The following is a 72,089-nucleotide window of genomic DNA, read 5'->3' on the forward strand; positions in this document are numbered from 1 at the left end:
TACTGAACACAAATTCACTAGACTTTGAAAATAACTCCCCTTCATATGGTTGCTAGTTAAACAAAACGGCACACAGTAACTGAATTTAACTTTTTCCTTTCAGGTTGATTAGAAGTTTAATTGGAGCATTGTATCAAGAGACACAAAATTTCTATTCCACAGAATAATCTGATGTTGTCAAGTGCAAGTAGAATAAAATTTGAGTATACATATATATACATACATATATAATTACATATATAATTACATACATATATAATTACAAATATATATTTTTCTAGAGAAAAAAGAAAAATGTGTAAATGAAGGGTAAACATTTTCTTGAAATGAATAAATGATGGTCAATGTTTTTGAATGTAAGATATATTCATAATTAGTATTTCTGATATCATGGCAGGTACTCTATGCCCTTAAATCTAGATTTACCTTGTAGGTAAAAAATTTAGTTTAGATTGATCTTTATCAGATCGCAAAATTTTTATGATTATGGTGACAAAACTGTATCTGTAGACCCAATCATGTATGAGTAGTTACTCAACCTGATTTATTACAATAAATACTAAGTAGTTGTTAAATAACAAGGCAATCACAACAAAATAGAAGCAAAAGGTATCTAATAACAGCAGGCAAAAAATTCCCCTCCACAAAGCTTAGATTTTATTCAAGAAAAAAATAATTAGTGCACATTGTTTATTCAATTTCATCTCAACTCCCAGAATCTCAGTTTCTCAAGGGACTGAGTATGGATCCCTCAGGCAAAGCTATAAAGTCCCTGATGGGGAGAAACCACTCAGAGAAACCTTGGTGGGAAGTCAGCTGCACCAGCTGCAGAAACGGAATGTGGAGACAACTGTGGTGTAAGGAAACAACCAAACTGAATTTTCCATCAGCTGTGCATCATTGTTGTCTCCGCAGGTCCGCAGGTAATAAGGGAGCAGAGTTACCAAAGTTCAGAATGCTCCTCCCCAAGACCAGGAGTCACCTCATCCCTGGTGACATTATGGCAATGGAATGCGGAAACTGAGTTTGGCTGAGAATTGACAGGATGGATGTGAATCAACAAATGATTGAATGACTGGCTGTTTTTATGACTGAATATTGGGCACCCATTCAATACTGACCCTGTGGTGAAATAAGTCAGTTTCTTTGTTTGAGCTTCACATCAGTAGAAAGCAAGCTTTGATATTTTCTTTTTGCCTTACTTTTTAAAACAATTAAGGCTCTTTTAAAAATGAAAAAGGTAAAGAAGTTTATAAGTTTAATGATTTCTCTCTTTTTCTCCACTTCCATGCCCAAGGGTAATTATTAAAAATTTGGTGTGCATCTTTCTGAACTTTTCCATGGATAAACAAAAATAAGAACATGAGTGAAAGTGATTGAAACTCATTTTTAAATGTTACACATTTTCCATATTGTCCTGCTGCATGCTTTCCTTATTGTACGATATGACATGGACACCTGACCATAAGAGTGTGTATTTACCTTAAATTTTTTGGTTGTGTATTGGTCTATAACATGAATCTGCTTGTTACCTTCTAAGAAACTTTATGGTTTCCATTTTACTGAGGAAAAAGTGACTGAAGAATCAGTAGCTGGTAAATATGTTCAAAACATTTGGGAAATTGGCCATCCTCTTTGCATTAATCATTTGCTTAGTAAACACTCTCAGCATAATGGAACAAAGAATTTCGTATTGAGTTAAACTTCCCATAAGAGATAGATCCCATGTATATGCATGCCTTTTGTTTGCTTAATTCTTGAAAAGTGTCCCCAAAAATGTCATGTCATTTTACTGGAATTCAGACCGATGAAAATTGTTTCTTATTGCATTATTAAAGAATTATCCCACTCATCTATTCCTTAAGATACTTGAAAGAATCAAAAAACATGCTTGGTTTTCTGCATTGCCATCACCAGAGCCACATTCTTATTTAAAACTCACCCTTCATATTGAGGGGGGGAGAGGGAGGGGGGGAGTGGGTGGTAAGGGAGGGGGTGGGGGCAGGGGGGAGAAATGACCCAAGCCTTGTATGCACATATGAATAATAAAAGAAAAATGAAAAAAAAATAAAAAATAAAAAATAAAACTCATCCTTCTGCCTGTCAAGCTACATACAGCTCTGCCGGCATTACTGAGGGAAGGACGACTTCTGCAACTTGTTTTCCTTACTCTGTTGCACTGGAGAGATTTATCTGTACAGGTGTTGTAGCACCTGCTGCCGATTTATCACTGGTTATTTTTAAATGAATCGTTTTCTATGACAAACACTACTGTGATAAACACTCTTATATACGTGTGAATATTTATATATATATATATACTTACATAAACATACAAGTATATATATACATGCATGAATAACCATTTATATGTGGTCATTAATTTCTCTAGAATATGTATTTAGGCTGAAAATTCTGGCCAAAAAACAGGTTTGAAATGCTATTTGTAAACTGCCTCAAACGTAACTATCTACTTTTCCTTCCTAACAGAAAATTATGAGTTCCTGTGGGCCCATATTCTCACCAAAACTTGTCATTTTAAATTGATGAGTATAAAATTACATTTCCATGAAGAATGTATGTGCAATTGTTGATTACTAGTGAGTTGTGTATCTTTCCATATTTCTATTTTGCATTTAGATTTTCTTTCTTCTATAATTTGTCCTGTTATTATCTTTTATGTATTTTTCTGGTAGCTTAAAGAATTATTTATGATATACAGGATATAAGTCTTTGACATTTTATATGAGCTGCAATCAAATTGACGTGACTACACTTCTACTCAGTACCCAGTCTTTTATATATTGTTCATTTTATATATTGTTAATTTTTAAATATTGTTAATTATTGTTTAATAAAGTTGAATTTTTAGTCTCATGATTTATGTGTTTATGTCTTTTTAAATTTTTTTCTAAGCCATATGTAATTAAAAATGTTTTACTTATAAAGTTTTAAAATTTAAATCTTTAATCCCTGTGGAAGCAATTTTTTAAAGCATGAGGTTATAATTCAATATTATTTTTCATATTTATAAATATTTTAACATCACAGTATCTTGTATCATTTTTATAAATCTATATGCTAAAGCATTCATACATCAGGTTTCCACAGAATAATAAATCCATTTTTTTATTTCCTTTTTTAAGTTCCACTAGTCTACTAGTCTACCCTGTCTCATTATTACTTTATAGTAACTTCTGATATTTGGGAGGACAAACTCAGTTCCCACCTTTTTTCTTTAAAATTCCATGTAAAACTGTCAAGTTTGACATAAAACTTTCTCAAGTATTTGACATTGCATAAAATTTATGGGAAATGTGATGTTTACAATAGTGATTCCTTATTCATGAAATAGGTCTCAGTTCCACAACTGTGTAACAAATGTTTGGCAGATATTACTTGAGATAACTAGCACTTTAACCTTTACACGAAGTTTTATTTCATTCACAAGAGTTCTGAACACACCCATTAGATCTGCACTTAATTTCAATTTGCTTGATTATGCATAAATTTTAAATTAGTTTTTCTTTTTCTAGTGAACAGAAATGAAATTGATATTTAATATTACCCTAATATCAAGGGACTTTACCAGTGTCCTCTAGAATTTGACAATTATCTAGGATTTTTTTCATGGATACAATTACTTCAACCAAAAATAATAATAGATAGATCCCTTTCTTAATATGCACAGTAACTTTCATTTCTTGTGCATGTTCTTTTCTCCTCCCTAGGACTTTAGAAAGAAAGACTTAACCATAATAAGCATGTTGTCTTAAATTTTGCTAGTCAAGGTGATACTTAGTATGCAATTTGTTTAATTTAGTTACTAACTTAACACAACTTCCCCACAATTTCCAATTTGTTAATATCCTTTCATAAAAGTTTATTGAATTTTACCAAATAACATTTCCTACTGAGGAAATTCTTTGGCTGTCCTTCTTTAATATATTAATATGGAAAATTACATCAATAAACTTACCAATGTTTATTGATTGCTGATGGTAATTTCTTTTTCCCTGCTTCTGATGTTTCTTTCCTGCAAAGAAAATTCAATTTGTGTAATAAAGGATAACTTCTTTCCATTTTTTTATGCACTCTGTTCCTGGAAAAGTGAAACAAGAAGTCTGATTAGTGAATTTTGAGAACAGCCTGGCTCTGCCCAAAACCTCTTGGGAGCAGCCACCTGCACAGAACACATCTCTGCAGCACAGAGGAGATCCCCTACAATGCATGACAGAAATGACAGTCGTTGCTTCCAAGAGTGCATGGTAAGCCTGCCTACTTACAGTGTTCACTACCAGCAATATCTTGATAATAAGCATAAGTCTTCCCCAGGTGTCTAAGGGTGAATTATCATCTCCATAAATGTACTTTCTTTTATTTCTCTACTGGATAAAAAAAACTAAGAAAGGAAGAAAATAAGTAAGTGCTGAAGCCTCCTTTGGTCTTTGCAATCATTTAATACATGGATGGATGTGGTAAGTCTACATTTTTAAGGGGTTTGCATCTATAACCACAAATAAATGTCATCCTAATTTTCCTTACCTACATTTTACAGATTCTAGTGTGAATGTTATATAAGTCCCATGAAATGAGTTTGAGAATGTTCTATTTTCTTTCAATTTTTGAGAAAACACTATATAACAGCTTTTCCACAAACTTTTGCTTGAAAAAACCAGTGCTTTCGTAAGTAGATTTTTTTAAAGGAAGTTGAACTATTTAATGCTTTAAAATATTTAAATATTCACATGCAGACATGCATGCAACTATACACACAGACATGCATACACACACATTATTAATCCCAAACCACATAACATTCATTTTTTAATTAACAAAACAAAATAGCATACATCAAATTATATCTCTAATACAAAGTATCATCATTTTAAAAACATCATGTACCAGTAAGCTAATATAAGCAGGAAAATAAGCTATTTCTTGGCAGTACTGGGATCTGTACTCAGGACTTCATGCTTGCTAGGCAGGCACTCTATCACTTGAGCCATGCCTTCAGAACTTTATGCTCCAGTTATTTTGGAGTTAGGGTCTTGCTTTTTCACCCAAGCTGATATCAGTCCTCTTATTTTAGGCTTCCTGCCTTAGCCAGGAGAATAGGAATGTGCCACCATGTCCAGTTTTCTCCATAGAGATGGGCTCTTGCAAACTTTTGCTCCAGCTGGACTCAAACCATAACCATCCCAAACTCAGCCTTCCAAGTAACTATGATTAAAGGCATGATCCACTAGCATCCAGATAAGGAAATAGATTTTATTGTAGCATTTGATTCTCCTAGGAAAATGGGCTTATGATAGATCACGACTGCATTTTTTGTCAAAGAACAACCCACAAGGCAATAATGATCAATTATTTTTCTGATTTGATTATTTCTGATTCATAAAGGATAAAACAGCCAAATTTAATAAAAGAAAGAATGTGAGAAAAATCTGTGTTAACAACTGCTGAGACAACAAAAATAAGATGAATAAAAAGCATCTATAAATCAATTCAATAGAAACATTGGCAAAAATGCACAAAGCAATATACTGAAGAGTAGAAAAAAGCAAAATTCTAAGAACAATATTACAAAATAATCCAATTATTTTGTAGTTAGAAAAAATATAAAAATTATATACCAACAGACATTTCCTTTCTTGAGCAAAATATAAAATATATAGAAAAATATCATTTTTGTGAGGAAGCAAGGATGTGGGAATCAAACCCCATACACAGTTTCTAGCAAAGTATTCTAGTGCATTCATTATCAAAAGTACACTGCCAGTACTTGGTAAATTAAATGTGTGGAATACACACTCAAACTTCACTTTTGTTGCTATGCATATAACAAAGATAAATTTTCACACTGAGTTATTTGTACTAGAAGGCAAGCTGTAGGCAGTCTTCTATTCATCTTATAAGACGCCACAGGGAAATGGTGAGAGATGGGCAACACAAACAACCTATTCAACAGTGGTCTGTGGACTCCTATCACCTTGGACTATATCAGTCTATGATGAGGTAAGTAAAGGAAGTGAGCAGGCACATTTAAACTATTAATAAATTTTGACAAATATTGAAACAATTTATTGTTTTTCTTATAATTTTGATCTGAAACATACAAAAATTTCTTAAAACAAAATAATCTGTTGCCATAGAAACTTTGTGAAGCATGTCTATAGAGACTGTGCATGGCTATGAGACCATGATGCTCAAAACAGAACTAGTAAAGAAGTAAAATAAGAATGTAGAAATAAATTAGAGCAATATCAAACAGAATGGAATAGGAAGGTAGTGTCTGCTTTGCAAGCAAAAAGCTGTGAGCTCAAAACTCAATACCACCGGAAAAAAAGAGAAAAAGTATAACTAAATGAAAAAAGATATTTTTGTATTCCTTGATTGACAGACGTATGAACTGACCATCAGCAAGTGAAAAAACAATTGCTATTCAATGGAAATTTCTCCAAACTATAGACAAATTATCTAAGTTGAGTATCAAGTCAAATACATCAGAGAACATGGCCTCTGAACTCATATGAAATCAAATATTATACAATTTCCAAACAAAAAATCAGTTAAATTGCAATGATCTTACTTTCTCTACTATTATTTCTTCCAACATTATGGCTGAAATTTAATTTTTACTAATCATGGAACAAAATAATGGCACTCGAGTAACTGAACTCATTCTTCTGGGTCTTGCTAATCAACACAAGTTTTGGCACGTCTTCTTCGTAGTATTTCTACTGATCTATGCTGCCACCTTAGTAGGGAATATTGGCATGATCCTACTTGTCAAGATTGAATCTTCCTTTCACACTCCTATGTACTTTTTCCTCCAAAATTTGACTTTTCTGGATCTCTGCAATGCCTCTGCTGTCACTCCCAAGACGCTGCAGAATTTTGTGGGGTCAAAAGCATCTATTTCTTTCAGAGGACATGTAGTGCAATTACTAGTCTCTGACACTTTTGTAACCAGTGACTGCTTCGTCCTGGCTGCTATGGCAGTGGACCGTTATGTGGCCATCTGTAACCCACTGCGTTATCCTGCCATCATGTCCCAGAGACTATGCATTCAGCTGATAGTCAGTTCATATGTCATGGGTTTCTTAAATGCTTCTGTTAACACAGGTTTTACTTTCTCATTGAAATTTTGCAAATCCAATAAGATCAATCACTTTTTCTGTGATGTGCTTCCAATTCTTGTGCTATCTTGCTCAAACATTGACTGTCAATATCATGTTATTGACAGTCGTTGTTGGGTTTAACTTGACATTTACTGTGCTGGTCATCATCTTTTCTTACACATATATCCTGGCTGCCATCCTGAAGATATCTTCTGCTTGGGAAGGAAAAAGGCCTTCGTCACATGTGCCTCTCACCTAACAGCTGTCACCATTTTCTATGGGACTCTGTCTTACATGTATGTACATCTCTGGACCGATAGGTCTGAAGAGCATGAAAAGGTGGCATCTGTTTTCTACGGTATTATGATCCCCATGGTAAACCCCCTCATCTACAGCCTGAGAAACCAAAATGTGATAGCAGCCTTAAAGCACATGGGAAATAGTGCTTCTAGTTTGAGACATGATTTCTCTGTTAATATGGTCCAGCAAGAAAGGGCCCATAAGAACTTTGGGCACCATAGACTCAACTGACCTTCTGGTCTGGTGCTAGTCCAGAAGGGCAATGCATCTCTGAAGTAGAAGGAAAGTTCATGTTTGGAACCCTCCAAACTTTGCACTAAGGATCTCTTCCTCTAGCTAATTTAATTCTTATCCTTTTGCTATAATAAAGGTGGACTTGTATATACAGCACCTTCTTTATATCTTAGTTTAGCCTCTATACTAACTACCAATTGACAGGATGGTTTATTAAACAACAGAAATTTCTTTCTCATACTTGCAGGTTATAAATTAAAAATCAAGCAGCTGGCATGGATCTCATGAGGGTGCTGTTATTAGATGCAGATGATCAACATCTATTACATCTTCAAGCAGAAGAAATAAAAAGAACCAGAGAATACCCTGAAGGTCCCTAACTCATGACTTAATTACTACCCAAAGAGTCAGGATTTCAACACATGAACTTTAAGGAGACACCAACATCCAGTCCATAATATTCTATTCCAGCCCCTCCAAGATCGTATCCCTCTCACATGCACAATGCATTCATTCCATTTCAACAATCCCAAAAGTCTTTATGCATTCCACCATCAACTGTGAAGTCTAAATTCCAAAGCCTCATCCAAATATCATCTAGATAACATATGGATGAAAGCCATAGTATGATTTATTCTGATGTAAAACTCCTCTCCAGTTATCAAATTCTTACAAAATACAATGGTAGGACAGCATAGCATAGATATTCCCTCTCTAAAAAAGAAACATAAAAAATAAGAAGGAAGTGATGGGTGCCAAGAAGTGCCAAAACCTAGGAACACTATGAGATTCTAAGGCTCTAGATCTATTTGTCCTTCATACTTTATTCTCAAATGCCCACTCGGGAAGATGTCCCACATTCCAGACCCACAGAGGTGTCAAGAGCACACCTAGAGCTTATCTGGGAGCTGCCCACACTGTGATTCTCTATGTTAGCCCTATCCATACTTTGGGCTCACACCCAAAGGATCCAAGCAGACAGTGTCACCACCATAGATTCCATGGCTAGAGGACTAACACTTTGAGATGGAAGTGGAGATAATTCTACCTCCAACATGTGCCCATGAACTCTGAGCCTGTGTAGGGCTATCAGCACTGAAGATTTCTGAATTGCCTTCTTCCATTCTCCTGAAAAGCAACACACTTGACCATCAATAGTTCCATGGTTCAATACCGTAGAGTCTAAGAAAGCCAACAGTCTTCCTTTAATTTTTCCCCCTTTCTATCTTTCACTTACTCCTGTTGGTGGCTCATCTCTGGAATAATCCCATCTTACTTCCTGGCTTTTGTTGAGATGACTGATTAAACCCCTGGTTCACATTCACAATAATCTCCTTATCAATCAGCCACTTAGTCACGCCCTTAGTTGTGGCCAGCTTCCAACATGTTTTCTCATGGTTTCAGGAAGGGTAGGCTGAAACTTTTCCAATTCTTTAACTTCTGATTCCTTTTAGCTTATCAACTTGTCTTCAAATCATTTTGATCTTTTCACATTTAACCAAGCAGTTAGTAGCAGTTAGTGATACCACTTCCACGTTACTTTGTTTAGAAATCACTTTCATTATTCTGCCTTCCACAAGACACTGGAACATGAACACAGGACTGCCAAGTTCTTGCCATTTGATAAGATGGCCCTTTCCTCATCATTCCATAACACATCCCTCATTCCCACCTGAGACTGCACAAGGAGTATCTTTTTCATGCTTCTACCAATGAACTATTCATGGTTAATTAGGTGTTCTCTAAGAAGATGGGAGCTATTCCTATGACTCTTCTTTCTGAATACTCATATGAATTATTTCTAAAATCTAATCACAAAAATGTTATTTCTATGGCACATCACAAGATTTCTCTGGTCTTTTTCTTCAATATTTCTTCAGTATTGTTAGATATTTTGTACATACCAATTTCTTCTTAGTTTCAGCTGATATAGCATATCACTATAGGCTTGGTGGCTTATAAACAACTTATTTTTTCCCATTAATCTGGAGTCCTAAGTCTGAGATGAGGGTCCCAGCATGATCAGGTTCTTCTGAAGGCCCTTGTCTGGGTTGCAAACTGCCAGTTTGTCATTTATTGTCACAAAATAGACACACAGAGAAGTGGGGTCACTGTGACACTTATAAGGACACAAATCTAATTCATTTGGACCACAAACTTATGCCTTCATCTAATTATGGTTGCCTTCCAAAGTCCCCACCATCATATTGGGGGGTAGGATTTCAAATTTTGGTCCAGAACACCAGAGTTCTATGACATCTCTAGTGCATTATCAAGCAAGAGTGTGAGTATAGAGGCCTAGATATTTGTAGCTAATTAGTCAAAATGACATTAATTCTGAGGGAAAAACTTTCCTCAAACTGTTCACTCTACTAAACGTTTTTGACCATGGTGATTCCACACAGAAAGAGCAGCAGCAAAAAGAATGAAACACAGATGTAAAAAATTTCTTATCTGGTTTACACTTAAGGAAACTGGAGCTCAGTCCTACAGGACAGCATAATGAAACATGGAGAACATCCCTCAGAATTGACCCTCTACAGGACTAGAGGATAAAACATCTAGTGAACTCCACTCCACCACCAGCTGAAGGTTTGCCAGTGTTGTTAACATACCCTCATATATTTGCTGACTCTAATCAGTAAAGTTCTATGACTTAAAAGATATTCCTGAGGCTAGGCATCAGTGGCTCACGCCTGTAAGCCTAGCTACTCAGGAGACAGGGATCAGGAGGATTGTGGTTCAAAGCCAGCTCAGGCAAATAGTGTATGAGACTCTATTTAAAAAAAGAAAAATCACAAAAAGGGCTGGTGCAGTGGCTCCAAGTGTAGGCCCAGAGTTCAAATCCCAGTAGTGCAAAAAAAAGATACCTTTGAGAGAAGAAAAAAGACATTCCTGAGGCATGAAGTTGAGAGATACCATAGAAGACGAGCCACTTTTAAGACAGATAAGACCATTTCTCCCATATGCACTGAAATCAAGTAGCTAAGAGAAGTGATGCAAGACAGAGATTTATGCTAGTCCATGTCCCACAGGTCTAGCCAATGACATGTAAGTAACTCTGGGGTCTTTAGGGAAAGCCTTTGTTTTCCTCAACAAGTGTACCTTCATGTGGTCGGTACCTTGCCTTTTCCTTTTTTTCCTACTTTGAAAAGAGAGTGAAATCTGAAGCTTTGTAGACATGTTGGACCATGAGGTAACCCGCATATGAGACACATGAACAAATCATGAAAATGCTAATCTTAACTCCCGAAGTTTTGTTTTGAAGGAAAATACAAATTCCCTGAATTAAAGTCAAATAAATTGGCTTTTCTTCTACTCATAGTTGAACATGTTCCTAACCTAGACATTGATCATGTAATCAGTAATACTGAACACCAGTTCACCAGCCTTCAACAATAACTCCACTTCATATGGTTGCAGTTTTGCCAAAAGCCACACATTCACTGAATTTAGCTTTCTCCTTTTAGATTGATTAGAAGTATAATTGAAGCATTTTATAAGGAGACACAAAATCTCTTATTCTACAGTTTCTTACAGAAATATTCTAATGTTGTAAACTGCAAGTGGAATAAAATTTGACTTCATGTAGGACTAATTTTTAAATATATATAGAGAGAGACAGTTATATATGTATGCATATATATTTCCAGGGAAATGAATGCATCAATGAAGGGTAAATATTTTCCTTAAATAAATAAATGATGGTCAATGTTTCTGAATAAGCTTAGAAAGTAGTATCACTGATGTCATGCTAGGTACTCTCTGCCCTTAAATTTAGGTTAGATTTACTGTGTAAGTAAAAATTTAGGTTAGATTGGTCTTTTTCATAAAGCCAAATTTTATTATCATTGTGACAAGGCTATACTCTAGATCCAAACACATATGAATAGTTGCTCAACCTGATTTATTAGAATAAACACTAAGTATTTGCTAAATAACATGGTAACCATAAAAAAAAAAGAAACAGAAAGTTCCTAATAACTGCAGGTCAAAAACAGTCACCTCTAAAGAGCTTAAATATTAATCAAGAAAAAATAATTAATGAAAATTGTCCATTCAATTTCATCTCAGTTTCTCAAGGGACTGAGTATGGATCCCTCAGGCAAAGCTATAAAGTCCCTGATGGGGAGAAACCACTCAGAGAAACCTTGGTGGGCAGTCAACTGCACCAGCTGCAGAAACGGAATGTGGAGACAACTGTGGTGTAAGGAAACAACCAAACTGAATTTTCCATCAGCTGTGCATCATTGTTGTCTCCGCAGGTCCGCAGGTAATAAGGGAGCAGAGTTACCAAAGTTCAGAATGTTCCTCCCCAAGACCAGGAGTCACCTCATCCCTGGTGACATTATGGCAATGGAATGCGGAAACTGAGTTTGGCTGAGAATTGACAGGATGGATGTGAATTAACAAATGATTGAATGACTGGCTACTTTTATGACTGATTATTGGGCACCCATTCAATACTGACCCTGTGGTGAAATAAGTCAGTTTCTTTGTTTGAGCTTCACATCAGTAGAAAGCAGGCTTTGATATTTTATTTTTCACTTCCTTTTTAAAACAATTAAATTCTAAAATGTAAAAGATAAAAGTTTTTTTTAATTTAATGATCTCTCTCTCTCTCTCTCTCCCTCCCTCTCTCTCTCTCTCCCTCTGTCTCTCTTCACTCCCATGTCCAAGGATAATCATTAAAAATGTAGTGTGTATCTTTCTGAACTTTTCCATGGATAAGTAGAAATAAGAACAAGAGCGAAAGTGTTTGAATTGCGTTTTTACATGTTCCAGATTCTCCATATTGTTCTGCTACATGCTTTCCTTGTATGATATGACATGGGCACCTAATCATAAGAGTATATATTTATCTTAAATTTTTTGGCTGTGTATTGGTTCATAACATGAATCTTCTACGATTTAGTTAGCCTCACTTCCAAGTTTTTACAAACCATGTTACCATGAACATTCTACCTTCTAAGTAATTCTGCAATTTCCAATTTTTTTACAGAGAAAAAAAAATGAGGCTGAGGAGAATTATCTCTTAGAAGTGCTGGGGCGAAAATTCAAACCCAGGTTGGTCTATTTCTTGTCCACTGCACAATTCAGAGTTTAAATGGAACATTAGAAGTGCTGAGATTATTAACTGGTAAATACATTCAAAACACTCAGGAAATTGGCCATCCTGTTTATAATATTAATTTGACTAGTAAATATTCTCACCATAGATGGAGCACAGAATTTTGTATTAAGTAAAACCTTCCATAAGAAATAGATTCTCAAAAATGTGTCCCCAAAATGTGTCTAATTTTATTTGAATTTGGCATGATTAAAATTTGTCCTATTGCATTGTTAAAGTATTATCTCACTTTGTTATTTAAGATATTTAAAAGAGCCAAAAAAAATCTCAGCAACAAGCTTAGCTTGTTACATTACTTTCATTACAGCCACATTCATATCTCAGCCTTCTGCATACAGAGGTACATACAGCACTACTGAGTAAAGGATGACTTCTGCAGCTCATATTTATTGCTCTTTATTGTGTTGCACTAGAGAGATTAATTAGTACAGATGTTGTATCACCAATTGCTGATTTTTTTCTGTGATTTTTAAGTAATGAATATTTTTCTATGGGAAACAATGCTACTATAAACATTCATATGTATGTGTAAATATTTATTCATATACATTCATATATAAACATACAAATGTATGTATGCATGTATGAATGACCATTTATATGTGGTCATTGATCTCTCCAGAGTACCTATTTAAACTGGAAACTCTGGCCCATAGACATGTTTGTACTGCTATTTGTCACTTGCTTCCAACATAACTTTACTACTTTTCCTTCCTTTCAGAAAATTATGAGTTCCTATGGGTCCATATTCTCACCAAAACTTCTCATTTTAAATTGATGAGTACAAAATTATATTTCCATGAAGTACGCATATACTTCCTTGCTACAATTGTTGATTAGTGAGATATGCATCTTTTCATATTTCTATTTAACTTAGGTTTTCTTTCTTCTATAATTTATCCTGTTCATATCTTTTGCAAATTTTTCTGGCAGATTTAAAGAAACTATTTATGATATGCTTGATCCAATCTCTGACATTTTATATGAGCTGCAATCAAATTTACTTGACTACACTTCTACTCCATACACAGTCTTGTTAATTTTTTAATAGAGTTGAGTTTTTAGTCTTCATTATTTATGCTTTTATGTCTTGTCTAAATTTTTTCTAAGCCATATACAATCAACAATGTTTTACTTCTAAAGCTTTAAAATTTAAATCTGTAATCCATTTGGAAAGAATTTTTGTAAAACATGAAGCTGTAATTCAATATTGTTTTTCATAAGTATAAGAATTTATAGCAACAGCGTATATTTTATCATTTTATGAATCTATGTGCTAAAGTTTTCATAAGTCAAGTTTCTATAGACTAATGGGTCCATTTTTATTTCCTTTTCTCAATTCTATTGATCTATTAGTCTATCAGCAAGCAAGTTCCACAGTCTTTATTATTATTACTTTATAATAACTTCCAATATCTGAGAGAACAACTCAGTTCCCACTCTTTTTCCTTTAAAATTCCATGGAAAGAGAAAAGCCACATGATCCCCTCAACAGACAAAGAAAAAGTCTTTCACAAAATTCAACACCATTTCATGATAAAAGCTCTGAAGAAACTATGATGAGAAGGAATGTTCCTCAACATAATAAAGGCAATATACCACAAAACTAGAGCCAACATCACACTAAATGAAAACAACTAAAACCATTCCTGCTAAACTCCTCCTCCTTCAGGCTTTCTGCCTTAGCTGGGAGAGTAGATGTGCCACCACACCTAGATTTTGTCTGTTGAGATGGGATCTTACAAACATTTGTTCCAGCCGTCCTCAAACCATGATCATCCCAAACTCAGCCCCTCAAGAAACTCTGATTAGAGGTATTAGGCCACTGGTGTCTATCTAAGAAACCAGGTTTTATTATAGCATATGATTCTCCTAGGGGAATCAGCTTATGATAGAACATGACTGAATTTTTTTATATCAAAGAACAAACCACAAAGCAAAAACAATTATTTTTCAGATTTGATTATTTCTGATCCATAAGAGATGAAATACCTGAGGTTAATAAAGGATAGAATATGAGAAAATCTTTGTTAACAACTGATGAGAGAACAAAAATAAGATGAAAAAAAGTATCTATAAATCAACTTAGTAGAAACATTGGCAAAAACACACACAGGAAATAAGCTGAAGAGTAGAATAGCAAAATTCTAAGAATGATATTACCTCTATATTGGGTTTTGCAATAAGGGTAGTGCTGTCTTCATAGAATGAGTTTGGTAGTGTTCCTTCCCTTTCTATTTCCTGTAAAATTTTAAGGAGTATTGGTATTAGTTCTTCGTCAAAAGTTTGGTAAAAGATTCCAGCAGTTCCAGGGATGAAGGGAGGCTCTTTATTACTGCTTCAATTCCATTGCTTGTAAGGGTCTATTTAGGTGGTTAATATCATCTTGGTTAAATTTTGGTCAGTTATATGCATCTAAAAATTTTTCCATTTCATCTAGATTATCTAAGTTCAGTCCCAAGGTGCAGCCTTTAAAATTCAAGTTAAGTATGTCAAAAAAAGATGACCCTGAAGACATATGAAATCAAATATTGTAAAATTTTCAAATGCAGAATCAGTTAAATAACAATGATTTTACTTTCTTTGCTGTTATTTCTTTATAACTTTTTACCTGAGTTTAATTTTTACTACGGAACATAATAATGACACTGAAGTGACTGAATTCATCCTCTGGGTCTTGCTAATCAACACAAGTTTTGGCACGTCTTCTTCGTAGTATTTCTACTGATCTATGCTGCCACCTTAGTAGGGAATATTGGCATGATCCTACTTGTCAAGATTGAATCTTCCTTTCACACTCCTATGTACTTTTTCCTCCAAAATTTGACTTTTCTGGATCTCTGCAATGCCTCTGCTGTCACTCCCAAGACGCTGCAGAATTTTGTGGGGTCAAAAGCATCTATTTCTTTCAGAGGACATGTAGTGCAATTACTAGTCTCTGACACTTTTGTAACCAGTGACTGCTTCGTCCTGGCTGCTATGGCAGTGGACCGTTATGTGGCCATCTGTAACCCACTGCGTTATCCTGTCATCATGTCCCAGAGACTATGCATTCAGCTGATAGTCAGTTCATATGTCATGGGTTTCTTAAATGCTTCTGTTAACACAGGTTTTACTTTCTCATTGAAATTTTGCAAATCCAGTAAGATCAATCACTTTTTCTGTGATGTGCTTCCAATTCTTGTGCTATCTTGCTCAAACATTGACTGTCAATATCATGTTATTGACAGTCGTTGTTGGGTTTAACTTGACATTTACTGTGCTGGTCATCATCTTTTCTTACACATATATCCTGGCTGCCATCCTGAAGATATCTTCTGCTTGGGAAGGAAAAAGGCCTTCGTCACATGTGCCTCTCACCTAACAGCTGTCACCATTTTCTATGGGACTCTGTCTTACATGTATGTACATCTCTGGACCGATAGGTCTGAAGAGCATGAAAAGGTGGCATCTGTTTTCTACGGTATTATGATCCCCATGGTAAACCCCCTCATCTACAGCCTGAGAAACCAAAATGTGATAGCAGCCTTAAAGCACATGGGAAATAGTGCTTCTAGTTTGAGACATGATTTCTCTGTTAATATGGTCCAACAAGAAAGGGCTTCCTTATTTCACCACTTCAGAAGATACGTCAAATGTTTGTGACATAAAAAAGCATTCTTTAATTACCAAAACTATATGAAAGATATTGAAAAACATATAAAATGATTAAACAAATGACACTTTTTGTAGTGCATGGAATTGAACTCAGGACCTCACACATACTAAGAAAATACTCGACAGTTGAGCTACATCTCCAGAACCTATAAATGAGTTTCATTTGTTTCTTTTTTTATTCATTTATTCATATGTGCATACATTGTTTGGGCCATTTCTCTCCCCTCACCTCCAGCCACTCCTCTCCCCTCCATGCCCCTTGCTTCCAGGCAGAACCTGTTCTGCCCAAATCTCTAATTTCGTTGAAGAGAAGGCATAAGCATAATAAGAAAGACAAAGCATTTTTGCTAGCTGAGTTAAGGATATCTATACAGAGAGATTCCTAGCATTGCTTCCATGTACAAATGTGTTCAACCCAAGTTGATTCATCTCTAACTGATCTCTATACTGGTTCCTGATCCCCTTCTCATATTGACCTCTGTTGCTTTAGGGTTTCTGCATTAGTTCCTCTGCAGTGGGGACATCAAATACTTTCATGTTTTGGCTTTCCTACCTATCCCCATCCCTCCCTTACGTGTTCTCCCCTTGTCATGTGACTCAAGTCCAACCACATTGCTGTGTTTGCCCTAGATCTAAAGTCCACATATGAAGGAATACATATGATTTTTGGTCTTCTGAGCCTGGGTAACTTTGCTCAGAATGATGTTCTCCAGTTCCATCCATTTACTTGCAAATGATAAGATTTCATTCTTCTTCATGGATGAGTAGAATTCCATTGTGTGTAAGTACCACATTTGTTTAATCCATTCATCAGTAGTGGGGCATCTTGGCTATTCCCATAACTTGGCTATTGTGAATAGTGCTGCAATAAACATGGGTGTGCAAATACCTCTGGAGTAACCTGTGTCACATTCCTCTGGGTATATCTCCAGGAGTGGGATTGCTGGATCATATGGCAGATATATGTTTAGATTAAAGAAGCCTCCATATATTTTTCCAGCGTGGTTGCATTACCTTGCACTCCCACCAGCAGTGTACCAGGGTTCCTTTTTCATCACATCCTCACCAACACCTGTTGTTAGTGGTGTTTTTGATGATGGCTATTCTAACAGAGGTGAGGTGGAATCTTAGTGCTTTTGGTGCCTTTGTCAAAAAATAAGGTGGGCATAGCTGTATAAATTCATATCCAGGTCCTCTATTCTGTTCCACTGGTCTTCATGTCTGTTTTTGTGCCAGGACCATGCTGTTTTTATTGCTCTGGATTTGTAATATAGTTTGAAGTTGGGTATTGTGATATCTCCAGCATTGTTTGTTTTGCTGAGTATTGCCTTGGCTATTCGCGGTCTCTAGTGTTTCCAAATGAACTTTAGGGTAGATTTTTCAATCTCTGTGATGAAAATCATTGGGATTTTTATGGGAATTACATTAAACATGTAGATTGCTTTTGGTCATATAGCCATTTTTATTATGTTGATTCTACCAATCCATGAGCATGAGAGATCTCTCACCTTCTGTAGTCTTCCTCAGTCTTTTTCTTTAGGGGTTCATAGTTCTCCTTGTAGAAGTCATTCACATCCTTTGTTAAGTTTACTCCTAGGTATTTGGGGGTTTTTTTTGAGGCTATTGTAAATGGAATTTTTTCCAATATTCTTTCTCAGTTTGTTCATTATTGTTGTATAGAAAAGCTAATGATTTTTGTAAGTTGATTTTTTTATCCTATCACCTTGCTATAGCTGTTGATGGTGTCTACGAGTTTTTGGGTAGAGTTTTTTGGGTCTTTAAAGTATAAGATCATGTCTTCTGCAAATAGGGATATTTTGATAGTTTCTTTACCTATTTGTATTCCTTTTATTTCTTCTTCTTGCCTAATTGGTATAGCTAGGAATTCCAGTACTATGTTGAATAGGAGTGGTGATAGCAGGCACCCTTGTCTCATTCCTGATTTTAGGAGAAATGGTGTCAGTTTTTCTCCATTAAGTATGATGTTGGTTATAGGGTTGTCATATATAGCTTTTACAATGTTAAGGTACTTTCCTTCTAGTCCTAGTTTTCTTAGAGGTTTTATCATGAAGTGGTTTCAGATCTTTTTCTGCATCTATTGAGATGATCAAGTGGTTTTTGTCTTTGCTTTTATTAATGTGCTGTATTACATTTATAGATTTGCATATGTTGAACCACCCCTGCATCCCTGGGATGAAGCCAACTTGGTCGTGGTGAATGATCTTTCTGATGTGTTGCTGGATTCAGTTTACCATTACTTTACTGAGGATTTTTGGACCAATGTTCATTAAGGAGATTGGCTTATAGTTTTCCTTATTGGAGGTGTCTTTGTCTGGTTTTGGGATGAGTGTAATACTGGCTTCATAAAATGAGTTAAGCAGTGTTCCTTCCCTTTCTATTTCATGGAACAGTTTAAGGAAGGTTGGTATTAGCTCTTCTTCAAAGGTCTGATAGAATTCATCAGAGAATCCATGAAGTCCTGGACTTTTCTTTTTTGGGAGACTGTTGCTGCGTCAATTTCATTTTGTATTATAGAACTATTCAGGTGATTAATATCCTCTTGGTTCAATTTTGGGTGGTCATAAGTATCTAGAAATCTGGTCATTTCCTCAAGATTTTCAAATTTATTAGAACATAGGTTCTGAAAGTAGTCTCTGATGATTTCCTGGATTTCCATGGTGTTTGTTGTTATCTCCCCTTTTGCATTTCTGATTTTACTGATTTGGGTTTTTCCTCTCCTCATTTTAGTCAGGTTTGCCAAGGGTCTGTCAATCTTAATTATTTTCTCAAAGATCCAGCTTTTTGTTTCACTGATTCCTTATAGGTTTCTTTGTTTGTTTCTATTTCATTAATTTTGGACATTATTATTATTATTTCTCTCCTGCTTGCTTTGGGATTTGCTTGTTCTTGTTTTTCTAGGAGTTTGAGATGTAGCATTATATCATTGATTTGAGATCTTTCTGTCCTTTTAATATATCCACTCATGGCTATACACTTTCCTCTTAGGGATGCCTTTGCTGTGTCCCATAGGTTCTGCTAGATTGTGGTTTCATTTTCATTAACTTCCAGGAAACTTTTAATTTCTTCTTTTATCTCATCAATGACCAATTGATCACTGAGCAATGTGTTGTTCAGCTTCCAACTGTTTGCATGTTTTTTACTGTTGTTTTTGTTGTTGAGTTCTAGTTTTAATGCATTGTAATCAGATAGGATGCATGGGATTATTTCTGTTTTCTTATATTTGCTGAGGCTTGCTTTGTGCCCTAAGAATGATCAGTTTTGGAGAAGGTTCCATGGGCTGCTGAGAAGAATGTATATTGTGCAGAAGTTGGATGAAATATTCTGTAGACATCAGCTAGGAGCATTTGCTATGTGGTCTGATTTAGGTCTATGATTTCTTTATTGATTTTTTGTTTGGATGACTATCTATTGGCGATAAGGGGTATTAAAGTCTCCCACTACCACTGTGTTGGAGTCTATATCTGTTTTTAGGACCTTCAGAGTATATTTGATGAAGTTGGGTGCATTGACATTGGGTGCATATAGGTTGATAATTGTTATTTCCTTTTGTTGTATTTCCCCTTTTATTAGTATGGGGAGTGTCCTTCTTTATCTAGTTTGATCTATTTAAGTTTGAATTCTACTTTGTCCGAGATAAATATTTCTACTCCTGCCTGTTTTGGGGGGCCATTGGCTTGATAAAACTTCTTCCAGCCTTTCATCCTAAGCCAATGCTTTTTTTCTGTCAACGAGATGGGTCTCCTGTAAGCAACAGATTGTTGGATCTTCCTTTTTAATTCAGTTTGATGGGGGAGTTAAGTCCATTAACATTCAGTGTTAGTATTCATAAGTATGTGATGATCCCTCTCATTTAGTTATCTTAGTTGTTTAAGGGTTTGCTTGTGTGCAGATCAATCAATGTTACTCTCTACTTTCTTGTCTTCTCTTCTCCTGTGGTTTGGTACTGCCTGTCTTTTCATGGTTTTGTTTGCTTTCATTTTTGTGTGCACAATTCCTTGAAGAATCTCTTGTAGTGGTGGCTTGGTGGTCAAGACTTTCTGCTTGGCATGGAAGACTTTTATTGCTCCATTGTTTTGAATGATAGTTTTGCTGGTTAGAGTATCCTAGGTTTGACCTTATTTTCATTCAGTGCCCAGAAGTTCTCACTCCATTCTCTTCTTGCTTTTAAGGTCTCTGTTGAGAAATCTGCTGTAATTTTGATGGGTTTACCCTTGCATGTTATTTGTTTTTTCTCTCTTACAGTCTTTAATATTCTTTCTCTATTCTCTGTGCTTGTTGTTTTAATAATATGTCATGAGGTAGTTCTATTTTGGTCAAGTCTGTTTGGTGTCCTGGAGGCCTCCCGTACTTGAATGGGCAAAGATTTCTCTAGATTTGGGAAATTTTTTGTTATTATTTTGTTGAATATATAACAAATTCCTTTTGCTTACACTTTTTCTTCTTCTTCAGTGCCCATGATTCTCAGGTTTGGTGCTTTGATGGAGTCAGTGAGTTCTTGCATATTCCTTTCACAGGGCTTGAGTTGTTTGACTAATAGCTCTTCAGTTTTTCCTTTAATTTCCATTTCACCTTCAAATTTTGAGATTCTGTCTTCTGATTATTCTAGTATGCTGGATTGGCCTTCCACTGTGTTTTCTATTTCTGTTTCATTCTTTTTTCTGAGGTTTTCCATATCATGGGTCACTTTCTCTTTAATATTGTCAATTTTCATCCTTAATTCATTAATCTCTCTATGGTGTTCTCTGTTTCACTTTGGTGTTTATTTAGGGCTCCTATGAGTTCATTTATTTGTTTTTGTGTCTTCTCATATTCTTTATTTTTATTGTCTTGGAATTTCTTGAGTGCCTCTTATACATTTTGGTTGATCATGTCTAGTAACATCTCCATGAAATTCTCCGTGATTACTTGCAGAATTTCTTCTTTCAGAGTGTTCTTGTGGGCTTTGTTGGGTTCCTTAGCATAGTTTATCTTTGCTTTGCTGGTGTCTGGAACTGTGTATCCATTTTGTTCTTTTTTTTTTTTTTTCATTGGTTTGCAGATTTTTTTTTTCATTTTTCTTTTATTATTCATATGTGCATACAAGGCTTGGTTCATTTCTCCCCCCTGCCCCCACCACCTCCCTTACCACCCACTCCACCCCCTCCCACTCCCCCCCTTCAATACCCAGCAGAAACTATTTTGCCCTTATCTCTAATTTTGTTGTAGAGAGAGTATAAGCAATAATAGGAAGGAACAAGGGGTTTTGCTGGTTGAGATAAGGATAGCTATACAGGGCATTGACTCACATTGATTTCCTGTGCGTGGGTGTTACCTTCTAGGTTAATTCTTTTTGATCTAACCTTTTTTCTAGTACCTGTTCCCCTTTTCCTATTGGCCTCAGTTGCTTTAAGGTATCTGCTTTAGTTTCTCTGCGTTAAGGGCAACAAATGCTAGCTAGTTTTTTAGGTGTCTTACCTATCCTCACCCCTCCCTTGTGTGCTCTCGCTTTTATCATGTGCTCATAGTCCAATCCCCTTGTTGTGTTTGCCCTTGATCTAATGTCCACATATGAGGGAGAACATACGATTTTTGGTCTTTTGGGCCAGGCTAACCTCACTCAGAATGATGTTCTCCAGTTCCATCCATTTACCAGCGAATAATAACATTTCGTTCTTCTTCGTGGCTGCATAGAATTCCATTGTGTATAGATACCACATTTTCTTAGTCCATTCGTCAGTGCTGGGGCATCTAGGCTATTTCCATAACTTGGCTATTGTGAATAGTGTATCCATTTTCTTTATTTCCCTCTGAATCCTGTGTTAATCAATGTGGGGGGAAGAATGATTTCTGTCCCTTTTTCGTCTTCCCATCACTCCACTTGGTACTGTATAACTATGTTTTTGATAGGCTATTGGTGGTTTCAGTCACCTGTTTTATTTCCCTTGGTTTAATTTTGTTTTGTGGGTGTGTTGGGTTTTAGGTTAGTGTATGTATGCTGTTTCTGTCCCTGGTCTGTGTGTTATTCAGTATTAGCTAACTCACAATAGCAAAACTAACAAAACAAAGAAAGATAGAATAAAAAAACCAGAAAACCAAAATAATCAATAGGGAGAGGTGGTGGACAAACAAACAGGGAAAAAAACAAACAAACAAACACAAAAAGAATTCCAGTTTCAGATACAATAGAATTTCAGTCTTAGTAGTTCTGGTATTACTCCTTTAGCATCCAGTTCTGGTGTTGGTATTTAAGCAGAAGCTCTGTCTTAGTCTAGCCAAGTGGTTGGGGAGACTAGTCAGTTTGGTTTTTTCCTGTCTTTCAGCATTAGCTGCTTAGTCGGCTCTTCCTTCAGGGAGGTGTGGTTTGTCCTCAGGTTCCAAAGATCTGCTCTGTAGCGCACCAGCCGTCCTGCTTTGGAGTTGGGTTTTCACTGTGTTAGCTTATTGGGGGTGTGTTTCTTTGCCTTGTCCCCTTTCTCTGGGGCAAGGTCAGAGACATGTCTGCCAGCTCCCTGCTGTCAGTGTGTTATGCTGGTTTGCTAATTATTTTTCAATTTTGCATCGTCTTTTGATATTTGATGTTGCTCACTGGCTCAGAAGATGAGCTTTGTGGACTGCTATCTGCCCTATTTCAGGCAGCACCTTATCACCTACCTGCTTGCTGCTCTTCTGCCTTTCCAGTGTTAGTTTACTGAAAGTAAACTAATAGAGATCAGCTCCTTGCTTCTCACCAGAGACACGTTTTCCCTGGAATATAGTTTGAAAAACATATCTTACTTTCTTCATGGAAAAGGCTTCATGGCGAAAATTTTAAATTTTTAAGAAACATGTGTGAACTTTACAAAGTACTACTTCAAATATTTTTCAAATATGGTTCTAAAAATTACAAAATAATTTTACATGTAAATAGTAAAATAAAGGCATATGATTCTCCATCCTTAAATAAGTTGCCAAAATTATCTATAATGATGTCCTTTCTAATTTTCTTCCAATTATTACACAACTTTGAATGTAAAATAAATGTATTGATACACAAAATTATAACTATTGAAAGAAAGAGAATTCAGATAGAGGCCAAGGGAAACTTGAGTCAAGAAGAAAATGGTTATAAAATTTTTTCTTTTTATTCTTCAATTATTCCTTCCTGAAAAAAACTTTTAATTTATAAAGATGGTAATATAGGTTGAAATAGATGGCTTGTATCCCAACTCCATTGCAGCTAGGGTGGTGTCTGTCTTAGTTTTCATTCTTGAGATCTACTCTAAAAGTAAAGGCCATGTAACTGGCAATGTTAGCTGAAGAATTTGGCTTATCAAATAAAGGTTTTAAGATTAAGGTAGTTTGCACACCTGCAGTCCCAGCACTCTGGAGACAGAGACAGTTGGTTCACAAGTTCAAGGCTACATAGCAAGAACTTATCTGAAAAAAAAATTTTTTTTAAATATTTGACCTTTGCTCTCAGCTACTGGGAGGGGATATCTAAACCAATGGAACTTTTTGCCTGAGAAGAATGTGGTGTTTACCATACAGATGACCACTAGACAGTCCAACATAGTGATTTATAATGGGAGTTTGGGTACATTCTATATCATTTTCAAAGTCCAGTGGAACTGGAAACAGAAGGTATTATCTGATCCTCCATGTGTGGCATAGATCAAATGATCAATGATGTGGCCAGTATGTCAAATGACACCAGGTCAACTGGTAAATGCATTTCAACAATCCCAAAAGTCTTTATGCATTCCACCATCAACTCTGAAGTCTAAATTCCAAAGCCTCATCCAAATATCATCTAGATAACATATGGATGAAAGGCAGGTATGATTTATTCTGAAGTAAAATTCCTCTGCAGGTGTCAAATTCTGAAACCATAAGGCAAAGTTCTTCCAAAATACAATGGTAGGACAGGTATATGTTTCTCTAAAAAAGAAACATAAAAAATAAGAAAGGGGTGATGGGAGCCAAGAAATGCTAAAACCTAGAAACACAAACACCATGAGATTCTAAGGCTCTAGAATATTCTACTTGGCCTCCATACTTTATCCTTGAATGCCCACTGGGGAAGATGTCTCATATTCCAGACCCACAGAGGTGCCAAGAGCACACCTAGAGCTTATCTGGGAGCTGCCCACACTGTGATTCTCTATGTTAGCCCTATCCATACTGCTATTCTGTTGGGGCTGGCTCACACCCAAAGGATCCAAGCAGATAGTGTCACCACCATAGATTCCATGGCTAGAGGACTAACACTTTGAGATGGAAGTGGAGATAATTCTACCTCCCAACATGTGCCCATGAACTCTGAGCCTGTGTAGGAACTGGCACCCCTGAACATTTCTGAATTGCCCTCAAGGACCTTCTTCGATCTTCTGAAGAATTACACAATTGACCATCAATCGTTCTATGGTTCAATACTAAAGAGTTTAAGTCTAACAGTCTTCTTTCAATTTGTCCCCTTTTCCATCTTTCATTTACTCCTGTTGGTGACTCATCTCTGGAATAATCCCATCTTACTTCCTGGCTTTTGTTGAGCTGACTGATTAAATCCCTGGTTCACATTCACACTAATCTAATCTCTTTATCAAATCTGCCATTTGGTCACAACCTTAGTATTCTCTTCCGACATGCTTTCTCATGGCTTTCAGAAAGTGTAGGCTGAGAGTTTTCCAAATCTTTAAGTTCTGATAGCTTGTGGTCTACCGATTTGTCTTCAAATGATTTTGAACTTTTCACATTTATACAACTAGAACTCAGTCCTAAAGCAGATTGTAATGAACCATGCAGAACATAGCTGGGCAATTTTTTTCTTTTTTTCCTTTATTGTTGTGCTAGGTGGGGGTGCATTGTGGCATTTATAAAGGTTCTTACAATGTATCAAATATATCATACTTCAATTTGCCCCCTCCACCACTGCCCTTTATCCTTGCCTCCCCTGATTCCTGGAATAGTTTCAAAAGATATCATTTTTTCATTCACATACATGTGTACACAGGCTGTGAGGGCAATCTGGCTGGACATCTGTCCCCCATTGATCACCAGGGTTGACATGGCTGATCTGGCTGGCTGGGAGGGTGTTCCCTTCCTCTCTCACCACTCCATGTGTATCTCTCTGGAAGCCTGAAGCTATGCGCTCAGTGGAAGAGGGCCACCATCCCTGATAGAGGAGTGCTGGTCTTTGGTCAAGGGTATACCAGTAGCTGCACTCCCCTGGTAGAATCTCCAAACATGATCTCATTCCACAGAATTGACCCTCTATATACTAGAAGATAAGACCTTTGTTGAACTCCACTCCACCACTAGCTGAAGGTTTGCCAGTGTTGTTAACAAACCCACATGTTTGTGCTGACTCTGATGGATAATCCTATGACTTAAAAGATATTCCTGAGGCCAGGCACCAGTGGCTCATGCCTGTACTCCTAGCTACTCAGGGAGCAGAGATCAAGAGGATCACAGCTCAAACCCAGCCTAGGCAAATAGTTTACAAGACCCTATCTCCAAAAAGCCCATCACAAAAAAAAAAAAGGATCACCTGTGAGAGGAGGGAGGTGGGAGGTGGCAGGGATGGATAGGAGGATGAATATAATGTATACACATGTCTGTAAATGCAAAAAGTATACTTGTTAAAACTGCTTCAGGAGTAGGGGAAGGAAGATGAAGGACAGCAGTGGAGAGGATGAGCTCAAATATGATGTATTTGATACAATGTAAGAATTTTTGTAAATGCACAATGTACCCCCACCCAGCACAAGAATTAAAAAAAAAAAAGAATAATCTCAAAAAAAAAAAAAAAGCTGGTAGAGTAACTCAAGGAGCTGGTAGAGTAACTCAAGGTGTAGGCCCCGAGTAAAACCCCAACACTGAAAAATAAAAGATATACTAGGAGGGGAAAAAGACATTACTGAGGCATGAGGTGGAGAGATATCATAGAATATGTGCCAGTTTTAGGACAGATAAAAACATTACCGCATATGCACTGAAATCAAGTAGCTAAGGAAGGTGATGCAAGACAGAGATTTCCACTACTCCATGCTCCACAGGTCTAGCCAATGACATGTAAGTAATTTTGGAGTCTTAGAGAAAGCCTTTGTTTTCCTCATCATGTGGTTATTACCTTGCTTTTTCCTTTTTCTCCTAATTTAAAATAAAAGTGACATCTGGAGCTTTGTAGACATGTTGGACCATGAGGTAACCCGCATATAAGACACATGAACAAATCAGAAAAATGCTAATCTTAACTCCCGAAGTTTTGTTATAAAGGAAAATACAAATTCCCTGAATTAAAGCCAAATAATTTTACTTTTCTTCTACTAGTAATTGAATATGTTCCTAACCTAGACCTTGGTGATGTAATCAGTAATACTGAACACCACTTTATCAGCCTTTGGCAATAACTACCCTTCATACAGTTGATAGTTAGGGAAAAATCTACATATTCAATGAATTTAGCTTTCTCCTTTCAGATTGTTTAAAGGTTTAATTGGAGCATTTTATAAGGAGACAAAAAAAATCTCTTTTTCCAGTTTCTTATAAAAAGATTCTAATGTTGTAAAATGCAAGTGGAATAAAATTTGACTCTATGTAGGACTGACTTTTAAACATATATGTATATCTATATAGACAGATAGATATACATATCTATCTGTCTCTCTCTCTATATATATATATGGATCAGTGAAGGTATCAATGAAGAGTAAATTTTTTTAAATGAATAAATGATGAACAACGTTTCTGAATATAAGTTCAGAACGTAGTATCTCTGATGTCATGTCAGATCCCATGTGTATGTATGCCTTTTGTTTGCTTAGTTCTTGAAGTGTCCCTAGAAATATCATCTAATTTTTTTGAATTTGGAATGACTAAAATTATCTCTTATTGCATTGTTAAAGTATTATCTCGCTCTGTTATTTCTTAAGATATTTAAAAGACTCAAAATAAAAAGCCATCCAGCAACAAGCTTAGTTTGTTGCATTACCTTCACTAGAACCACATTCATATCTCAGCCTTCTGCATACAGAGGTACATACAGTGCTACTGAGCAAAGGATGACTTCTGCAGCTCATTTTTATTGCTCTTTGTTGTGTTGGACTAGACAGATTTATTAGCACAGATGTTATAGCATCAATTGCTGATTTTTTTCTGTGATTTTTAAATGATGAATATTTTTCTATGGGAAACAATGCTACTATAAACATTCATATGTATGTGTAAATATTTATATCTCTATATATTCATACATAAGCATGAAAATGTATGTATGCATGTATGAATGATCATTTAAATGTGGTTATTGATCTCTCTAGAGTATGTATCTAAACTGGAAACTCTGGCCCATAGACACATTTGTACTGCTATTTATCTCTTATACAACATAACTGCACTACTTTCTCTCCTTACAGAAAATTAAGAGTTCCTATGTGTCCATATTCTCACCAAAACTCCTCATTTTAAATTGATGAGTACAAAATTATATTTTTAAGAAGGATGCATATACAATTGTTGATTACTAGCAAGCTATATGTCTTTTCATATTTCTATTTAACTTAGATTTTCTTTCTGCTAAGGAATTTATCCTGTTCATATCATATGTGAATTTTTCTGGTATATTTAAAAAACTATTAATGATATACTGGATACCAATCTTTGACATTTTATATGAGCAGCAATTAGATTTACCTAACTATACTTCCACTCATCACACAATCTTTTTTATATTGTTAATTTTTTGATACAGTTTAATTTTTAGTCTTCATGATTTGTACTTTTATGTCTTATCTAAGTTTTTTCTAAGCCATGTACAATCAACAATGTTTTACTTTCCAAGATTTACAATTTAAATCTGTAATCCATTTGGAATAAATTTTTATAAAACATGACATTATAATACAATATTATTTTTCATCTGTACAGGAATTTATACCAACACAGCATATTGTATCATTTTTATGAATCTATATGTTAAAGTTTTCATACATCAAGTATCCCTAGACTAATGTGTCTGTTTTATATTCCTTTCTCAGTTCCATTGATCTATTTGTCTACCCATAATCACGTTCCACAGTCTTCACTATTATTACTTTTTAATAACTTCTGGTATCTGGAATGATAAATTCAGTTCTCACCATTTTTCCTTTAAAAATTCCATGTAAAATTGTCAAGTTTCACAAAAAATTTACTCAAGTATTTGATTGACATTGCATAGAATTTATAGATTAATATGAGGAAAATATGTTCACAGTAGTGATTCCTTATCCATGAAACTTGTCTGTGTTTCAGTCTTCTTCAAAAATTTATACAAAGTTTTACGTCATTAAATGGGTCATGAGCACACCTCCATAAGATGTGCATTTAGATAGTTTATATTTGTTCTTATGTACATGTATTTCAATTTTTTTCTTTTTCTAGTAAACAGAAATGCAGTGATATTTATTTATTAGCCTAATATCAAGGAACTTTACCTGGGTCCTCTAGAATTTATTCAACAATTATCTAAGCTTTTCCATGGATATTAATTACATCACCCAAAAAATAATAGATGTAGCCCTGCTACATCTTTGCATATCCTTTTCTCCTCATTAGGACCTAGAAAAATACTAAATAGATTTAATCATAACAGACAGTTTTTAAAATCATAGTGATATTTATTACAGCAATTTGGTAGATAACATTTATCAAGTTAACACAGCCTCCCTCTATTTCCAACTTGCTAATATTCTATCATGAAAGTTTATTGAATTTTACCAAATATTTTGGATATCTACTGAGAAAATCCTATGGCTTATCCTTTAATATGTTAATATGGCAAATTACATCAATAAAGCAGAAAAATTACTTTCATTCCTGGATAAATGTAAAAGGGATTGCTAATGGAAAATTCTTTTTCCCTGCTTCTGATGTTTCTTTCCTGCAAAGAGAATTAAATTTGTGTAACAAAGGATGCCAACTCTCCATTTTATGCACTCTGTTCCTGGAAAAGTGAAACAAGAAGTCTGATTAGTGAATTTGAGAACAGCCTGGCTCTGCCCAAAACCTCTTGGGAGCAGCCACCTGCACAGAACACATCTCTGCAGCACAGAGGAGATCCCCTACAATGCATGACAGAAATGACAGTCGTTGCTTCCAAGAGTGCATGGTAAGCCTGCCTACTTACAGTGTTCACTACCAGCAATATCTTGATAATAAGCACAAAGTCTCCCCCAGGTGTCTAAGGAGGTGATATTATCATCTCCATAAATGTACTTTCTTTTCTTTCTCTACTGGATAAAAAGAAAATAAGTAAGTACTGAAGCCTCCTTTGGTCTCTGCAATCATTTAATACATGTATGGATGTGGTGAGTAAATCTGTATTTTTAAGGCTTTGCATCTATATCCACAAATGAGTGAGATTCTAATTTTCCTTCCAGGTATTTTATGTATTTCAGTGTTAAAGTTATATAAACCTCATAAAATGAGTTGCAGAATGTTTTTTCTTTTTGAAATTTTTGAGAGAAAACTATATAATACTAGTTATTTCTCCACAAATGTTTGGTAGATCATGCTTGAAACAGATGGATCAGTGCTTTTGAGAAATTTTTTGAAAGGAAGTTGAACTATTTAATGCTTTAAAAATATTTAAATATCTTCTGGTAAGCATGCTTGCCAATATGCACAGACATGCATACACACATACATTATCACTTCCAAACCACATAGCATTCTTTTTTTAAAAATTTGATAAAACAAAATAACATCTATCAAATTGTTTCTATAATACAAGTATCATGATTTAAAAAAAAAAAGAACCATCACGGTACCAGCAAGCTAATATGGGATCTTACAAACTTTTGCTCCAGTTGGCCTTGAACCGTGAACATTCCAAACTCAACCCCTCTAAAGCAATTATGATTAGAGGCATGAGACACCAGTGTCCAGCTAAGAAAATAGGTTTTTTGGAGTATTTGATTATCCTAGGAGAATTGCCTTATGATAGAACTTGACTGCATTTTTTAATTAAAGAACAAACTACAAAAAGAAAAGCAACTATTTTTCAGATTTTATTATTTCTGGTCCATAAGGGATGAAATAGCCAAGGTTAATAAAGGGCATAATGTGAGAAAATCTTTGGCAACAACTGCTCAGAGAAAAAAATAAGATGAGTAAAAAAGCATATATAAATCAATTCAATGGAAACATTGCCAAAAATGCACATAGGCAATAAGCTGAAGAGTAGAATAGCAAAATTCTAAGGATAATATTACAAAATGGTTCAAAATGGTAGGAAAAAATATGAAAATAAACCTCTATGCTGGGCTTCTGTGTTTCATGTTTTATAATCCTAGCTATTTGGGAGGCTGAGATTGTGAAGATCAAGTCATGTCAACGAAAATAGTTCAGGAGACCCCCATCTCCACTATAACCAGACTAAAAATGGACTGGAGTTGTGGCTCAAGCAGTAGAGCACCTATGTGCAAACACAAAAGCCTAAGTTTAAGTTCAGTATTACTAAAATAAAATACATTGCTAGACACTTATTTTCTTGGGCAAAAGATACTGAAAAATATTTTCTTTTTTTTTTCATTTTTCTTTTATTATTCATATGTGCATACAAGGCTTGGGTCATTTCTCCCCCCTGCCCCCACCCCCTCCCTTACCACTCACTCGACCCCCTCCCTCTCCCTCCCCAATACCCAGCAGAAACTATTTTGCCCTTATTTCTAATTTTGTTGTAGAGAGAGTATAAGCAATAATAGGAAGGAACAAGGGTTTTTGCTGGTTGAGATAAGGATAGCTATACAGGGCATTGACTCACATTGATTTCCTGTGTGTGGGTGTTACCTTCTAGGTTAGTTCTTTTTGATCTAACCTTTTCTCTAGTTCCTGGTCCCCTTTTCCTATTGGCCTCAGTTGCTTTAAGGTATCTGCTTTAGTTTCTCTGCGTTAAGGGCAACAAATGCTAGCTAGTTTTTTAGGTGTCTTACCTATCCTCACCCCTCCCTTGTGTGCTCTCGCTTTTATCATGTGCTCATAGTCCAATCCCCTGGTTGTGTTTGCCCTTGATCTAATGTCCACATATGAGGGAGAACATACGATTTTTGGTTTTTTGAGCCAGGCTAACCTCACTCAGGATGATGTTCTCCAATTCCATCCATTTACCAGTGAATGATAACATTTCGTTCTTCTTCATGGCTGCATAAAATTCCATTGTGTATAGATACCACATTTTCTTAATCCATTCGTCAGTGCTGGGGCATCTAGGCTGTTTCCATAACTTGGCTATTGTGAATAGTGCCGCAATAAACATGGATGTGCAGGTGCCTCTGGAGTAAGAGTCTTTCCGGTATATCCCCAAGAGTGGTATTGCTGGATCAAATGGTAGATTGATGTCCAGCTTTTTAAGTAGCCTCCAAATTCAGAAAAATATTTTCATGAGCAAAGACATACAATTAGCACCTAAGTACTCTAGTACATCCATTAACAAAAGTGTGCTGGCAATACTTGTTCAAATCAAATGTGGGCAGCACACAAACTTCACTTTTGTTACTGTGAATATAACACAGATAAATTTTCACATTGAAAAAAGGTACCAGAAAAGCTGAGTGGAGACACTAACACTTCTTCAGAGGCTTGAGAAGTTTCTCCAAATTCTTAAGAACAGGGCTCATTCTTCATCTTTCTATCTAATGAAGAAGCCCTTCTATTTTCAAGTGCTTCCAGATGAAAACAATTATTCTGTAGACTGATGTTTTATGGACCACGGAACTGCCTGACTTCATTTATCCCAAATATTAAAGGACGGAAATTGATGTATGCTGACAGAATGAGAGGATCCAAGATGGTGACTAGAGGGAGGAAGCAGATAGCATGAGCTCCATGAAGCAAAAATCTTGCTGAGATGCTGGAGACACCACTGGCAGGAAAATCCACCAAGAAGAAGCAATACTCCAACACCCCAAACACCCAGCCTGCACACAGCCTCTCCACACCATATTACACAGAGAAATCAGGAGGGATCCTGTGCCACCAGATGCTGGCTCTTAACCTGCATGGGAGATGCAGACCAATAAGTTAGCAAATAAGCAGCATGCGGTATACCCACAGCCACTCCTGGGATAAATCAGCATAGCCCCCTAGACAGTCTGACCCCTGCTCTGGGGAAAAATAAAACTTAATAATAAACATGGAACTGAAAAGGACACATAGCAAAGAAGGTGGGGTGCCTTGAGCACACCAGAGAGTGAAGGGCAATCTCCCATGTGAACTTTAAATACATAGACTGCAATAGTAAATGTACAGGACTCTCCACCCCTTCATGAGGGGCAGTTCCCCTCATGAAGTTTAAATTAACAAAGCCCTCAAATGTAGCTGGTTTGTAGGACTCTCCACCAAAGAAGAGGGGAAGGGAAGGCTCCCACACAAACTTTAAATAAACAAAGCCTGCTGGAGTATGTGGGTGTGACAGCTCTCCCAACAAATTTTAAATACATAAAACCTGCAATAGTAAATGGCTGGCAGTAGGTGGTCAGTGAGCTGCAGCCTGAAACAAGGCAGATAGCAGTTCACAAAGCTGTCTCCTGACCCAACCACCTGGCAAGACAATGACAGTACTACTGTTTAAATACCAACACCAAGACTGGATGCTGAAGGAGAAACACCAGAACTACTAAGACTGAAATGTCATTATTTCTGGACCAGAAATTTTTATTTTTTATACTTTTATATATCTTTTCTATTTTTTTAAATCATTTTTTTCTTTTTTCATTATTTTTTTCCCCTTTGATGAGACAATGACAGAGCTACTACTCAAATGCCAACATCAGTACTGGATACTGAAGGAGTAACACCAGAACTATTAAGACTGAAACTTCATCTCATCTGATCCTGGATTCTTTTTTACTTTTTCTCTCTTCTTTTTTCTTTTTTCTCTTTCATCTAAATGCTTGTTTAGTTCACTATTGATTAGTACACTATCTCTCCCTGTTAATTTCTTTGTTTCTCTTTTTTTTTCTCTTTTTTCTTTTCTTTCTTTTTTCCTCTTACTCTTCCATTCTACATTTCATTACCTTTGCTATTACAAGCTAGATTATACTAAATTATACACAGTACAGGGTCAGTAACAACACCAAGTGGAATGATGGGAAAGCAGAAAAAGGATGGAAACCATTTTCCCCCCAATAACAAATTAGTACAGGAACCAGAGGAAAATGAAGAAAATGAATACCAAGATTCAGACTCCAATAAAACAAAGAGAAACTATACAAGGAACTCAACTAAGCCCACAATAACATTCTGAAAGAAGAAAGCCTGCAAGTAATTGATGAGAATTTTATAGAGACGATACTGGATATGGTCAACAAAAATGTGCAGGAGACACTCAAGATATTCCAAGACAACAAAAATAGAGAATTTGAGAAAGCACAAGAACAAATAAAAGAAACTATAGAAGCACTGTATAAACACCAAAGTGAAACAAAGAACACCATAAATAGAAAAATGAACTCAGGATGAAAATTGACAATATTAGGAAGGAAGTGACCCATGATATGGAAAAACCTCAGAAAAAAGAATGAAACAGAAATACTAAACAAAATGGAAGGCCACTCCAGCAGACTAGAACAAGCAGAAGACAGAATCTTAGAACACAAAGATGACATGGTAATTAAAGGAAAAGCTAAAAAATTACTAGTCAGACAACTAATATCTGTGAAAGGAATATGCAAAAATTCACCAACTCCATCAAAAGACCAAACCTGAGAATCATGGGTATTGAAGAAGGAGAAGAGGTGTGAGCAAAAGGAATTCATAATATATTCAACAAAATAATAACAAAAAATTTCCCAAATCTAGAGAAATCTATGCCCTTCAGGTACAGGAAGCCTCCAGGACACCAAACAGACTTGACCAAAATAGAACTACCACACAACATATTATCATTAAAAAAACAAGCATAGAATATAGAGAAAGGATATTGATGGCTGTAAGAGAGAAAAAACAAATAACATACAAAAGTAAACAAATCAAAATCACAGCAGATTTCGCAACATAAACCTTAAAAGCAAGAAGAGCTTGAGGTCTTCCGGGCACTGAATGAAAATAACTTCAAACCTAGGATACTCTACCCAGCAAAACTGTCATTCAAAATAGATGGAGCAATAAAAGACTTCCATAATAAGCAGAAACTAAAACAATATATGACCACCAAGAAACCACTACAAAAGATTCTTCAAGGAATTCTGCACACAGAAAGTGAAAGCAAACAAAACAATGAAAGGGCAGGCAGTACAAAACCATAGGAGAAGAAAAGGCAGAAAGTAGAGAGTAACATCGATTTTGCTGCACACAAGCAAACCCTTAAACAACTAAGACAACTAAATGACAGGAATCACCACATGCCTTTCAACACTAACACTGAATGTTAACAGACTTAATTCCCCCATCAAAAAACACCATTTGACAAACTGGATAAAAAGGAAGATCCAACAATTTGTTGCTTACAGGAGACCCATCTCATCAACAGAAACAAGCATAGGCTTAGGGTGAAAGGCTGAAAGAAGGTTTACCAAGCCAATGGCCCCTGAAAACAGGCAGGAGTAGCAATACTTTTCTCGGACAAAGTAGACTTCAAACCTACATTAATCCAATGAGATAAAGAAGGACATTCCATGCTAATAAAAGGGGAAATGCACCAAAAGGAAGTAACAATTATCAACCTATACACACCCAATGTCAACATACCCAATATCATCAAACATACTCTGAAGGACCTAAAAACATATATATACTCCAACACAGTGTTAGTGGGAGACTTTAATAATCCCTATCACCAATAGATAGGTCATCCAAAAAAAAAAATTAATGAATAAATCCTAGATCCAAATTGTACCTTGAGAAAGTGGATCTACATGATTTCTACAGAACATTTCATAAAACTTCTACACAACATACATTCTTCTCAACAGCCCACAGAACCTTCTCCAAAACTGATCATTCCTAGGGCACAAAGCAAGCTTCAGCAAATAGAAGAAAACAGAAATAATCCCGTGCATTCTATCTGATCACAATGCATTAAAACTAGAACTCAACAACAATAATAGCAAAAACCATGCAAACAGTTGGAAACTGAACAACACATTGCTCAATAATCAATGGGTCATTGTTGAAATAAAAGAGGAAATTAAGGAGTTCCTGGAAGTTAATGAAAATGAAAACACAATCTACCAGAACTGATGGGACACAGCAAAGACAGTGCAGAGAAGAAAGTTTATAGCCATGAGTGCATATATTTGAAGGAAAGAAATATCTCAAATCAATGACCTAATGCTACATCTCAAACTCCTAGGAAAAAGGAACAAAAAAATCCCAAAACAGACAGAAGGAGAGAAATAATAAAAATAAGAGCTGAAATCAATGAAATAGAAACAACAAAAAAAAACCTACAAAGAATCAATGAAATAAAAAGTCGGATCTTTGAAAAACTAAACAAGATCAACAGACCCCTGGCAAATCTGACTAAAATGAGGAGAAAAAAACCCAAATCAGTAAAATCAGAAATGCAAAAGGGGAGATAACAACAAACACCATGGAAATCCAGGAAATCATCAGAGGCAACTTTCAGAACCTACATTCTAATAAATTTGAAAATCTTGAGGAAATGGACAGATTTCTAGATACTTATGACCATCCAAAATTGAACCAAGAAGATATCAATCACCTAAATAGATCTATAACACAAAATGAAATTCAAGCAGAAATAAAGAGTCTCCCAAAAAAGAAAAGTCCAGGACCTCATGGATTCTCTGCTGAATTCTATAAGACATTTAAAGAAGAACTAATACAACCCTCCTTAAACTGTTCCACAAAATAGAAGGGGAAGGAAAACTTCCTAACTCATTTTATGAAGCCAGTATTACACTCATCCCAAAACCAGGCAAAGACACCTCCAAAAAGGAGAACTATAGGCCAATCTCCTTAATGAACATTGATGTAAAAATCCTCAATAAGATAATGGCAAACCAAATTCAACAACACATCAAAAAGATCATTCATCACGACTAAGTAGGCTTCATCCCAGAAATTCAGGGACAGTTTAACAAATATAAATCAATAAAGTTAATAAACCACATTAATAGAAGCAAAGACAAAAACCACTTCATCATCTCAATAGACGTATAAAAAGCCTTTAACAAGATCCAACACCACTTCACGATAAAAGCTCTAAGAAAACTACAAATAGAAGGAAAGTACCTCAACATTATAAAAGCTATATAGGACAAACCTACAGGCAACACCGAACTCAATGGTGAAAAACTGAAACAATTTCTCCTAAAAACAGGAATGAGAAAAGGATGCCCACTATCCCCACTCCTATTCAACATAGTACTAGCATTCCTAGCCAGAGAAATTAAGCAAGAAGAAGAAATAAAAGGAATACAAACAGGTAAAGAAACTGTCAAAATATCCCTATTTGCAGACAATGATTCTATACCTGAAAGACCCAAAAATCTCAATCCAAAAACTCCTACCCAACATAAATTGCTACAGCAAGGTGGCAGCATACAAAATCAACTTTCAAAAATCATGAGCTTTTCTATGCACCAATAATGAACAAATTGAGAAAGAATATATGGAAACAATTCCATTTACAATAGCCTCAAAAAAATCAAATACCTAGGACTAAACTTAACAAAGGATGTGAACGACCTTTACAAAGAAAACTACAAACTTCTGAAGAAAGAGATTGAGGAAGACTATAGAAAATGGAGAGATCTCCCATGCTCATGGATTGGTAGAATCAACATAGTAAAAATGTCGATACTCCCAAAAGTAATCTACGTGTTTAATGCAATTCCCATCAAAATCCCAATGATGTTCATCACAGATATTGAAAAATGTACCTTAAAATTCACTTGGAAACACAATAGACCACAAATAGCCAAGGCAATACTCAGCAAAAAGAACAATGCTGGAGGTATCACAATACCTGACTTCGAACTATATTACAGAGCAATAGCAATAAAAGGCATGATAGTGGCACAAGAACAGACATGAAGACCAGTGGAACAGAATAGTGGACCAGGATATGAATCACACAACTATACCCACCTCATTTTTGACAAAGGTGCCAAAAATATACGATGGAGAAAAGACAGCCTCTTCAACAAAGGTGTTGGGAAAACTGGTTAGCAGTCTGCAAAAAACAGAAACTAGATCCATGTTTATCACCCTGTTCCAGTATCAACTCAAAATGGATCAAAGACATTAATATCACACCTGAAACTCTAAAGTTGGTACAAGAAAGAGTAGGAAACACTTTGGAAGTAATAGGTATAGGCAAGGACTTCCTCAATAGAACACTAGCAGCTCAGCAACTAAGAGAAATTATAGACAAATGGGACTTAATAAAACTAAAAAGCTTCCGCATGACAAAAGTGGTCTCTAAACTGAAGAGACCACCACAGATTGGGAGGAAAATACTTGTCAGCTACACATCAGACAAAAGACTAATAACCAGAATATATAGGGATCTCAAAAAACTAAACTCTCCCAAAACCAATGAACCAGTAAAGAAATGGGCAAATAAACTAAACAAAACTTTCTCAATAGAAGAAATTCAAATGGCCAAAAAACACAAGAAAAAATTCTCACCATCTCTAGCCATAAAGGAAATGCAAATCAAAACCACATTAAGATTCCACCTCATTCTTGTTAGAATAGCCATCATTTTTAGAAACACCACCAACAACAGGTGTTGGCAAGGATGTGGGGAAAAAGGAACCCTCATACACTGCTTGTGGAAATGCAAACTAGTACAACCACTCTGGAAAAAAATTAAGAGGCTTCTTAAAACTCTAAACATAGATCTGCCATATAATCCAGCAATCCGACTCCTGAGGTTATACCCAAAAGATTGGGACACAGGTTACTCCAGAGGCACCTGCACACCCATGTTTATTGCAGCACTATTCACAATGTCCAAGTTATGGAAACAGCCAAGATGCCCCACTACTGACAAATGGATTAAGAAAATGTGGTATTTATACACAATGGAATTTTACTAAGTCATGAAGAAGAATGAAATCTTATCATTCACAAGTAAATGGATGGCACTGAAGAACATCATCCTGAGCGAGGTAAGCCAGCTCAGAAGACCAATATCATATATTTTCCCTCATATGTGGACTTTAGATCAAGGGCAAATACAGCAAGGTGATTGGATTTTGGTCACATGATAAGGTGAGAACACACAAGGTAGGTATGAGGATAGGTAATTAACCCAAGAAAGATGATAGTATTTGATAGCCTCAATGCAAAGGAACTAATGCAGAAACTTTAAAGTGACAGAGGCCAATAGGAGAAGGGGATCAGGAACTAGAGAAAAGGTCAGTTCGTGAAGAATCAACTTAGAATATAATGCATATGTATATGGAAGCACTGCTAGGAATCTTCCTGTATAGCTATCTGTATCTCAACTACCAAAAATGCTTTGTCCTTCTTAATATTTTTTATACTTTCTCTTCAACAAAATTAGAGATAACAGTTTCTGCCTGGAAGCGATGGGTTGGGGCGGAAGGGGGGAGGGGGAGAAGGGAGGGGTGGGGCGTAGGGGGAGAAATGACCCAAACATTGTATGCACGTATGAATAAACAAAAAAATTTACATATAGTTCTTGATGTGGAAACATGTATTAATTTTCCTTGAATAAATATTTAGGAGTAAAAAAAGAAATTTCACATTGAATTGTTTGTACTAGAGGCAAGTTGTAGGAAATCTTGTATTCATCACTGCAAGATGACACAGGAAAATGTGAGAGACGGAAAACACAAAGTAACCAACTCAGCAGTAGTTTGTGGACTCCCCTCAGACCTTGGACTCTATACTATCCGTTTACGATAAGATAAGTGAAGGAATGAGCTGACACATTTTAAACTATTAATGAACTTTAACAAATGTTAAGACAATTTATTGCCTTTCATATAGTTTTAATCTGAACCATACTAAAATTTTAAACAAAATGACTTGCTGCCATAGAAACTTTGCTAAAAGTGTCTACAGAAGACAGTGCATGACTGTGAATGCTCAAGCAAAGTTGGCAAGGAGGAAAAAATGGTTAAAGTGAGAATATTGAAATTAGTCAGAGCTACATGAAACAGAACTGTGTAGCTAGGCTAAGGTTCTCAGACACAATAATTTATGTGGATAAATACTATTCTCCAAATATATTGAACTTAAGAAATTGTATAACTAAACAAAACAGGACATTATTATATTCCTTAATGATATATGTATGAAACAACCATCAGTAGCTGAGAATGAAGTGATATTCAATGGCAATTTCTCCAAAATATAGACAAAATTATCTGAGTACCAAGGTGCAGCCTTTAAAATTCAAGTATTTCAAAGAAAATGTTTCCTGAACCCATATGAAATCAAATATTATACCATGTCCAAATTAGTTAAATCACAATGATCTTACTTTATCTGCTGTTATTTCTTCACAACTTTTCAGCTGATCTTAATTTTTACTAAATATGGAACAAAATAGTGGCACTGACGTGTCCAAATTCATCCTTCTGGAACTTGCTGGTCAACACAAGTTTTGGCACATCTTTGTAGCCCTTCTATTGATCTGTGTCACCACCTTAGTAGGGAATATTGGCATGATCCTACTCATCAAGGTTGAATTTTCCTTTAATACTCCTATGCACTTTTTCCTCCAAAACTTGGCTTTTGTGGATCTCTGTTACACCTCTGCTATCACTCCCAAGATGTTACAGAATATTGTGAGATCAAAAGCATCCATTCCTTCATAGGATTGCAGTGCAATTACTTTTGTAACCTGTGACTGCTACATTCTGGATGCTCTGGCAGTGAACTGCTACTTGGCCTCTGCAATCCACTGCATTATCTCATTGTCATGTCTCAGAGACTATGCATTCAGCTGCTAGTTGGCTTATATGTCATAAGCTTCATAAATGCTTCTGTTAGCACAACTTTTACTTTCACATTGAAATTTTGCAAATCCAACTAAATACATCACTTTTTCTGGGATGTACCTCCAATTCTTGCCCTGTCTTGCTCCAATATTGACTTCAATGTCATATTAATGACAGTCTTTGTTGGGTTCAACTTGACTTTCACTGTGCTGGTTGTCATCCTTTCCACACATGTATCATGTGGATATCCTGAGGATATCTTCTGCTGTGGGGAGAAAAAAGGCCTCCTCCACATGTGGCTTTCTCACCTGACAGCTGTCACCATTTCTATGGGACTCTGTCTTGTATGTGTGTACAGCATGTGTCCCAAGTGCAGGAGAAGGTGACACCTGTTTTCTACGGTATTATGATCCCTATGTCAAACCCCTCATTTATAGCCTGAGAAACCCAGATGTGATAGCAGCCATGAAACATACAGGAAATAGGTGCTTCTAACTTGAGACATGATTTCTCTGTCAATATGGTTCAACAAGAAAGCCAACACGGCTGTCTTATTTCTCATCTTCAGAAGATACTGCAAATGTTTGTGACATACAAAGTCCTTTTAAAATTATCAATAACATCTGAAAGATATTGAAAAACATATCAAATGATTAAACAAATGACATTTTTTTCAGTGCTTGAAATTGAACCCAGGGCCTCACACATGTTAAGCAAGTACTCACAGCCTAGTCACATTCCCAGAACCCATAAATTAAGTTCATTCATTTCTTAAAGAGAAGGCATCTGAAAAAAGTTCTTGATATTTCTGTCACACATTTTAATGCACCTCTTTTGAAATACCCATCCTAAAAAACTAAATTACAATAAAGAGAACATAGTCAATATTGTCTATTGTAATCTAATCATTTAGATTACAAAGAATCACCAGGGAAAAATCATTTTTGGCCTTTTCAATATGGTGGGACATATTGGTGAATGTTGAATCCCAGATACTTGCAAAGTGAAGGTGGGTGGTTTGCAGTCCAAGGCCAGCCAAGGCAAAAGCTCAAGACCCCATCTTTAATCAAATTAAAGCAGAAAGGGCTTGGTATTACTCAAATGGTAGAATGGTGGTGCTGAGCTCAAAACCCCAGTATCACCACCAAAAAAACAGTGAAATATTTGGTCTTCATTTCTCATCTTCTTAGGAATAAAAATAACTTGTTATTTCTCTCTTGCATCTATTTTACTAATGTTTCACTTTGAAAGACCACATCCATCAATAATATGTACAGAAGAGAAGAGTTGCATTGAAAGGGCTATTGAGTAAGGCACCTAACTCTCTCCTGTTCATGCTATTCCCTAACAAGTTAGGAAATTGACATAGTAAACTGGACAATCTGGTGCCCATCGGTTTTACCATGAATAAATATAAATTGAATCACCAGCCATATTCCCTGAGAGTTGTGCTACTTAGGAAAACAAAATGCAATGCCTATCAGACACGTTTACCCAAAGTTGATTCATTCTATGCCTTAATCTCCAAAACTGAGGAGAGATAGAGGAACCCAGGGTAAATCTAGAAGTCACATACGAACTCAGAACTAAGTGTCCTAGTTTGATCAAAAGTAAATGTCAAGCACACAACCATCCCATAGACAGGCAATGTAAATAAATACACTAATATCCCTTCATTCTTATCTCATTAGTTTGTTCAACTAATGGAAGAATTACTCCAAGTATTGACAATATAGCATGCACTACTTTCCAGGTGTTTCCAGGATATCCAAATTCACAGGCAGAGACAACAGCGAAATAGTCGGACAATCATAGCCCAAATATATCAAGAGAACTCAGATGATCCTCTGTGGATCAGGGAACACTGCAAGAGAGAAACCCCCAAATGAGGAAACTGTGTTCTCACCAACAACATTGCTGGTGTCCTGCCCATGTTGCTCTCTGTTGAGAGAAGCCTTAATTCTACTCTGATCTTTTCCAGAAATGAAAGGCAAGTCTTGACCTTTACCTCCCTGAACCACCTCTGGGGAGAGACACATAGTTAAGTTTTCCTACCCAGGTATGTTCCCTTACACAAATACTCTTAGGTGTAGTGGCCACAAATGCCTTTGTTAAAGGGAACCAGACTGCAGAAATCTGAGATATTCACAGAGAATCTGTGGTCCAAATGAGATATCCTCAATATTCATTGAGTGAATACTACAGTATCAATTCATGACTAATGCAGTGAAGAAAAAAGTATTTTATAAAGTTACAGAATTATTTGAAAGAAATGACAATTTTAATCAAATTTGTATGTAAGAACTGTATTTTTGAAAATTCACTGATTTTTTTGCTCCTGCAACAAATCCTCCTTGGAAACTAAGAATCTCATAGGGAGAGGCCGTTCGCTTTGCTGACTGAACCAAACTGTGGACTGAGAAGACAGGGAATATCCTAAGAATACAAAAATTATTCCCACCACCATTTTGTTGAAGAGAAAATAAAAAGAAAAATTGCAAATATCTATAAAACAGTATTTTATATGTTATTGTAGAAAAATTAAAACTCCACAGTGCTGAACTATTTTACCTTTATAAATAAATATTAGCATTAAGAAGAAATAGTAGGAAAAAATAATCAAGTCTCCATCTTATAGATTAGAAATCAATTTAAGGTGAGAAGGAACTAATATTTTACCTAATTAGAATTAAAATTTTAATTTCAATTATTTTATTTTTTTCATTTTTCTTTTATTATTCATATGTGCATACAAGGCTTGGTTCATTTCTCCCCCCTGCCCCCACCCCCTCCCTTACCACCCACTCCACCCCCTCCCTCTCCCCCACCTCAATACCCAGCAGAAACTATTTTGCCCTTATTTCTAATTTTGTTGTAGAGAGAGTATAAGCAATAATAGGAAGGAACAAGGGTTTTTGCTGGTTGAGATAAGGATAGCTATACAGGGCATTGACTCACATTGATTTCCTGTGCGTGGGTGTTACCTTCTAGGTTAGTTCTTTTTGATCTAACCTTTTCACTAGTACCTGTTCCCCTTTTCCTATTGGCCTCAGTTGCTTTAAGGTATCTGCTTTAGTTTCTCTGCGTTAAGGGCAACAAATGCTAGCTAATTTTTTAGGTGTCTTACCTATCCTCACCCCTCCCTTGTGTGCTCTCGCTTTTATCATGTGCTCATAGTCCAATCCCCTTGTTGTGTTTGCCCTTGATCTAATGTCCACATATGAGGGAGAACATACGATTTTTGGTTTTTTTTTGAGCCAGGCTAACCTCACTCAGAATGATGTTCTCCAGTTCCATCCATTTACCTGCGAATGATAACATTTCATTCTTCTTCATGGCTGCATAAAATTCCATTGTGTATAGATACCACATTTTCTTAGTCCATTCGTCAGTAGTGGGGCATCTTGGCTGTTTCCATAACTTGGCTATTGTGAATAGTGCTGCAATAAACATGGGTGTGCAGGTGCCTCTGGAGTAACCTGTGTCACAGTCTTTTGGGTATATCCCCAAGAGTGGTATTGCTGGATCAGATGGTAGATCACTGTTTAGATTTTTAAGGAGCCTCTAAATTTTTTTCCACAGTGGTTGTACCAGTTTACATTCCCACCAGCAGTGTAAGAGGGTTCCTTTTTCCCACATCCTTGCCAACACCTGTTGTTAGTGGTGTTGTTAATGATGGCTATTCTAACAGGGGTGAGGTGGAATCTTAGTGTGGTTTTAATTTGCATTTCCTTTATTGCTAGGGATGCTGAGCACTTTTTCATGTGTTTTTTTGCCATTTGAATTTCTTCTTTTGAGAAAGTTCTGTTTAGTTCACTTGCCCATTTCTTTATTGGTTCATTAATTTTGGGAAAATTTAGTTTATTGAGTTCCCTATATATTCTGGTTATCAGTCCTTTGATGTGTAGATGGAAAATATTTTCTCCCACTCTGTGGCCGGTCTCTTCAGTTTAGAGACCATTTCTTTTGTTGAGCAGAATCTTTTTAGTTTTATGAAGTCCCATTTGTCTTTACTTTCTCTTAGTTGATGAGCTGCTGGGGTTCTATTGATGAATTCTTTGCCTATACCTATTACTTCCAAAATATTTTCTACTCTTTCTTGTACCAGCTTTTGAGTTTGGGGTCTGAAATTAAGGTCCTTGATCAATTTTGAGCTAATATTAGTACAGGGTGATAAACATGGATCTAGCTTCTATTTATGCAGATGGCTAACCATTTTTCCCAACAGCTTTTGTTGAAGAGGCTGTCTTTTCTCCATTGTATTTTTTTAGTGCCTTTGTCAAAAATAAAGTGGGTATAGTTGTGTGGATTCATATCTGGGTCCTCTATTCTGTTCCACTGGTCTTTATGTCTGTTTTTATGCCAGTACCAGGCTGTTTTTATTGCTATTGCTTTGTAATATAGTTTGAAGTTGGGTATTGTGATACCTCCAGCATTGTTTGTTTTGCTGAGTATTGCCTTGGCTATTCGCAGTCTGTTGTTTTTCCAAATGAATTTTAGGGTACATTTTTCACTCACTTTGATGAATGTCATTGGGATTTTGATGGGAATTGCATTAAACATGTAGATTGTTTTTGGTTGTATAGCCATTTTTACTATGTTGATTCTACAAATCCATGAGCATGGGAGATCTCTCCATTTTCTATAGTCTTCCTCAATCTCTTTCTTCAGGGGTTTATAGCTTTCCTTGTAGAGGTCATTCACTTCCCTTGTTAAGTTTACTCCTAGGTATTTTTTTTGAGGCTATTGTAGATGGAATTGTCATATATTCTTTCTCAGTTTGTTCATTATTAGTGTATAGAAAATCTCGTGATTTCTGTAAGTTGATTTTGTATCTTGCCATCTTGCTGTAGCTGTTTTTGCTCTCTAGGAGTATTTGGGTAGAGTTTTTGGGGTCTTTCAGGTGTAGGATCATATCATCTGCAAATAGGGATATTTTGACAGTTTCTTTACCTGTTGATTCCTTTTATTCCTTCTTCTTGCCTAATTGCTCTGGCTAGGAATTCCAGTACTATGTTGACTAGGAGTGGAGATAGTGGACATCTTTGTCTCATTCCTGATTTTAGAGGGAATGTTTTCAGTTTTTCACCATTAAGTATAATGTTGGATGTAGGTTTGCCATGTACAGCTTTTATAATGTTGAGGTACTTTCTTTTTATTCCTAGTTTTGTTAGAGCTTTTATCATGGGATGTTATCAAAGGCTTTTTCTGCATCTATTGAGATGATCAAGTGGTTTTTGTCTTTGCTTCTATTAATGTGCTGTATTACATTTATTGATTTGCATTTGTTGAACCTACTGTGCATCCCTGGAATGGAGCCTACTTGGTTGTGGTGAATGATCTTTTTGATGTGTTGTTGAATTCGGTTTCCCATTATTTTATCGAGAATTTTTGCATCGATGTTCATTAAGGAGATTGGCCTATAGTTCTCCTTTTTTGGAGGTGTCTTTGCCTGGTTTTGGGATGAGTGTAATACTGGCTCCATAAAATGAGTAAGGCGGTTTTTCTTCCCTTTCTATTTCATGGAACAGTTTAAGGAGAATTGGTATAAGTTCTTCTTTAAATATCTGATAGAATTCAGCACAGAATCCATCAGGTCCTGGACTTTTCTTTTTTGGGAAACTGTTTATTTCTGCTTAAATTTCATTTTGTATTATAGATCTATTCAGGTGATTAATGTCCTCTTGGTTCAGTTTTGGATGATCATAAATATCTAGAAATCTGTCCATTTCTTCAAGATTTTCAAATTTATTAGAATATAGATTCTGAATGTAGTCTCTGATGATTTCCTGGATTTCCATTGTGTTTGTTGTTATCTCCCCTTCTGCAGTCCTGATTTTACTGATTTGGGGTTTTTTTCCTCCTCATTTTAGTCAGATTTGCCAGGGGTCTGTTGAACCTATTTATTTTTTTCAAAGAACCAACTTTTTGTTTCATTAATTCTTTGTATGTTTTTTTTTGTTTCTATTTCATTGATTTCAGCTCTTATTTTTATTATTTCTATCCTATTTGTTTTGGGATTTGCTTGTTCTTGTTTTTCTAGGAGTTTGAGATGTAGCATTAGGTCATTGATATGAGGTCTTTCTTTCCTTCAACTATGTGCACTCATGGCTAAACTTCCCTCCCACGACTGCCTTTGCTGTGTACCATAGGTTCCAGTAGGTCGTGTTTTCTTTTTCAGTAACTTCCAGGAACCTTTTAATTTCTTCTTTTATTTCATCAGTGACCCATTGATTGTTGAGCAATGTATTTTTCAATTTCCACCTGTTGGCATGTTTTTTGCTATTTATTTTTTTGTTGTGTTCTAGTTTTAAGGTGTTGTGATTAGATAGAATGCATGGGATTATTTCTATTTTCTTCTATTTGCTGAGGCTTGCTTTGTGCCTTAGGATATGATCTATTTTGTAGAAGGTTCCGTGGGCTGTTGAGAAGAATGTATATTGTGTAGAAGTTTTATGAAATGGTCTGTAGACATCACGTAGGTCCATTTGCTCAAGGTATGATTTAGATCTAGGATTTCTTCATTGATTTTTTTGTTTGGATGACCTATCTATTGGTCATCTATTGGGGGGTATTAATATCTCCCACCATCACTGTGTTGGAGAGTATATATGTTTTAAGGTCCTTAAAAGTATGTTTGATGAAATTGGGTGCATTGACATTGGGTGTGTATAGGTTGGTAATTGTTATTTCCTTTTGGTGCATTTCCCCTTTTATTAGTACAGAATGTCCTTCTTTATCTCATTGGATTAATGTAGGTTTGAAGTCTACTTTGTCCAAGAAAAGTATTGCTACTCCTGCCTGTTTTTGGGGGCCATTGGCTTGGTAAATCTTCTTTCAGCTTTTCACCCTAAGCCTATGCTTGTTTCTGTTGATGAGATGGGTCTCCTGTAAGCAACAAATTGTTGGATTTCCTTTTTAATCCAGTTTGTCAAACTTGAGTTGTCTGACTAGTAGTTCTACCGTTTTTCCTTAATTACATTTCATCTTTATGTTCTGAGATTCTGTCTTTTGCTTGTTCTAGTCTGATGGGGTGGCCTTCCATTTTGTTTTTATTTCTGTTTTGTTCTTTTTTCTGAGGTTTTCCATATCCTGAGGGGGTGGCCTTCCATTGTGTTTTTATTTCTGTTTTGTTCTTTTTTCTATGGTTTTCCATATCCTGAGTTTCTTCCTCCTTAATATTGTCTATTTTTGTCCTGAGTTCATTTATCTCTTTATTTATCATGTCTTTTGTTTCACTTTGGTGTTTATACAGTGTTTCTATAGTTTCTTTTATTTGTTCTTGTGCTTTCTCAAATTCTCTATTTTTGTTGTCTTGGAATTTCTTGAGTGTCTCCTGAACATTTTGGTTGACCATATCCAGTATCATCTCTATAAAATGCTCATTGATTACTTGCAGAATATCTTCTTTCAGGGTGTTCTTGTGGGCTTCATTGGGTTCTTTGGCATAGTTTATCTTTGTTTTGGTGGAGGCTGGATCTGGGAATCTGTTTTCTTCATTTCTCTCTGGTTTCTGTAATAATGTGTTATTGGGGGGAAATGGTTTCCATCCTTTTTCCATCTTCCCATCATTCCACTTGGTGTTGTTACTGTCCCTGTACTGTGTGTAATTTAGTATTATCTAGCTTGTATTAGTAAAAATAATGATATCTAGAATGGAAGGGTAAGAAGAGAAAGAAAGCAAAGAAGGAAAAGAAAAAATATAGACAGCCAAAGAAATAAACAGGGTTAGATAGTGTGTTGCCATTTATCAGCTAAACCTGGGTGATTGGAGTCAAAAAAGATGAGGGCACTATCAAGTTGTGCTCAATAGTCACTTTATTGAAGATCACTTATGCTTTCTGTAAACTCCTTTTTCACACAGAGCATTTGGTCAGAAAAAGCATGCCAAGTATTATGTGTCAAGGTTACATTAGTACAGGGAAGCACAGTTAAAATTAACTCCTTGTTATATCTCTTTTAAAATGGGAACAGAGAGACAGGAGAAGCACACAGTCAGCATAACTTTCTTATTTACATCTGAAGGACACGAAGCCATCTGGGGAACCTTGAGCACTGTTGTTTTTCTGGACATCTGGTCCTGAGACCTTTGCCTCAGTTCCTTGGAGCTTTCTCACAAGGCCAGATACCAAATCACACAGGCACGGTCCCACTGCTCACTCCAGCAATAGTGTACTAATCAACTGTGAACTAAACAAGCATTAGAGAGACAGAGAATAAGAAAAAAGAAGACAGAAAAAGAAAAAATAAATCCTAAGTTCAAATGCAATAAAGTTTTGGTCTTAATAGTTCTGGTGTTACTCCTTCAGCATCCAGTCTTGGTGTTGGTGTTTGAGTAGTAGCTCTGTCATTGTCTCACCAAAGGAAAAATAATAATAATAATAATAATAAAAAGAAAAAAATTCAGAAGAGAAAAAAAATAGAAAAGATATATAAAACCATAAAAGAATAAAAATTTCAGGTCCAGAAATCATTACATTTCAGTCTTAGTAGTTCTGGTGTTGCTCCTTCAGCATCCAGTCCTGGTGTTGGTATTTAATCAGTAGCACTGTGTTTGTCTCACCAGCTGGTTGGGTCAGGAGACAGCTTTGTGAACCTCTGTCTGCTCTGTTTGAGGCTGTGGCTCACCTAATGTCAGCTGGCTACTGCTCCACACTTTATTTATTGCAGTTTGCTGCTATTCCAGCAGGCTTTGTTTATTTAGAGTTCTCCCGGGTACCTTCCCCTCCCCTTTTCTCCAGTGAGAGTCCTACCAGCCTGCTATGGTTGCAGGCCTTGTTTATTTAGAGTTCACATGAGGAACTGCCCTTCACCCAACTCTGGGTCATCCACTGTTGCAATCCTTGCCCACCCCAAGCTCACTGGGGTGACAAACCCACCTTCTCTGGCAGGCTTGTTTATTTACAGAAGTCCTTTTCAGTTCCTTGTTTATTATTCATGGTTTTTTTTTTTTTTTTTTTTTTTTTTTTTTTTTGCGGGGCAGGGGTCAGTCTGTCCAGGGGGCTATGCTGTTTTCTCCCAGGGGTGGCTTTGGGAGTACTGCATGCTGCTTATTGCTCATCTGTTGGTCTGCATCTCCCAAGCAGGTTAAGAGCTGGCGTCTGGTGGCAAGGGAGCCCTCCTGATTTCTCTGTGTAATGTGGCATGGGGAAGCTATGTGCAGGCTAGGATTTTGAAGTGTCAGAATTTGGCCTCTTCTTGGTCGTTTTTCCTGACAGGTGTGTCTCCAGCATTTCAGCAAGATTTTTACTTTATAGAGCTCATACTATCTGCTTCCTCCCTCCGGTCAACATCTTGAAACCTCTCTCCCTGTTCCATGTTTTAAAAAAGAATATAATTATTACCATTTCTGACAATATAGACAGCCCTAGAGACCATTATGCTAAGTGATATAAGCCAGAGGCACTCCTGTGTGTAATCAAAAATCACACTCACAGAGGTCAAGAGAATTGTCTTTTCTAGTGGCTGCAGTAAGTGGAAAATGGAGAGGTAATGGTCCAGTGGTAAAACATCTCTGTTACACAAAATAAATAAGTTTTGGAGTTCTGCTGTACCATGTAAGGGCTACAGCTAACAATGCTGCATTCTGGACTTGATATTTTCTAAGACAGTAGACTTATGTTAGATATTCTTACCATAAATATTGCTAACAATTATAATGATAGTAAAAGCAATGGGGAAACTTTAGGAGATGATGGATACATCTGCTCATGGGCTTGTTGTGATGGTGATTTTATGGTGTTGACTTATTGTCAAACTCACCAAGAGATGAATGTTAACTGTGTACAACTTTTTACAAGTCAATCATGCCTTTTAAAGTAATTTCAACAAATGATGAAACTAGAGTAAAAATGTGTGATACTAAAGTATGATCTCTTCAGATGAAAAGATCAACGCAGCAGGTAAGAAATTTCAGGATGGCCAGAGCATTTAATACACCTAAAAAACTAGCTAGCATTTGTTGCCCTTAACGCAGAGAAACTAAAGCAGATACCTTAAAGCAACTGAGGCCAAGAGGAAAAGGGGAACAGGTACTAGAGAAAAGGTTAGATCCAAAAGAATTAACCTAGAAGGTAACACCCACGCACAGGAAATCAATGTGAGTCAATGCCCTGTATAGCTATCCTTATCTCAATCAGCAAAAACCCTTGTTCCTTCCTATTATTGCTTATACTCTCTCTACAACAAAATTAGAAATAAGGGCAAAATAGTTTCTGCTGGGTATTGAGGGGGGGGAGAGGGAGGGGGCAGAGTGGGTGGTAAGGGAGGGGGTGGAGGCAGGGGGGAGAAATGAACCAAGCCTTGTATGCACATATGAATAATAAAAGAAAAATGAAAAAAAAAAGATTGCTAGATTTTCTTGAAGAGTCACTCATCAATCTTTGTAATATAAAGCTTGTAATAAAAGATATTCTTAGAGGAAAAAAAAAAAGATGCTTTACTACGTGATCATAGGAACATTGCAGTCATGGGCACAGACAAGTCATGCAACAAGCAGACCAGAACTAATGACAATATATTTTAAGGGGTGATAAAAGTGGAAGTCAGTGCACACATACCACACAAATACAGATTCAAAGTAGCTCAATGATTTAAATTTTAAAACTAAACTATAAAGGCAGTAAAAATAAAAATACCTAGTTTCTTTTTAAAACATGTGGAATGAAGGCCTTTATACATAACAAAAAATAACTACCTAAAAATGAAACTATATTTCTTCACAAAAATAAATAAACTAAAATATTTTAAATTCAGAAATAAGTATTCATAATCTTCTAAAGAAGAATGGATATCATATTTAAAAATTGTTTTTTCTTTTTTTTTCATTACTAGGGATTGAACCCAGGTCTTTGATTATGTTTGGCAAACACTCAATCACCCCACCACCCATTTTTTTTTGTTTTTTGTTTTTGAAATAGGATCTCACTAACTCTTGCTGCTAGAATTTCCAATCCTCCTGCCTCCCCTGTAGATGGGATTACAGCAGTGTGCCAGCATTCACACACACACACACACACACACACACACACACACAGTATTTAGAACAAATAATTTACAGAAAATAAAATACTAGTGGTTTTTAGAAACAAATAAAATACTTAACCTGGTTCATATAAGAAAAAAAATATCAAAACCAAAGTACATTATTTTCCAACATAACAACACAGTTTCATACCACTCTGTCAAAGGAAAAGTAGAAATAATTACTAGGTTTGCCAGAAGTGACATAAACTGATAGAGCCTCTCACTGGAGAGGGAATAGGGACAACAACTCAAAATTTACCATTTTCATGGCCCTTACTCAGAGTTTTCTCTCCAAAATACTGCTTGAACTGACAAATATTTTCACACTACTGATCAATAGTACTTATGGTAACATTGTTTATATTAGTAAAAGATTGAAAATGATATGCCTACTATTGCTGAGGGGAGAATCTGATTAAATAAATTCCAGCATAGAGCTATTCAATAAAACACGATACAACCATTAAAGACTGAGTCTCCTCTTTCTGTACTGATGTGGACAGATCACCTAGGAATATTAAGTGAAATAAAAGCTGAAAAGCAACATGAAGAATGCACTTCTGTTTGTGGAAAGGAGAACAAAAATACAAATGTTGAGACATTTCAAAGACTGTGTGGGCTTCTGTCTGGAAGAATAATAAGGGCTTGTGACTGGTGATTTCCAGAGGGTGAAACTGGAGATTAGGATGCAAAGGATGAAGAGGGAGGTGGTTTTTTACTCTGTGAATTTCACACTTCAGAACTTTTACCATTTGAATGGCTTGATATTTACTGAATTTAAATTGAAGTGGGGGGGAGAGGAAGGAGGGAAAAAACTTGTTAATAGCAGGGCAACTCTCAGAAATCAAGCAGTAGTCCTTAATGGTAGCAACACAGAAATAAAATATTATTCCCTCTGGAAAGCTGAAGATTTCTCAGCAGAGAATAACAAATGAACATTGTTTATCCAATTCTGTTTCAGCCTCTGAAAACTCCCATTCTCAAGAGAGTGAGTATGGATCCCTTAGGCCCCAGCTATAAACTCCCTGATGAGGAGACACCACAGAGAAAGACCTTGGTGAGCAATCAGCCTACACCAGCTGCAGAAAGAGAACCTGGAGACAGTTCTGGTGTAAGTAAAACAAAGCAAATTCCCATTTTCCCCATGTGCTCTGCATCATTGCTGAGCACTCCAGAATGTCTCACCCAAGACTGGGTTGTCTCATTTCATCCCTGGTGATGTAAGGAAATGGAGTGAGGGGTTTGTATCTTGCCTAATATGTCTTTAAGAAAAATATGGATGAATAAGTAATTAAATGAGTCAAGAAATCAACTGACCAATCTATCAATACTATGTCTTTAAGTAACATTTGTAGGTGTTATTATGGCCTTTTGAGAAGAACCCACTCAATGCCTGACTCTATGCTAGGAACTTTTCATAAATTTGCTCACTTGAACTTCCTCAGGCATTTCGCCAGTTGAGCAAATTCTTGTGTCCACTGTAACAATAAAAAATGTAGGACATTTCTGACAGATCTCAAATTCCACATAGATTTCCCGCACTCCCCTTACAAGCAATACTACCTCCTGCCACCTACAGCTTGCAGCACCTTCCAGTCGAGAATGTGTCTCCATCTCAATACAATGCTACCATTTTGATAATGCTATGGACCTGAAATTACACAACATGTGACCTGTGGAAACTAACTTTCCCTCACTACAGTGCCTTTGAGATTCATCCAAGTTGTGCCATTTATCAACAGCTTGTTCCTCTTTGTTTCTGATGCTATTCCACAATGTAGGTATACTATAATCTAATCAATAATCTGTTATAGAACAATGTAATGTTCAGTTTTGAGTATTTTGATGCTATTACAAGTGAAACTGTTATGAAACTGTGCTCTCATATTTGGTTGTGGGGATAAGTAATGTGCAAACAAAATTGTTGAAGAGTACAGGGACTGGGATGTATGGTGTTTGTTTAGATTTTAAACATACTGCCAGGCTGGGGGTGTAGCTCAGTGGAAACACACTGGCCTAGCGTATGCAAGGCCCTGGGTTTGGTCCCCAGCACTGGAAAAAAAATTACCAAGCTCTTTTCCATAATGACTGTTCTACTAATACATCCTCACCAGCAGCATCACATGAGAAGTCCAGTGACTCTGCACCTTTGCTAGCATTTTAATATTACCACTATTTTATTTAAGCCATTCAATAAGCATGCAGTGATACCACAACTTGCTTAGTTTAGTGATATTCAAAGATACTGAGAAGAAAAGCCAGAGGGAAAAAAATTAATGAAGCAGGATGCCATTGAAAAACATCAATAAAATCAACAAATTTCCAGGAGCTCTGACAGAAAAGGGGGAGAAGTTGTATATTATTAAACCAGAAATTTAACAGCTCATATCAATGCTACTTAGCAGACACCAAAGGAATAATAAGAGAATACTGTGAACAAGTATGCACATAAACTGGAAAACCTATAAACATGATAAATTATTTTAAAATAAACACTACCGTGAATAACTCAGTGTGAAATCCACAATTTGAATAGCCAGACAGCTCTTTAAAAAGCAGAATTTATTATTTTAAAACTTTCCTGTCAAAATCACTAGGGAGTTCAACAAGATTTAGGGAAGAATTAAACACTGCGCTAGAAACTTCCCCAATTATTATATGAATACAGTATTACTCCAATTAACCCACCAGGTAAAAATAGTATGAAAATAAAAGTATTGTGCAATTCTTTTATAAAATAGTTGCAAATATTCCTAAGATACATACACAAAATTATGTATCATCCCTGAGGGTGGTTTTCTACTGTGGCTACAGCCTGGCTCTTTATATAAAAATCAATCAGTGTAATCCACCATACTTGCAGTCTAAAAGAGAAAAAAGATCCCATAGGTTCATGGACTTGAGGGAATGGAAATGAAGCTTCAGAAGCACTGGCACTAAATATATGTTCAGTATACTTAACATATCCTGATAGTAGACCATTTTCCAATAGCATTCATGTGATTAGGAAATATCTTCATCACACATGAAACAAAATAATTCATATTGATACAGCTAATCTCAATGTCCAGATTCTGTCTGTTACCTAGGGGCATTGTCCTCAGCTTCTGAAAGTGTCGCCATGTTATTTTATTTTGTTTGAATTTAAGATGAGAAAGCAAAATTTGTAAGGCAAATGTCATTACCTTATCAAGATTAAATAGACCTCTGACATACTGTAGCTTCCTCTGCTGTGAGTGTTCATTACTGGATAGAGTCTCCTGGAAAATACTCCATTGAACCTTTTTTCCTGTATGTTTATCTGATGAAGGAACTTGTTAACTCTGTTTCTTCCAGGCTTCAAAAAACGTTGAGTTTGAGACAACCACTGTCTTCTTCTATCACCTGAACTATCCCACAGTGTTTATTTCTCAAGCTATTTGAAAGAACCAGAGAAGCCAATGTCAACAGCTGACTGAAGCTAAGTCTGCCACACTCCCAACACTAAGGGTACATTCTTCCTAACCACCTTCTCTCTTCCAGTGTCACGATGAGCTGAGAGTTACTGACATGGGAGAAGGAGCACTCTATCAATATACTGGGGATGTGGTTTCTTCCCTTTGGGCCAATGTCTCTTATGAAACTTCTTACATGGGTAAAAATATATTCAATAATATGAAGACTAATCCCACCACCCATTTATCTGTGATATAACTCAAGATAAATAATTTAATCTCCATATATAAATAGATAATACATATTTCAGAAATTACATTCCTATTTGTCTTCATGAAAGCAATAATATGATGCATATGCAAAATAATAAATAACTAGATTGATTGATGGATGGATACATAGACATGGATAGATTTTATTTGGGGGATGATTTGTGCATTTCAAAGCTTGTTCAAAGATTGTTCTTCTCCCTCCTAAATTCTGCTTTCTCCATGTGGCTTTTTTCTCTTTTTTTTTTCTTCATGTATCAGGTAAGTGAAGAAATCTCTGAGGTCTTATATAAACAGAAGTTATGACCTTTAAATTGCTTCGTTGAGAATTCCAAGATGGCGGCTAGAGGGAGGAAGCAGAAAGCGAGCCTCCTATAGTGAAATCTTGGAGAGACGCTGGAGACACACTTAGCAGGCATAATCACCGAGAAAAGGCATAAATTTGACTCCTCCACATCTCCGGCCGGCGCAGAGAATCTCCACTTCACGTTAAACGGAGAACCGAGGAGGCCCCCGGGGCCGCCAGGGGTCGGTGCCCATACGGCTTGGGAAGATGCGGACCAGGTGAGCTTCGCGGTACCGCGGTAGCCCCACAGACAAGCCTGGCCAGAGCAGCATAGCCCCCTGGACAGACTGACCTCCACCCGGGAAAAAAAGAGAAACTGAGTACTAAGCAATAAGAACAGTTAAGACACGCCGGAAAGAGGGTGGGGCGCCCTGAGCGCTGAAGATTGGGGGAAGGGACTCCTTCCCGGGACTGTAAATAAACGAGCCGGGCGGGCCAGAGAGGCCCTGGCGGGAGCGGGGCGCGCCCAGCAACCAGGAGCGGGGACGCTTGTGAGAGGAGGGAAGACCCACTTCCCACGTGAACTGTAAATAAACACGCAGGCCTGACAACGCGGGGCAGTGGCACCTTTCCCAGTGCTTGGAAAGGGGAAAGCCTGTAGCTTTGCACAGGAGAACTCTGAGCAAACAAAGCCTGTGGGACCAGGTGAGTGCTAGCTCACCCCAGAGATCTGCATAAATAACGCCGCCAGCTACAGGCTGAGAGCAGCAGGCAGGCAAGCCACAGTTGCAGATACCACTCTCAGAACTGCCTCTAGACGCTTTTTTTTCTTTTTCTCCCTACCTTTGATGAGAGAACAACCGAATTACACCTGCAAGCCGAAAAGCTTACTGAAACTGTATTGCATTTGAACTGGGGACACTTGGTGGGGCTTTTTTTTTTTTTTTTCTTCTGTGTGTGTGTGAGTGTAGTTTTGTTCTACTTTATGCATCCCCTTTGATGAGACAACTACAGAACAACATCTGAGGCACCAACTCCAGGACTGGAGATTGAGACGGACATCCAAATTATTAAGACTGAAATTGCATTGCATATAAACTTGGAAGTTTTTTTTTTTTTTTTTTAATTTTCTATTTTCCATTTTATTTTAATTCATTTTTATAAATAGATATTACTTTCATATACTTATTTTTTATTTTTTTTATCTTTGATTTTCAATCCTCTCTCTGTCTCTCTATTGTCTGTTCAGCTTACTGTTGATTAGTACACTAACACTCCCTATTTATACCTTTGAAACTCTCTTGTCTGATACCTTGTTCTGCTTTCTCCCTCTTGTCTGTATATTTGTTTTCCCCTTTTCTTTAACTTCTTGCTTTCCATCTCAGCTCACTCTTCCATTCTCAATATTACCATTGTTATTATTACAAGCTAGAAAATACTTAATTACACACAGTACAGGGACAGTAACAACACCAAGGACAATGACAGGAAGACAGAAAAAACAAGGAAACCAGTTTCCCCACAGCAAAAAATTAGTACAGGAACCAGAGGGGAATGAAGAGAACAGAAACTCAGATCCAGACTCCAACAAAATGAAGATAAACTATGCCAAAGGACCCAATGAAGCCCACAAGAATAATTTAAAAGAAGACATACTACAAGTACTCAATGAGAATTTTATAGAGATGATACTGGATAGGGTCAACCAAAATGTACAGGAGACACTCAAGAAATTCCAAGACAATAAAAATAGAGAATTTGAAAAAGCAAAAGAAGAAATAAAGGAAACCATAGAAGCACTGTATAAACACCAAAGTGAAAGAGAGAACACAATGAATAAATGGATAAATGAACTCAGGACAAAAATAGACAACAATAAAGAAGAAAACAGCCAGGATATGGAAAACCTCAGAAAAAAGAACGAAACAGAACTGCAAAACAAAACGGAAGGCCAATCCAGCAGAATAGAACAAACAGAAGACAGAATCTCAGAACTTGAAGATGAAATGGTAATTAAAGGAAAAACTGAAGAACTATTAATTAAACAACTCAAGAGCTGTGAAAAGAAAATGCAAGAACTCACTGACTCCATCAAAAGACCAAACTTCAGAATCATGGGCATCGAAGAAGGAGAAGAGGTGCAAGCAAAGGGAATGCGTAATATATTCAACAAAATAATAACGGAAAATTTTCCAAATCTAGAGAAAGAGATTCCCATACAAATGCAAGAGGCCTCCAGGACACCAAACAGACCAGATCAAAATAGAACTACTCCACGACATATCATCATTAAAACAACAAGTTCAGAAACTAAGGAAAGAATATTGAAGGCTGCAAGAGAGAAAAAACAAGTAACATACAAAGGTAAACCCATCAAAATCACAGCAGACTTCTCAACAGAAACATTAAAAGCAAGAAGAGCGTGGGGTGAGATCTTCCGGGCACTGAATGAAAATAACTTCAACCCCAGGATACTCTACCCAGCAAAGCTATCATTCAAAATAGATGGAGCAATAAAAGTCTTCCATGATAAGCAGAAACTAAAACAATATGTGACCACAAAGCCACCATTACAAAAGATTCTGCAAGGGATCCTGCACACAGAAAGTGACACCCAACTTAACCATGAAAAGGCAGGCAGCACCAAACCACAGGATAAGAAAAAGCAAGACAGTAGAGAGTAACATCAAGTTAGGTACACACAATCAAACCTTCAAACAACTAAGATAACTAAATGGCAGGAATCACCACATACCTATCAGTACTAACACTTAATGTTAATGGACTTAATTCACCCATCAAAAGACACTGTTTGACAAAATGGATTAAAAAAGAAGATCCAACAATTTGTTGCTTACAGGAGACTCATCTCACCGACAGAAATAAGCATATGCTTAGGATGAAAGGCTGGAAGAAGATTTACCAAGCCAACGGCCCCCGAAAACAAGCAGGAGTAGCAATACTTATCTCTGACAAAGTAGACTTTAAACCTACATTGATCAAACGAGATAAAGAAGGACATTCCATACTAATAAAAGGGGAAATAGACCAAAAGGAAATAATAATCATCAATCTGTACGCACCCAATGTCAACGCACCCAATTTCATCAAACATACCCTGAAAGACCTAAAAGCATATATAAACGCCAACACAGTGGTTGTGGGAGACTTTAACACTCCATTATCATCAATAGATAGGTCATCCAAACAAAAACTCAATAAAGAAATCCAAGATCTAAAATATGCAATAGATCAAGTGGACCTAGTAGATGTCTACAGAACATTTCATCCAACCTCTACACAATATACATTCTTCTCAGCAGCCCATGGAACCTTCTCCAAAATAGATCATATCCTAGGGCACAAAGCAAGCCTCAGCAAATATAAGAAAATAGAAATAATACCATGCTTACTATCTGACCACAATGCAGTAAAAGTAGAACTCAACAACAAAAGTAAAGACAAAAAACATGCAAACAACTGGAAACTAAATAACTCATTACTTAATGAAGAATGGATCATCGATGCAATAAAAGAGGAAATTAAAAAGTTCCTAGAAGTCAATGAAAATGAAAACACAACCTACCAGAACCTATGGGACACAGCTAAGGCAGTCTTGAGAGGAAAGTTTATAGCCATGAGTGCATATATTAAAAAGATTGAAAGATCCCAAATCAATGACCTAATGATACATCTCAAACTCCTAGAAAAACAAGAACAAGCAAATCCCAAAACAAATAGAAGGAGAGAAATAATAAAAATAAGAGCTGAAATCAACGAAATAGAAACCAAAAAAACCATACAAAGAATTAATGAAACAAAAAGTTGGTTCTTTGAAAAAATAAACAAGATCGATAGACCCCTGGCAAACCTGACTAAAATGAGGAGAGAAAAAACCCAAATTAGTAGAATCAGGAATGCAAAAGGGGAGATAACAACAAACACCATGGAAGTCCAGGAAATCATCAGAGACTACTTTGAGAACCTATATTCAAATAAATTTGAAAATCTAAAAGAAATGGACAGATTTCTAGATACATATGATCATCCAAAACTGAACCAAGAGGAAATTAATCACCTGAATAGACCTATAACACAAAATGAAATTGAAGCAGCAATCAAGACTCTCCCCAAAAAGAAAAGTCCAGGACCTGATGGATTCTCTGCTGAATTCTATCAGACCTTTAAAGAAGAACTGATACCAACCCTCCTTAAACTGTTCCATGAAATAGAAAGGGAAGGAAAACTGCCAAACACATTTTATGAAGCCACTATTACACTTATCCCAAAACCAGGCAAAGACACCTCCAAAAAGGAGAACTATAGGCCAATCTCCTTAATGAACATTGATGCAAAAATCCTCAACAAAATAACGGCAAATCGAATTCAGCAACACATCAAAAAGATTATTCACCACGACCAGGTAGGCTTCATCCCAGGGATGCAGGGGTGGTTCAACATACGAAAATCAATAAACGTAATAAACCACATTAACAGAAGCAAAGACAAAAACCACTTGATCATCTCAATAGATGCAGAAAAAGCCTTTGATAAGATCCAACATCATTTCATGATAAAAGCTCTAAGAAAACTAGGAATAGAAGGAAAGTTCCTCAACATTATAAAAGCTATATATGACAAACCGACAGCCAGCATTATACTTAACGGAGAAAAATTAAAACCATTCCCTCTAAAATCAGGAACCAGACAAGGATGCCCACTATCTCCACTCCTATTCAACATAGTACTGGAATTCCTAGCCAGAGCAATTAGGCAAGAAGAAGGAATAAAAGGAATACAAATAGGTAAAGAAACTGTCAAAATATCCCTATTTGCAGACGACATGATCCTATACCTTAAAGACCCAAAAAACTCTACTCAGAAGCTTCTAGACATCATCAATAGCTATAGCAAGGTAGCAGGATATAAAATCAACATAGAAAAATCATTAGCATTTCTATACACTAACAATGAGCAAACGGAAAAAGAATGTATGAAAACAATTCCATTTACAATAGCCTCAAAAAAAATCAAATACCTAGGTGTAAACCTAACAAAAGATGTGAAAGACCTCTACAAGGAAAACTATACACTTCTGAAGAAAGAGATTGAGGAAGAATATAGAAAGTGGAGAGATCTCCCATGCTCATGGATTGGTAGAATCAACATAGTAAAAATGTCGATACTCCCAAAAGTAATCTACATGTTTAATGCAATTCCCATCAAAATTCCAATGACATTCATTAAAGAGATTGAAAAATCTACTGTTAAATTTATATGGAAACACAAGAGGCCACGAATAGCCAAGGCAATACTCAGTCAAAAGAACAATGCAGGAGGTATCACAATACCTGACTTCAAACTATATTACAAAGCAATAACAATAAAAACAGCATGGTACTGGCACAAAAACAGACATGAAGACCAGTGGAACAGAATAGAGGATCCAGATATGAAGCCACACAACTATGAGCAACTTATCTTTGACAAAGGAGCTAAAAATATACGATGGAGAAATAGCAGCCTCTTCAACAAAAACTGCTGGGAAAACTGGTTAGCAGTCTGCAAAAAACTGAAACTAGATCCATGTATATCACCCTATACCAAGATTAACTCAAAATGGATCAAGGATCTTAATATCAGACCCCAAACACTTAAGTTGATACAAGAAAGAGTAGGAAATACTCTGGAGTTAGTGGGTATACGTAAGAACTTTCTCAATGAAACCCCAGCAGCACAGCAACTAAGAGATAGCATAGATAAATGGGACCTCATAAAACTAAAAAGCTTCTGTTCATCAAAAGAAATGGTCTCTAAACTGAAGAGAACACCCACAGAGTGGGAGAAAATATTTGCCAATTATACATCAGACAAAGGACTGATAACCAGAATATATAGGGAACTTAAAAAACTAAATTCTCCCAAAACTAATGAACCAATAAAGAAATGGGCATGTGAACTAAACAGAACTTTCTCAAAAGAAGAAATTCAAATGGCCAGAAAACACATGAAAAAATGTTCACCATCTCTAGCAATAAAGGAAATGCAAATTAAAACCACACTAAGATTCCACCTCACCGCTGTTAGAATAGCCATCATCAGCAACACCACCAACAACAGGTGTTGGCGAGGATGCGGGGAAAAAGGAATCCTCTTACACTGTTGGTGGGAATGTAGACTAGTACAACCACTCTGGAAAAAAATTTGGAGGCTACTTAAAAAGCTGGACATCGATCTACCATTTGATCCAGCAATACCACTCTTGGGGATATACCCAAAAGACTGTTACTCCAGAGGCACCTGCACATCCATGTTTATTGCGGCACTATTCACAATAGCCAAGTTATGGAAACAGCCAAGATGCCCCAGCACTGACGAATGGATTAAGAAAATGTGGTATCTATACACAATGGAATTTTATGCAGCCATGAAGAAGAACGAAATGTTATCATTCGCTGGTAAATGGATGGAATTGGAGAACATCATTCTGAGTGAGGTTAGCCTGGCTCAAAAGACCAGAAATCGTATGTTCTCCCTCATATGTGGACATTAGATCAAGGGCAAACACAACAAGGGGATTGGACTATGAGCACATGATAAAAGCGAGAGCACACAAGGGAGGGGTGAGGATAGGTAAGACACCTAAAAAACTAGCTAGTATTCGTTGCCCTTAATGCAGAGAAACTAAAGCAGGTACCTTAAAGCAACTGAGGCCAATAGGAGAAGGGGACCAGGAACTAGAGAAAAGGTTAGATCAAAAAGAATTAACCTGGAAGGTAACACCCACGCACAGGAAATCAATGTGAGTCAATGCCCTGTATAGCTATCCTTATCTCAACCTGCAAAACCCCTTGTTCCTTCCCATTATTGCTTATACTCTCTCTACAACAAAATTAGAGATAAGGGCAAAATAGTTTCTGCTGGGTATTGAGGGGGGGAGCGGGAGGGGATGGAGTGGGTGGTAAGGGAGGGGGTGGGGGCAGGGGGGAGAAATGAACCAAGCCTTGTATGCACATATGACTAATAAAAGAAAAATGAAAAAAAAAATAAAATAAATAAATTGCTTCGTTGAAGGCTCTCACACAATCCTCATTCTTTTAATAGTCCCTTCTGTTCAACACTGATTAAAAATCAGCATTAGAAGGGTATTTCAGTAGAAATCTAATATTCTAAGCATTCCTGTTGCTGGCTTGGTATTTGGTCTTGTTTAGTTTCAAAAATGAGCAGTTACTCACCAATCTACTTTACAATGTGAAACCTATACTGTTGTCATATACTTATTAATTTATTCCTTTTACTTGAAAAGTTTATTATGTTGTATGACTAAAATATCAATTATTTGAGGCAAGAGTGACTATTGTAAAAGAAAAAAAAAAAAGAAAGAAACAAAGAAAGAATGAATCCCCTAAAACTCAACAACATAAACTAAAATTCCAGTGAAGGAAGTATGTTGCTGACAGAGAGACTACTGTAGATTCAATGTGTCCCCAAATTTCACCTCCTAGATATGTAATCAACATTGCAACAGTGTTGGACACTGGGCTTAATAGGAGGTAATTAGTAGGTGAGGGCTGTGGTCCAATGACAAGATTACTGTAGTTCTTATACCAGAGTTAATTATCTTGAAAGTAGATTTGTCACTAAAGCAGGTGTGTCCCTCTTTTATCTCTTTATTGTCTACCATCTTCCATGGGATGGTAACAGTAAGAAGGCCATTACCTGTTGCAGCCCCTCCATCTTGGATTCCTTAGCCTCCAGAACCATGAGCCATCTCTACTTCCTTTTTCTATGTAAATTACCAAATCTTTAGTACCTTCTATAGCAACACAAAATGGATTAAGACAAGGACTCTGCTTCACAATATTATTCAGAAACCCAGCTTAAATTGGGCTTCAATAAGCAACATAAGAAAGGTCACCAGGCTTAAAACATAGGCAGAGAGCTAAGTTTAATTGAGTTTCAGTCTAAAAATAATTGTTTCCTTTTAGTTTTTCACACTCAATGTTTAAGTCCCACTTTTGCTAAAGATTGATGTTTTCCTGACAATCCTTACACTTGACTTTCGAAGCCTCCCAGAATTTGAATATCCAGCTAACAGATAAGGAACAAAGTGTAAGCAGAGTCATTTGGCTCCAATTTGCATAGGAATGGGGTGGAGACCTGGTTCAGGCACAGATGCAGCACATATTACTTTTGCCCAGGTTCTATTAGGCAGAATACTGTATCATGAATAGACATAAGCATATTTGGTTGAAATTGTAGTCAAGTTCTGTTCCCACAAGAAAAGACACATGCGTTGGTAGACAGCAGGCCAAAGTCACTGCACAGTGGGAAATACTTAGCAAAACTGAAGGGTGTCAAGAAAAAACACACTCAGTGAGAGACTTTGAGGGCTTACACTAAATGAAAAATTATGCATCGGTACATCTCATCTATGCGCTTAAAATGTACAGAGTACCACAATTCAGAGAAAAACAAAGCTATTTACAATTTTAAATAAGCTATAATTATGTCAATCTAATTGCTGACACATGAGTTTTGCTTAAGCTCAGTCATAACTAAAGGAAAAATAATGCCATAGAAAATGCAAGCTTATCATTCTTCTTACGTATATGAAATGAGTGGCTTATGTGGTGCATGAAAAAACTGATGAGAGTTGCAGAAAGGATGGTAGTGTAAGCACACTGTGAAGCTATCAAAAATTTGTGGACTGCAAACATATCTCAGAAAATTTTACTCACTCTAATTCTATTAATCTCAAGAGTTTGACCAAGAATTAAAATGATAAGTGGCTAAGAAAAGTCACACGCTGCTGAAAAGGCACAAAATCATGTTTGAACCTTGCCTTATGCAAATATGAACACCTGCTTAATACAGTGAAAAAGTGCATTCAACTATGTTTCTTAGAATCACCCTGTAATACCAGTCACACAGCAGACAAAGACAGAGGATCATAGTTCAAGGACAGCCTACACAAAGGCATGAGACCCTATTTGAAAACAAGTTAAAGCAAGAGGACTAGAAGTATGGCTCAAATGGTAGAGCATGGGCCTAACAAGCATGAGGCCCCAAGATCAATACCCAGGACTTCAAAATAAATCACACATTAAAAGTCAGTATTCTTGTATGAAGTACTCTTCATTTTTAAATGATACATGGCTCAAGTACACTGTTTATGTTTTGGCTTTCTACCATGAATACTGAAAAAAACCTTTAGAAAGTAATATACCTCCTTTTAAGTGTTTGTTAGGAAAGTCCAAGACAAAAAATTGATGTGAAATGTAAAAAGTTTTCATTTCAAGAAATCTCAAAGATTTCACTTCTTTTGATCTTTCTCTTGGTCCTGTCTAGGTTTATGGTAGCCATGACAGAAAGAAATGGCACTGAAGTCACTGAAATTCTACCTTCTGGGATTTGGTGCCCAATCTGAGTTTCAATATGTCCTTTTTATTATATTTCTTATGATCTACATGACGTCCATGTTGGGTAATACTGGAATGATCCTACTCATCAACACAGATTCCAGACTTCAAACACCCATGTACTTTTTCTTGCAACACTTGTCTTTTGTTGATATCTGTCACATATCTGCTATAACTCCAAAGATGCTGCAAAACCTCATAGTAGAAGACAAATCCATCTCATTTAGAGGATGTATTACACAATTATTTGTTGTATCAACATTTGCAACCAGTGACTGTTACCTCCTAGCGGCTATGGCAGTGGACCGTTATGTTGCCATCTGTAAGCCTCTTCACTATTCCATAATCATGTCTCAAACAGTCTGCATCCATTTGTTAGCTACTTCATATGTCATGGGATCAATAAATGCCTGTGTGCACACAGGTTTTATTGTTTCATTATCTTTCTGTAAATCCATCGTCAATCATTTTTTCTGTGATTTTCTCCCAATTCTTGCTCTTTCTTGTTCCAACATTGATGTAAATATCAGACTACTTATTGTATTTGTGGGATTTAACTTGATGCTGACTGTGTTGATCATTATCTTCTCTTACACATACATCATGGCCACCATCTTAAAGATGTCTTCTCTTGCAGGGAGGAAGAAAACCTTCGCCACATGTGCCTCCCACCTGACAGCTGTCACCATTTACTATGGAACCCTTGCCTATATGTTCTTACAACCTCATTCTGATAATTCCCAAGAGAATATGAAAGTGGTTTCTGTTTTTTATGGTATTGTGATTCCCACATTGCACCCTCTGATCTATAGCTTAAGAAACAAGGAGGTAAAAGAAGCATTAAAATTGATAGGGAAAAAGTTATTTGGGAATGGATAGAAATTTTTTAAATCAGCACACTAAAATATCCACCATTTAGGTTGTACCACAATTTGATGTTTCTAGAATTAAGACCATGCTCACATCTTAAACAAATCCTATTACACTCAAGGTCTTAAACTGTTGGAAACAGAGTAGGATTGAAATCTCCCAGAACTGAAAAAATGCTTCCCAGGAAAAAATTGATATTAAAGTCTCTTACTTTACCATATCAAGAATAGAGGGGGACAATCCCTACATAAGGAGATACACACATAGTTGGGAGATGCTTTATTATACAGGAAAGGTTGTATAATTCTTTCTGCTTAATCATTAATTGCCTTCCTTATTGGCTACTGAATGATGGTGTGACTCAGCCTGCACAAGAAGAAATGAATGTCCTCACCAATACAGACACATAAACATGAGGAAAACATCTTGCTCAGCATTGGATTTCAAGTACCCACCATATTCTTAGTATGTCATCATTGCTCAATAAATATTTGTTGAATAAATAGACAAATGGGAGCAAAGACTAAAGATCAAAAAAATCTAAACACAGCACTCTCATAGAAGTGGGAAAGTAGTAACCTTCACTCCAGCATAGCTCATTTTGGGTGAAAAAATGGGTCCACAGCCAGAGATATGCCAAGCTTATTAGAAATTACCTGTAACAATATCAAAAAGCATTGTTGTAAATAAACCACTGTGACATTCTAAAGAACATTTCTGTCACTGATATGTAGAAGGCTAGAATGAAAAGGTGATAAGACACAGGTGAGCAGAGCCATTCCTCCGGGTCTCCAATGACTTCAATGTCTTTCTGTTACACTTTATAGTGCACAGTTCACATGTGACTACATGTTGGCAGCTAGAGAAAACAACGCGGAATCTCCAATCATTGTTCTGATTTTGTCTCACTACTGTTGTTTTGTTTTTGAGGTCAAGGTGTGTGTTTGTGTACAGAAGACACACAGACAGAAATATTTAATATCACAGGAAAACCTTAAACACTACAAGGGGCATGGTCAGAGCTGTTATTTAACCCAAAAGAATAGTGGGCAATCCTGTCAGTGGATGAATAAGTGGTATCTCCATCACTCCTCATCAAACAAATCAAACTTTCTTGGATTAAACCTTGACTCTTGTTGCTATAGTTTGGATATGGTTTCACTGTGTGCCCTAGAGGTTTATGTGTTAGAAGTTTGGCCCCCAATTTGGTGAAAATAAGAGATAGTGGGACCTTTAGGAGGAGCCTAGTAGGAGGTCGTTGGGGGCACTGCCCACATAAAGAATTAATGCACTTTTCATGGGACCCTGGTAGCTCTTGCAAAAGGGTTGCTATTAAAAAGCAAGACTGGGAGCTGGAGTGGCTCAAGAAGTAGAGTGTCTACCTAGCAAGCACAACGACCTAAGTTCAAACTGCCATGCTACCAAAGTTAAAAAACAAAAAAAGCAAGACTAGCCATTCCAATCTCAAGCATCCTGTCTCATTTTTATACATGTTCCCATCATAATGTCACTCACCATGATGGGATACAGCCAAGGAGGCTCACTCTAGACCCACCCTCTAAAACTGAGACACATAAACCTCTTCCTTATGCATTTCCCATCCTCAGGTGTTTTGTTACAAAAAATGGAAAATGAATTACTGCCCTTGAGGTGATCCTTCTTTTTATTTCTTCTGCAGTTCTGGGATTTGAACTCAGAGCTTCATGCTTGCTAGGCAGGAGCTCTACTGCTGGAACCATGCTAAAAGCATGGTTCTCTGCTTAAGTTGCTTTGTGAATAGGGTCTCATATTTTTGCCCAGGTTGGCCTTAGACAGTGATCCTCCTACCTACTGCCCCTGTGTAGCTGGGATTACAGGCACATGACACTATGCCAGTTTGTTGGTGGACACTGGGGTCTTGCTCATGGTAATTTGTTATATAAGCAGTAGGAACAGGAATTAATATGGTGCCTATTAAAAAACTGTCTGTTTTCAGAGACATTCCTGAGGTAGAGAGTAAGAGATCCCATAAGCGAAGTTAGCACAAATCTCTCTGCCACAGGTGCACAGAAGTCAAGTACTGAGGAAATGTGTGCGAGACATGAATATTTCTGCTAACTATATAGCACAGGTCTAGCAAAGGAGAATACAAGTGGAGGTCTGCCAGGGGATTTGAGGAAGACATTTCCTTTTCTGAACAAAGATATACATGTAGTTGCCACTCTGCCCTTCTTTTCATTTTTCTTTCTTTTCTTTTCCTGCTTTGAAAGGTACTATGATGTCTGCAGTCATAGTAGACAATTTGAATTATGAGGCATCATACCGCATGAGAAAGACAAATTGAATCACAAAAGTGCTAGTCTTGACTCCCAAACTATTGCCATGAAGGAAAAGCAAATCCATGTATTTCAGTTGAAGCACATTGCCGTGTGTTCTACTGCCAGTTGAACACAGTGCTCACTGGACATTGGTCATGCAGTAAGTCATGTTGACTGTCAATTCACCAGCCTCTAACAACAGCTCTTCTACATATATTTGCTAGTTAATGAAAAAAATCCCTGAGTCTAGTTTTACCCTGTCAGAATGATTAGAAGTTTCACCCCCAGCAGGACTCCACCCAAACACAATTCAAAGTTTAATTTCACATATTTGTAGGTGAACATTCTGATATTATAAAGTATAACTGTCTTTGTGGAGGGCTGATTTTAAAAATACACAAATTTTCAGAGAAAAAGAAAGAAGAGATCAAAATTAAAATTTTTCTTTAAATAATTAAACTATAGTCGATGTGATAATGTAAAATGCACTTAAATACATACTAGGGACCCTAAGTTCTTAAATTTAGGTTATATTTGGACTTTTTAGGAGGCTATATTTATAGTTGATATGTGGTGTCAAGAATAAATAACTAGATCTAAATACAGGTTCTTAAGCATGAAAACAGGCTCAATCTCAGCTGATCTCTAATGAGACACTACTTTAAAAAGAAGTCCCTAATGACAATAACTTGAAAAATTGTCACCTCTAGAAACCTTAAGCCTTTGTCATTATAAAAGAACAAGTAAAGATTGTTTTTCCCAACTCTATCCCAGCCCCTGGAACCTCAGGTCTCAAGTGACTGCATATTGATCCCTCGTGCCCCAACGATAAATGAGGATGGGGAAACAAAACAGGGAAAGACCTTGGTAGGCCAGATGCAGAAAGAGAATCTGGAAACAAATTTGGTGTAAGTAAAACAAAGCAAATGACATTTTCAATATTAACCATGTACCACTGCATTTACAGGCAGTTTAGGTGGGGTAAAGGGTCAGTGCCAAAATATGGGCATGTTTCACCCAAGAGCAAACACTATCATTTTAACTATGGTGATGTAATCCAAATGGAGTGAGGAAACGAACTGAGCTGATTGCTGCCAGGAAAAGCAAATGATTGAACAAGCAATTGAATGTACAATTGAAGCAATGAACATAAGATGCTCTTCATGTATTGCTGCATGTGCTTTTATGACGAACGTTAAGTGTCCTTTCAACACTGGTCCTGGGCTCGGAAGTTTTCATAAGAGAGCTCATCGTGTATTCTAGCTCCCTCTAGCAAGCACTTTCATCCACTGGAAGGAAGCCTGGCTAGGAGACATACATTTCATCTCTTTTTCCACTAGTGTACAAGAGAAGGCAACTTACATACGCTTACTGGTTCTTGTCTGTCACTGAATGTAGAATTGAAGGTAAATGTTTCTTGATCTATCCCTAAACTTATAACACTCTGCTTATTTCTCAGGATATTGAAAAGAGCCTGAAAAGCCCATATCAACAGGAGGCTTAGTTTTAAATATTCCCATGACTAAAGGGATGGTTTTGACATTGGCCATCTCGTCTTTGAAACAATGGCTTTGCCTGGAATTATTGACATATGAGCCCACACTGTTGTATTTAGGATGTGATTTTTCTTTTTATGATAAACTCTGCCATTATACAATATTGGATATGTGCAAAAATATATTTAAACTAACGTAACAACCACTCTTCTAGTTGCTATCTAACTTCTGGCACTTGTTTTCCATTATTCAGCTACCAGTTCACTAATTTCTTTTTTCTGATTTACTTACTAGCTTAAGTTTTATGACTGTGCTACTACAAATATTTTTGCATGTAGATGTATGACTATATGTATATGGTGTACAAATGTTACCTATATTTGGGAAAAATGTAATATTAACAATATTCAGCTTTTATCTGTAAGTCAGGTCTATACACTGTTCTTCTTCAACCCTTTGAAGAAGTTGTGTTTTCCCAATAATAACCATGAACTTCCTCTGTTAGATTTATACTAAAATGCTTTATATTTATTGTTACCATATGGAGTTTGTTTTGTTTTCTTTTTTTTTGTTGTTGGTACTAAGGATCAAATTTAGACTATCAAGCTTGCTAGGCAAGTACTGTACCAATATATCAACCCTAAGTATTTTAAATAATTTTTATTTATGGTAAATAAAAATATAATTGGCTCACAAATTAACCTAATATCACCTGACTTTACTAGCATCAGTAATGATTAATCTGACAATTCTCTCACATTTTCTATGGAGATAATTATACCATGCAAAAATAATAACAGTGTGGTTCTTTCTTATAACTGTGGTACCCTTCATTTTGCATGTCCTTTTGCCCTGCCTAGGACTACAGAAAAATGTTGAATGATTCAACATAACAGACATTGTCTCCTTTATTCATTCATAGGCACTACTTTTTATGACTTACTAGTAACAAAGGTGTTTAGTAAAGCAATGAGGTAGAAAGCATTTTACCAAGTTAACAGTTTTCCACTCTTTCAACTTTGCTAATAGGCTATCATGAAAGTTTATTGAATTTTACAAATAATTTTCTGTATTTACTGAGATCATGTGACTGTCCTTTTCATATGTTAATATGGCAAATTTCTTCATTATACTTTCCAATGTTACCCTGAGATAAATGTAACTTTGCCTTGATTGGTACTAGAAAATGCTGTATCCCCAATTCTGATGTTTTCTTCCTGCAAAGAGGCTTTGGCTTGTGCAGTTCTCTCAACTTTATGCACTTCATTTCAAGAACGATGGAATAACATATCTGACTGGTGACTCTGGGAAGAACACCTGCTCTGCCCTCAACCTCTTGGGAACATCCTCCAGCTGAAGGACACATCCCTTCACTTCAGAGATTACCTACAACCCATCAGTCATGGCCAATCATTGATGCTAAGACCGAATTGGTAAGCATGCCTACTTACCATGCTTATTGGCAACAAGTAACTTGCCTAATAAATCTAAAGCTATGGCTATGCATGGTGCCTCAAGTCTATAATCCTAAAAACTTGGGAAGCAGAAATTGAGAGGATTATGTTTTAAGGCCAGACAGGCAAAAAAGTTCACAAAATCCAATGACAACCCACGACTGCATGCAATGGTGACACCTTTCATTCCAGTGTAAATAACCAATGCAAAAAGGGCTGATAGTACAGCTGAAGTGGCAGAGCACCTGCCTAGAAAATGCAAGGCCCAGAATTCAAGACCCTCCCCCAGGACTGAAAAAAGACAAAGTTTTTCTCCATGTGTCTAAAGGTGGTATTATAGTGTTCGTACATATACTTTCTTTTATTTCTCAACTAGTTAAAAACCTGGAAAAGTAGAAAATACCTGTTTATTGAAGCTTCCTTTGTCCTCAGCTGCAAAAAAAAAAAAAAAAAAATTTAGTAAGCACCTTCCTTTGGTGAGTGTGTATGTATTTTTCAAGAAGTTTGCATCTACACTCACAAATGAGTGGAGTTCTAATTTCATTTTCTTGTATTTTGCTTATTTGGTGTCAAAGTTTTGTAGCCTCATGAAATGATCTCAGTGGTTACGGTTTTGAGATTTTATATAATATTAGAATTAGTAGTTCTATAAATATTTGAAACTCTTTACTGGAACATCTTAGAATATGGAGTTTTGTGAGTAAAATTTAAAATATGAAGTCAAATCACTTAATGATTTGAAAATATTTAAATATTGGGTAAACATACAGGCCCATATTAACTACCATTAATCTCTATCCCTTAGTCTACTTCCTTTTAAAATATAAGCAAATAAAATGGCTAGGTACAGTGGCTCACACCTATAATCCTAGCTACTCGTGAGACCAGGGGAATGATGGTTGGAGGGCAGCACAAGCAAAGAGTTCATGAGACCTCATCTCCACCAGTAAAAAAACTGAGCATACTGGAGCATGCCTGTCATCACAGTTACTAGACTGGAGCCTGTGTAGGAGGATTGCCAGCCATGCTGGCCATTCCAGGCATAAATGTAAGACCCTACATGCAAAACAACTAAAAGAAAAAAATAAGGCTGGGAGTTTGGCTCAGTAGTAGAGCACCTGCCTAGCCAATGTAATTCCCTAAGTCCAAAACCCAGAGCCACCCCCCCGCAAAAAGAACATACATA

General features: G+C 36.5%; 4 pseudogenes; all 4 read left to right on the top strand.

Annotated features, from left to right (window-relative positions):
- Positions 1-6,647: 6,647 nt before the first annotated feature.
- On the top strand, positions 6,648-7,655 carry LOC109701594 (putative olfactory receptor 5AK3; annotated as a pseudogene).
- A 3,184-nt stretch (positions 7,656-10,839) lies between these two features.
- On the top strand, positions 10,840-16,434 carry LOC109701593 (putative olfactory receptor 5AK3; annotated as a pseudogene).
- A 23,510-nt stretch (positions 16,435-39,944) lies between these two features.
- LOC141421765 (olfactory receptor 5AK2-like) lies at positions 39,945-40,913 on the top strand (annotated as a pseudogene).
- Positions 40,914-64,599: 23,686 nt separating this feature from the next.
- On the top strand, positions 64,600-65,665 carry LOC109701587 (olfactory receptor 5AK2-like; annotated as a pseudogene).
- Positions 65,666-72,089: the final 6,424 nt, after the last annotated feature.

This window comes from Castor canadensis, chromosome 1, assembly GCF_047511655.1.
Source record: "Castor canadensis chromosome 1, mCasCan1.hap1v2, whole genome shotgun sequence".
NCBI classification, from domain to species: domain Eukaryota; kingdom Metazoa; phylum Chordata; class Mammalia; order Rodentia; family Castoridae; genus Castor; species Castor canadensis.